Raw genomic sequence first — 60,948 nt, forward strand, 5'->3', positions numbered from 1 at the left:
TTGTGCACTCTGGTTCGGTGGCCCACGGTTTTGCTGGTTTAGATCCTGGGCGTGGACATGGCACCGCTCATTAGGCCATGCTGTGGTGGCATCCCACATGCCACAACTAGAAGGACCCACAACTAAAAACTATACAACTATGTACTGGGGGGGTTGGGGGGGGGAAAAGCATTAAAAAAAAAAACTATGATGACTAAAAGTTCATTTAGAAATTAGCTGCAATCATACAAGGTAGGGAGATTTGGATTTGGTTCTTATGAACCAGGAGTGGTTGCCATAGATATGTCAGAACCTTGATGGTCATTGTTAGGACGTTGCCATGTGCTTCATAAGTGGGCAACTGAACTATGTAAATCTGGAAGGTTAGAAAGCTCAATCCACCTTCCTATTACTTTACACATATTAAGTCTTTCACCCAAAAAGAACCAACTTCTAGTCAGATAATCACCCCAAGGTAAGCAAAATATATCATTATCTCCATTCTACAGATAGCTGAAATGATAGGTTTAATTTGGGTGATTTCTTCCCAGGGTACCCAGAAGAGGCACTGAAAACGAAAGGACCAATAACCCCTAGTCATTTTCCTCCTTGGTTATCCTCCTTATCCTTCCTTAGGATAAGTTCTTAAGGAAAAACTTGTGTGATGCCAGTTTGACCTTTCTTGGCGGCACTAACAAACACAGGCTTAGATCAAGCTAGGAAGCTCTGTCAATAATCAGGAAACAGACATGAAGCTGCTACTGGCCTCGTCTTAAAGGGAGATAGCTATGGTGGAACCCAGACAATCAGGCTCTGGTGCTTCAGGCTCCAGGTCTTATCAGCTTCACCAGCAAAGCTAGAGTAAGGCTGGCTTTGATCACAGGCCATATATAAGGTTTCCCTTTTGTCTGGCATAAGACAGAGCCATTCTCCAGGAGGTCCTTACGGGAAAGCCAAATGATTTCCTAGGGAATGAACTGTGCTCTAAGAAATACTATGAAACGTGAGTCTCTACTTGGGAATGGCAGTTCTCCAAAACAGTGGATGACTCTGCAGAACCCTGCTAAATGATCCATTGATAAGCTGGCACATACACTGTGTTCATTAGATAGCTAAGCAAAGCCCATTTGAGCATCAGCCAAAGTACTCTGCGAACCCAACCAGAGCTTCCCCCATCTCTGGGCTCCAATATAATTAGCCATTAGGAAAATGTAAATCAAAACCACAATTAGATACCACTTCACATCCACTAGGATGGCTATAAACAAAAAGACAACAACAAGTGTTGGTGAGGATGTGGAGAAATTGGAACCCTACTGCACTGCTGGTGGGAATGTAAAATCTTGCAGCCACTTTGGAAAATAGTCTGGCACTTCCCCCAAAAGGTAAACATAGAGTTATCATGTGACCCAGCAATTACATTCCTAGGTATATACCCAAGAGAAATGAAAACCTATGTCCACACAGAAACTTGAACACAAATGTTCATAGCAGCATTATTCATAGGAGCCAAAAAGTAGAAATAATCCAAATGTCCATCAACTGATGAATAGATAAACAAAATGTGTTATAGCCATAAAATGGAATATTATCCAGCCACAGAAACGAATGAAATACTAATATATGCTACAACATGGATGAACCTTAAAGTGATTGTCTAAATTACCCTTTTTACTTGGTGATCATTCCCAAATATTGCTGCACTTTGAAATCACCTGGGGAGCTCATGCAGCACTCTGGGAATCTCTGAGAGCGGGGCACCTGGACTGATGTTCGAAATCTGTTAAACTAGATGATCTAAGGTCCCTTATAGCTCTGGGAATTGTATAAAATCTAAGACAGTAGGTCATCAACACGCACATTTTTGAAGCAGAGGCTGTAAGAGAACCAAGATCAAAGGAGACTTGTTGCTTAGAACAGGTCTCCCGATAGGTCCTTCTTGAAATCTAAGCTGGTTCTTCTCCAAGGCATCACCCCACCCACCCCCACAACGTTGAATGAAGATATTCCTAACAGGGTTAAACTATGGCTGAAGGGATAGGTCACATCCAATGCCAAAGTGCCTGTATGGGTTGCTTTAATAAGAAATCATTCCAGGGGCCGGCCCCGTGGCCGAGTGGTTAAGTTCATGTGCTCTGCTTTGGCAGCCCTGCGTTTCGCCAGTTCGAATCGGGCGCAGACGTGGCACTGCTTGTCAAGTCACGCTGAGGCGGCATCCCACATGCCACAACTAGAAGGACCCACAACTAAAAATACACAACTATGTACTGGGGGGCTTTGGGAGAAAAAGGAAAAAAAATCTTTAAAAAAGAAATCACCCCATTTTGCAGGAACCTGCTGCTGGAGTTGAGGATAACCAGTCCCTCCCTCTACGGCACTTACAGACAAGGTTGGCTAGAACGAGGTAACGGACGTCCGACAGTTCCAGGCTTTCTGTTTATCAGCACTTGTGTAGTTAGAAGCTGACTTAGGTCAGGGTTAATAACGGGGCTGTTTTCTTGTTTACTTATTTCCCTTAACATTAAAACACTAAGCTGAATCATGTTCCGGCTACTGACCTCCTGCTGGTCTCGTCTAAAGACAACACAAGAGACACGAAGGTAACAGTGCAATTATTTCTCTTGACCTATCCCACCATTTCTTCCAATGTTTCTTCCCACAGTCCCTCAAGGGACAAATCTTCATAATATATATTGTTAGGGGAAGTGATTAACCAGTGTGTGCAAGATTAGAGGCAGGGCTGAGGGGAGGATGGCCAATTCCACAAGGCAAGTGAATGACGGAACAAAAGCGTCCTCGGAGGCTTTGGGGAGGAGTTCCCACACCACCTTGGCTGTGCCTTTTCTGGCACTTGCATTGGGACTACTACAGGCAGAGCTACAAACACCAAGGAAGAGTACAATTCTTTGTTTAGCCTAACAAGTAATTGTGCTTTAAAGGCTTTGGCTCATTTTTCTTTTCCATTTCCAGGAGTGTGACCATCATTATCATCGGACTAGACAACTCAGGCAAAACAGTTCTTTTGGAGGTCTTCCAAAGATGTAAGGAATTAACAGTAGTAGATGCTGGTTTAGGTCTCCCATGGGCCCCAGGGACCAATGAAACAATCATTCCCTCCTAGCCTTACTTCACAGTCCATGGATTCCCTCTCCTCAGGTGTTATCAGCCTGTTTATGTAATATCTGTCGCCTGCTCCTTTACAAGGTATCCTAACTGAGGGTCCTCTCATAGTGTCAGTATTAATGAGCTCCAACTCTGTGAAGCACTGCAGTCAATTGTGAAGGACAGTGTGTTTGAAACAGTGTCTAGTTTCAGAGCCCTATTAAAGTAGAATTTGGTCTAGATAAGAGAGACAAGTGGGGGATGATGAAGTTTAATAAAATGAAACTCTTTGTGACAGTTAATATAGAAGGTAGGAGCCTGAGAAATGTTGTCAGTTCAGAGATGTACAAATTTAAATACCAGATCTCCAGTCTAATACCTTGACATTTCAAGTAGCAGTTACACAGAATTTCAGGGAGCTCCTATTCTAGTTGTGAAGACCCCGCTAACTGCTGGCCAATCAAAGAGCCCAGCACAGTGGCTGGCATAGGACGCCCTCCACTGATGTTGATTAAAGAATGGGTATGATGATGTGGCTGAGTTTTATATAAGCCAGCAGCCCTCAGCAAAGTACAGGAAGGGGCTAACCTGACTCTTCTGTCACTGGCCTACTTGAAGACCACATCAGTTTCCTTGAACTACAGTAAGAGCTTGCTTGCTGATCTTGCCATCTCTACCTGTCCCCTCAGTATTCGGTGAACACAGTTGCCTGAAGGACTTAATGCAAAAATCTGATCATGGTACTTCTCTGCTCAAAATCATTTAATGACTCCCCATTGTCATCAAAATAAAACTTAAGTTCCCTAGCAGCACACAAGGTTCTCCATCATTTGGTCCCTGACTTCTCCTCCAGCTTCATTTCCCATGCTCTCCACATATGCCCGCCAATAGAGCCAAAACAAATGGCCACTCCTCTGCCATCATACCATTCTAGTTCACATGCCCACGTTTTCTGTACATGCTGTCCCACTACCTAGCATTTCATCCCCTCCATTATCTACCTGCTTAATCACACACCTTGAGACACAGCCTAAACTTCCCCTCAGGAAAGTCATCCCTAACGTCCAGCACCTCCTTCCTCGGCTCCCACTCTATTCTGTGCCTCCCTCTATCATGCACTTCTCACAACATCATTGCACAACTGCAAGTCCATTCCCTAGACTTTGAGGCCCCGGAGGAGAAGTAATGGCTCTTTTCAGCTCTGTATCTTTAGTCTCTGTACTTTTTAGTACCTTCAGGTAGGTACTCAATAAATATTTGGGGACTGAATGTTCTCCCCAATTCCAGTCTCCTCAGGTTATGTGTTGTCTCTTGACAACTTCTCCCTCCCCACTCCTCCCCCAACTCCAAGAGTGGCAGCCCCAAGCAACACCTTTTAGCCAATGGTTCAGCCTAGTCGCCCACCTTATATGCAGCAAACTTGACTCCTTGCCTCTCCCAATTCTCTGATGGGCAGAAATGGTTTTAAAAAAGAAAAACAGGCAAACAGCAGCATAGAAATCCAGGAGCCAGGATAAATGACAAGATTACTGATAAAAGTGGGGATGATTTTTTTAGAGCCCCAACTCAGCCTTACCCTTAGATTCCCGTCCAGTCTGGGTGGGGCCTGGGAACCTATATTTTAAGAACTCCCTGGGTGTTTCTGATGGCCAGCCAGCTTGGGGAAGCACTCATATGCAATTAGCCGAATGTTATTTGGTCTGTGAGAATAGTGCCTGCTTTCCATTCTAATTGTGAGAGGAGAGAGCCTGAACTCTATTTAATTTCTTACTTGTATAGCTTGCCTTGTGCTTGGTGAATAACTTGGGGCTGATTCATAAACCAATAGGTTTATGGTTATGACTTCATTCACAAAGAAGTTTTTAATGGCCAAGAAGCAAAGTGCCACTGATGTCACATTCTGAAGAATGTCTCAGGCCACCTCTGTCCATGTAGGACTACCAAAGCCCATTGCTCTGTACCCAAAATGCAATAGCTCACCTCCCCTGCCCCTGCAAATGTTTATGATTGCCAAGAACAGGTAATAACCTAGGAAGGGAATCTCAATCCACAAGTAGTAATTTGTGTGAACATCTGAAGATGCCAGCTATAAAATATATTGGGACACAAGCCATTATTATCGATGACACCATTCACTATAACTATTTTGTCTGGAGTTATATGGTTGGAGTTGGGGGGGTGGGGCGCAAGAAACCTAAGCCTGAGCATAAGCAGGTGCCCTAAATAAGGGTGTTTATAGCAGTGCCTCTCAAACCGGGCTATACATTTCAACCACCTGGGGAGTGTTTTAAAAAAAAAAACAATATGATGCTTGAGCCCAACTCCAGATCTGTGGCATTAAAGCCTCAGAGAATGAGGCCTAGTGTCATAGGTTTTAAAAGTTCCACAGATGATCCTTGAGCATACTGAGTACTGGGAGCCAAAAATCAGCACCACCTCAGGAGCTTTCACACCTACTGACCCGGGACCTGGAGCTTCAGATACTTTGTGCAGGGCCTACAGTATCAAAACCTTAACGAGTGCACCAGATGATGCTCAGACACAACAGGCATGAGTTTCATTGCTCTCTAGGGCAGTGCATCTCAAGCTTTAAGGCACAGAAGAATCACCTGGGGCTTTTGTTACATGTAGGAGTTTGTTAAATACACAAATGCTTGGATCCCAAGTGTAGAGATTCTGATTCATTTGGTGTAGGGTAGGACTTCACAATCACCCACATGCAACTCCGAAGCAGATAGTCCCTAGCCTGTGCTTTAGGAAACACTCCCAGGGACATAGAGATGAGTTAGACTCAGTACCTGTCCTCAGGGAGTTTATAAGTTAATAGAGGAAATAAAAGTAAATTGTTAAAGAACAACTTCTCGTGGCTTCTAGGGTTCAACAATAGACTGCATTATTAAAGGAAGTGGCAAGGTTTCAAGTAAAAAGAAAAAAAAGGGAAATGTACTCTGACAGGGAAAAGAAATACTATAAAGCTTGCCTCAATGCAGGAAACAAGATTTACAAATTACCTTTAGAGTTTTAACCTATTCACTTATTTTTAAGTAGTCTAATATAGACATAGCAAATATCACATCAAAGCTGTGACTGAAAATTATGTTATATGAAAGCTATAATTAAAAAGATCATTGACTAACATGAAAACAGAAGTTATAAGATCACATTAAAATGTAATATGTACACGTATACACATAGATATATATGTATACGTGTAAATGTATATATAATCATACACTTCCAAAGATCTGAAAGCATCTTACTAACTTTGCAGCTAAATGGCTCATTCTGGCAATCCTATGGAAAATGTCACAGGTAGATCTGAGACTATAAATAAGCTATTGATTTGGTCGTAGAATTTGCAGGTATGAGTGTAGAGAATCTATAAAATCATTTTGTTACTAATGTGGGCAGAGAGATAGGCCAAAACTGTCCGTCCAACAGACCAGAATGTGTATAAAGACTGTCATTTTGAACTGCTTTTGTATGGGAGCTGAATGAGGTATGGAATGCCCTATGGGATTGTATGCTCTGGCCATAGCCTTGAAAAGGCAAATGTATCTGAGTTTGGCACAGTTTCTTGGAGGAAATATGAGGAAGAGGACTTCATACCCTCATCCACAGCAACAGGCACCATAAACATATATTGAACATCTACTGTGTGTAAGGTAATGCAGAGCCAAGCCCCTCCCCTACAGAGCTTATATTTTAGTTGGGGAGACAGGGCACGCACAGAATGAGGTGAAGGACCAGTTTAACAGACCACGTGCTCAATGAGAGAGAGAAGTGAGAGCGGGGCAGGTCAGAGAAGCTTCCTAAAGGAAGTGGTACTTGAGCTGGGCCTTGGAGAAAGGGTGGGAGAGCAGGGCCTCCTGTTCACTCATTCATTCATTTACCAAATTCATGCAACAAACATTCATTGAGTACCTGTATGCCAGCTTCTGTGCTTGGCCTCGTGAATATAATGGTAAATAAAATTGACAGAGTTCCTGTCCTGTTGCAGTTTATAACTCAGACAAGTAAATCACAGAATTTACAACACTGTAATATGTGCTGTGATAGTGGTAAACCCAGAAGAAATACATCTCAATCCAGACTACAGGATGGTGGCATGAGTTAAGGAAAACTTTCTAGAGGAAACAAGATCTAAATTGATATATATATATATATATATATATTTTTTTTTAAATAGGCATTAACCAAACAAAGAGTAGTGGAAGAGTGTTCTAAACAGCGGGAATAGCATCTTGTGAAGGCCCAGGGCAAGAGAGGCTATGGCATTCTTGTGAAGTGGAGGGAGTGTGAGCCAAGGAGCAGAGGGAGGAAGAGATGGGGTGTGTACCAGGGACACTGTGGACACCAGTCAGGTGGAGATGGGTCTGGCAGGTTAGGAGGCAAAGGAGTCTGTATTCTACCCTAGGAGCGGTGGGCACTCACTGAAGGTTACTGAGCCAGGAGAGGGGAACACAGGCAAAGGCCAGGTTAGGAAGATGAATCCATGAGTGTCAGCAGGGCGGCAAGATGCCTCAGGGCAGGCTCTTATCAAGGTTCAGATCACTAACAAATTCTTCATCTAACTATATTCCCCTACCCCGTGGTTGCTTCTCCTCTCCTCCCCTATGCATAGTACTTCCCAGTAGGATGGGCCATTGCCTGAAATCTGAGCTAACTACACTCCTGCTGGATGAGTATGAAGTTTCCATCTATGACCTGAACGGAGACAAGAAGGGACGAGAAATCTGGCCAAACTACTATGCACAGGCACACGGGCTTGTTTTTGTCCTGGATTCCAGCGACTTAGAACGCATGCAGGAAGTGAAGATCATCCTAACACGTCTGCTGTCTGACAAAAGAGTGGCAGGGAAACCCATCCTGCTGTAAGACTCTGCCTTTGTGCTCCATTTCCCCTTCCCATTTTGTGCTTTCAGAAGAGAATTAGACACAGGAAGGGCTGGGGGATCCCTTTGTCACCTCCATCTAGACCTCCTCGTCCCTTTGGCTCAGTGAGGGGGAATGACCCAGTCCTCTGGGGGCTATTTCCAAGAGCCACTTTCTATGACACATGGGGGAACATGTTACCAAACTGTGCAAAGATAACTTTGAAGGCAAGCATCAGAGAGAAATGGAGAGTGATATCTGGATCTTCCACCCCCATCCCTCGACTCTTCCTGAATACTGCCTTCCTGAGTTTGCTTCTCTTTTCTGGCTTCAGTATCTGATCCTGAGACAGTGGCAGAAAACATCCCCTATTTTGTATAATTGATGCCATGGCTGTCTCCCTTGGTAGACTGTCCAATGGTTTATCTAACTAGCACTCACTCCAGGGTAGTGATTCAGGTGGCCTGGCAGTCCTCACCCCTCCCCCACTCCCTTTTCGCCCTTTTCGTTCCTCATTAGCACCCCTAACTCAAGCATGAAGAGAGTTTGGAAGAGAATGTGAAAACTCCAAATCTGTTCATATCCCAGCTAACAATTTTAATTAAAGTTTGACGGCGTAGTGTAGAGGAAGTTAGAAATGAGGCTTGGGGATTATCCTAGATTCAAATTATTTGTGGTATTCTTTCGTCCACTGAGAGCTGGCTAGAAAAACGTCTGGCTCGTCTCATTGGGTATGTCTTTAAAGCAAGTTCCTGGATATGCAGCAGTTGTACCAGAAATGGTTCTCTCCCCTTTCCCTTCTTTTCTTGCCCTTGGCCTCTGTCTCTGTTTCGCTCTCCCTCTCTTCTTCCCTCCCTCTCTCCTATGCCCTGCTCTAGCATGGCAAACAAACAAGACAAGAAGGACGCCCTCTTACCTTGTGATATTGTCAAATATCTACTCCTGGAAAGGCTAGTGAATGAGAACAAGTCCCTGTGCCGAGTGGTAAGTGTCAACCCCTCCCCACCTTGAGCCTAGCTGATGCATCCCTCGGCCCATTCCATAATCAGCCCCATAGGCTGGGTCTCAGGCAAAACGTCTCCCCATGAGGCAACATCTACAATGATGATTTCTGACCCAATGGTGATAATAAATATCACATTCTTTTTTTTTTTTTTTTGAGGAAGATTAGCCCTGAGCTAACTGCTGCCAATCCTCCTTTTTTCACTGAGGAAGACTGGCCCTGAGCTAACACCCATGCTCATCTTCCTCTACTTTATATGTGGGACGCCTACCACAACATGGCGTGCCAAGCGGTGCCATGTTCACTGTTCACACCCGGGATCGGAACCGGTGAACCCTGGGCCACCAAGAAGCAGAATGTGTGAACTTAACCGCTGCACCACTGGGCCGGCCCAAATATCACATTCTTATAACACTTTCACATCTGTTTTCTCATTAGGTATTCAAAATAGCTGTGTAAAGTTGAACGTTTCAAAATCCTCATTTTATGTCTAAGAAAGCTAAGGCTCAGAGACTCTGAGTGACTTTCCCAAGGTCACACATCCAAGATATTACACCACAATCACTTTATTAAAGGACCTTAGCTTTTGTATCTTTCATTTACCTTCTCAGGAGTGAATGCTGAGTGTCTCCCAGGAAGTCTTACAGCCTCTCTAGGCACAGTAGAGCTTATATGTACCTCTGCTCTTTGGCTGAGAGTGATTGAGACTCTGGGCCCCAAGGGTCCCAGGCTCCTGGGCTGGAGCCCTCTCTTGTCTTTTTGACGCAGGAACCCTGTTCAGCCATCAATAACCTCCAAAGAAGGAACCATCAGTCCATAATTGAAGGGTTACGCTGGCTGTTAGCTGCTATTGGGGATAAATATGAAGAGCTATGTACTCGTCAACAGCCACTCACCTCGAGCCTTCCAACCTCCAAGAGTACCAGAGGCTCTGGCGCAAGATGGTCATCGGACAGGTACTGAGCTGCCTCTGATAGGTGTACTGATAAGAATAGATGCAGGAGTCAGTCTTCAACATAAGCAGGGAATTCTGGGAGGTGCTTGGATTCTGTGTAGTGCTGAGCAAGTCTCTCAAGCTCAGTTGGCTCAAATGGGGCTAGGGCAGTGACCACGAACATTCCAACCTTGTGAGGTACACCTCCCCCCGGCACAATTTGAGTGGTCACGTAAGTGGGATGAGTTGTATAAAGGTAAAGCCAACCTATCAGCATTAGAATTTCTCCAAAACAGGGTTTCTATTCCCTGGTTTGCCATGTGGAAGAGAAAAGAAGGAGCCCCTTAAGGAGCTTATTGGTAATAGTCTATGGATGAATGTTCTAGAGTTACCCCACATTCTCCTCTTCCAGTTCGCTTATACTCTCAATAATAAGGAAAGATGGGAGAGAACAGGAATACGGGAAAGAAGAAAAGAAAAAGAAAGAAAACAGAAAGTGACCAAAGTTTTGAGGAGTAAAAGGCCTAAATGTCCTCTTGCTTTGTTGTCCCTTTCATTGTCCAAAGGCGTATGGCAGGGATGGGTAATAGCTGCATTTGATTAAGGAGCTTGAAGTGTGTCTGTTTTCACTATTACTTTGTCCTTCCTATCTTCCCCAGCTTCACTACCAGGATGGGAACATCCAAAGCAAAAAGACAGCATCTAGGACCATGCTCCATGGAAGCTAGGCCCCTAAAGCCAATCCTCCACGTAAATGGCTCTTTAAATGTTATTGCCCCAAGGACCAATCCTTGAACTCTCGGGCACTGACTGACTTTTTTTTCTCCATCTTCTTGCTGCACAGAAAGAAGAGTTAAGATTAAGACCTAAAAAGAATATATCAGTAACATTTGCTTTAGACGAACCCATGAAGGAAGGTGAATGTTCTGAAAGAAATGGAGCTCGGAATACAACTGAGCTTTACTACAAACCGGGTGATGACTCCCAGCCCCCAGCTCCATATGTTGCTGACAATCATTTTGAAGGTAATGCTGGATCAGACTTTAGTCAAAGAAAAGATACGTAGGCCTTCTCTCTCAATTTATGAAGCAGCATTCCTACTTTGAGTCTGAAACTCTTTTCTCATACTATGGTTGGTGGTCAGCGGAAGGAGAAGTGGATTAAGTACAGAGAGCATACTTGGGGACCACTAACTGGTAGCCCAGGATGATGCCCCAGCACTGGCTGACACAAGATCTTTGCTTTGATGGCTATAGGGTTATCTTAAAGGTTATGATTTCCAGTGTTAGAAGTACAAATTGGTACAACTTTTATGGATTGTATATTGGTTGTCTGTCTCCCTCCTGCTCTCCCTCTCTCAATATATATATTGATAACTTTAAAAATGTGGAAACTCTATGAGCCAAACCCCCTTCTTTTGAACTGTATCCAAAGATAATTATATAAGTACCAAAAAAATGCTCATGGTTTTTTAACCAAAGCTTTGTGTACAACAGCTAAAAGCTAGAAACAAGCTAAATGGCTAACAATGGGGAATGGTTGAATAAATTATGGTGCATCCACACAGTAGAATGCTACACAGACACTAAAAGGGCTAATGTTGGCTTACATTTAGTGACACAAAGTTTTTCACAACTAGTGTTTTGTTAGGGAAAATGGCAAGTCAGAGTATAGCACGTACAGCATGATGCATATACATGCAAAGAATATCTGGAGGGAAATCACCAAAACATTAGCAGTGGTTTTCTCTAGGATGAGATACTAGGCAATTTTGAGAAGTAAAAGGCCTAGGTACCCTTTAGATTTTTATTAGAAAATTTTTTTCATAATAAACAGACATCATTTCTCCCAACACAATAAAGGCATTAAAAAAAAAGCTATGAGGATTTGAAGGCTCATTGTTGTTAATGGCCATTCCTCAGTGTTCCTTGGGACCCCAGTCTCCACAACGGTCAACTGTCAATCTTATAATGTCACCTCTGCTCTCCAAGGGATCTGGCCCTTCAGGCTACCCCAGAGCCTTGGCTTGTTACGCCTATACATCGAGGCCTGGATTTGGCCAGGGCCACCAAGGAGGAGAGAGGCACTGCTGTGGGGATGAGGGGTGAGGATGAGAGTTTAAGAACAGAGGAAGTGTTTTTCTAGATGTCAGAAACTACCCCTAAATCTCTATCCAAAACTGAAATTCATTTTTCATTTCCATAACCTCAGAACCCAGGGCAAAAAGCAGAATGGACTCCTGGGACGCAGAGGAGATATTGCTGGAGAGTTCCTGTGAAGAAGTCTTCGAATCCTGTGGTTAGCATTCCTTAAATCAAGGGGATAGGGGAGAAAGCAAGACTGAAAGTATGAAGCCAGGGTAGAGGGCGGGTGGCAGGTGGGGTGCAGTCTATACCCCCTTGAGAAGTGGCCGACAGCCTCCTAACCTGGAGTGGTCTGGGAAGGACAGGAAAGCTGAAGCTTAGCTTTGCTTGCAGTGACTGTTTTTTTTTTTCTCTTACGACTTTTAACAGAGTACTGAAGAGAAAAATGGAGGGAAGTCAAAAGAAACATCTAATATCCCTCCTTCAGTCAATGGGCTCCTCTCCACAACCATTAGGACTACTCAGTTTTTCACTTTCTGTTTGCTAACATCTCTATAGTTCCTCTACAGCTCCATCTACTCTTAGCACCCCATCCCTGAGAACCCCCATTGTTCCAGTGTCTCATTCTAGCCATTAAATGAATCTTATACCCACCGAGAGGCTGAAGGAAACTTAGGTGGCATCCATTTGAGAATGAAGATGACCTTAGCAAAGAAGAACAGAGATTTTATGTCTTTGCACCCAGATGCTCCTGATGAAGCCTGAGAACAACATATCGTGGGTGACCAACTGAAATTCAGCCTTAGAAATACAGGGTCAATTTAGAATTACATTTTTCCCCCAAGGTTCCTGGATGTGAAGGGACTAGCAGAAATAAACAGAACTTTTCTGCTGAAAATTGGGCTCTGCTCAATCATATTCAGTCACGCTTCCAAAAACAACTTGGTTTTAAATGTCCAGCCACTGCCTGTGAAGGCTGGCGACAATTCCTTTGCTGTCCCTTGAGGAACAGCAGTTGCTGCCTCTCCTAGGTACACAAAAACTGTATGAGCTTGAATGCAATTCCACCCTCCAACCCAGAGGGGTAGCAGCAGTGGTGGTAGTTATTTATTATTGCTACGACTATTACTTTCACCTTCAGTACCACAGCCACCATTTATTGAGTGCCTTCTGGGTGTCAGGCACGGCACTAAGTTCTTCACATTCATTATCTTATTCACAACAACCCTTGAGGGTAGGTAGTATACCTGCCTGCATTTTACAGACTCCCAAACTAAGGGGCAGAGAAGTTAAATAACTTGTCCAAGGTCCCACAGCCTGTACGAAGCAGAGGAGGGAATTGAATCCAGACCTGACTGTCGAAGTACTTTGGGCCAGAAAGATGTGCTTATGCTTTTCCCAAACTCTATCCAGAAAGAGAAAGCTACATTCAGGAAAAATGCTGCAGCTTAGCCACGCCCATGTCAGGAGAATTACATGGATGACAATAAGCACACCAACAGTAGGAGCAGACATGACCGACTGAGCACTTCCATTTGGCCGGGTGCTGGACTAAGTGCTTTCCATACATTATTGCCTTTCATCTTCACAAGCCTATGAGGTCGGCTCTATTATCGTCATCTTACAGAGGCAGAAACTAATGTTCAGAGAGGTCAAATCATTTGTCTCAGGGCACCCACTAGGAAGTAGCAGAACTGGTTTTCAAACTAAGGTCCCACTCCATAACTCATGCTCTTAACTCCTACCCTATACGGTCTCGCCAAGCACTATAAACCAACTAACCCATAATTGTTTCTGGGGGATAGAAACCTTGCACAGAAAGATCAGTCTTACAAACCCATCTGGAGGGTCTCACGCTGTCTAAGGCTGCATTATTTGCTATTATGCATTGCCTATGGCCTTATCTCCAAGGGAACCACTCCAGGCATCTTGTGAGTCTTTGACAGGATTCTGACTGAGGCTCAGCTTCTGAGTCATGGAGCTGGAAAAAACCTTACAGAGCCTCTAGTCCAACCCCAGTCGTTAAACAGATGAAGAACTTGGGGTACAGACAGGTTAAGTGACTTGTCCAAGATTGTAAAGCTGATCGCTGACAGACATGCTCCTCAAATCCACATCTCCTGTGTGCCTGGGCCAGTGCTCTATCTTCTCTATCCAAAAATACTACATCTTTTCTGGGTCGTCTTCTGGCCACCTTGACCCACCTACTTTCCTCCAATTTGCCTGATAAATATCACTGGAGAATTCTGCTGACAATCACTCTCACATGGGGATACAGCAAATCTCTCTACTGAAGAAGAGTTTTATCAGGCAGGAGATTGTAATTCAACCAACCAAGGTTCTTAAGAAAATTGGATCATCCACATTTCTCTTTATGGCATGTATGTTTATGAGGCAGGCAGACTTTCTCAGCCAAGAGGGAAGGAGAAGTGTGGCTGAAAGGGGTGGGAGTGCCACCTATGAATGTGGGTAGGGTGGAGAATTTAGGTTGAAACAACAAAACTGAATTTCAGGAGTGGGCCCCGTGGCCGAGCGGTTAAGTTCACGTGCTCTGCTTCGGCAGCCCAGGATTTCACAAGTTGAGATCCTGGGCACCGACCTAGCACTGCTCATCAAGCCATGCTGAGGCAATGTCCCACATGCCACAACTAGAAGGACCCACAACTAAAAATATATACAACTATGTACCGGGGGGCTTTGGGGAGAAGAAGGAAAAATAAAATCTTAAAAAAAAAAAGAAAACTGGGGCTGACCCCGTGGCTGAGTGATTGGGTTCACGTGCTCTGCTTTGGCGGCCCAGGGTTTTGCCGGTTCGAATCCTGTGCATAGACGTGGCGCCGCTCGTCAGGTCATGCTGGGGTGGCATCCCACATGCCACAACTAGAAGGACTCACAACTAAGAAAAAATACACAACTATGTACCGGGGGACTTTGGGGAGAAAAAGGAAGAATTTTAAAAATATAAAAAATAAACCAAAACAAACCCCAAAAACTGAATTTCAGTATATTGGCACACTTCGTACAATATATGTGTCCCTGGGTGTCAACCAAATTTTCCGACACAGAATCTAGCAGTCACAAAAAGTCATTTAAAGAATATCCCCCAAATACAGCCAGCATACCCTTATTTATTTTTGAGTGAGTCTTAATTTTGTTGCTGCAGGCTGTTACTGCACTTTCCAAACTCTACATCAAGCTGAGTGACCTGGCAATGTCCCCCAGTGAAGACAGGAATAAGAGTACCTACCTCATAGGCTTGTTGTGAGGATCAAAGGGGACAATCCACATAAAAATGCTTAGCATAGTGCTCAGCACATAAGTAGCTCGTTAAATGTTAGCTACTATTATTATCATTAGGGGAGGATCTTAGATCATTAGACAGCTGTACCCCCCTTCTGGGAGAGGCATCCTCTTTTCTGCAAAGAACAAGTGAAAGAGAGATGTCTTAGCTTCTAAAGTACAAAGAGCATAGAGAAACGAAGGTAACTATGACCACCGCCAACCACTGCCCCCCATACCCTTGTCTTTGAGAATCCTAAACCTGCCAAAGAGGTTTAGGAACCTAAGTCTCAGTGTGGCAGCCTAGGGACCAAGATTAACAATAGTTTCTTGAGCCTAGAGAGCAAATTTTCTTTCAGGCAAGTGGTTGCCTCGGAGTTTCTCTCTTTCATTGTCAAGGTCTTGGCCTCCCTCCTCCAGGACTTTTAAAGCCTAGCTCCTGTCAGAGACCCTTCGAGCACATGACTCTGGCCTATCATTCAACAAGCCCCACGTGGCTCTGGGTACTTATCCATCTTGTCTTGCAAGACAGGCCTGGGCTTTCTGACTAGAGAATTCAATATGCACAGGCAGAGGGGGCCCTCTGTTCTGAACGGTTTTCAACTCCTGACATCTGTCGCCACGCTTCATTCGTATGTTGTTTCTACCCACCCTGTGGTACCCTAGCAGCAGGGTTGGCATCTAGTGTGATCCGCAGTACACGGGTCCTCTTGTTCGTACACACTAAGGGTTAAGGAAGAACCGTGATAATTTAGGGTTGGAGCACAGAAACCAGTAGTAGCTAACCTAGCTATAAATCCCCTGGAGATGTGAGTGTTTGGTGCTTGGGCCATACCCGTTGTGCTCGGAATATCACTCTTCCCTCCCAATAACCTATTTAGAATCACTCGTTTTCAAGACAGTTGCTACTGGCAAGGCTTAACCAAGTGTACCGCACACAAAACCACTCTTCTCAGGAGAATCTGTTCTTAAGTATAAAATGCCATTGGCCATGGGTAGGATAGGGGTCAACCCTGGACTCACTGCTTTGTCACTGACCCCTGTACACCCTTTATCCAGTGGCCAAAACATGGATTTGGCAGAAAGGGGTATAGAGAACGAGAGCTATTGGCCAGCTTTCCAGGACTTAAAATCATTTTATCATCTCACTTCATTTTCACAGATGCGCCTAAAGGAACTGTAGACATGGCACTCCTGACCTGTGCCTTATTCCTTTAGCTATAATAATCCATCCTCCCACTCCTCTTCCTTTTTCTCTCATATCGAGCTCTGTGGGAAACACAGGTGGAGTTGTTACCCCAGGCAAGAGAGAAAGCAGCAGGAACTTCCCGTTGTTGGCACAGAGAGAGTACCAGCTGAGGGTCATGGGAGTCAGGGGGCTTCTCTTTCTGCCCCTGTGCCCATGAAGTGTCCGGCTCAGGTCCAGGGAGCCCAGGAAGCTCTGCTGATGGGTGGCAGGCAGACCGATGTTAACAAAGCCTCAAACTGTGCTGTGCAACGATGACTCAGGGATCCCACGCAATCCCACACTCATGCCAGTCGCCACTTCCAGGAACTAAAATAGACCTCTGGTGCTAAGAGACAGCAGGCCTTTTATATCTCCTCAGAAAAATGAGCCTAGTCCTAAGAACTATCATGCTATTCAATACAATGGAATGTTACACAGCCATTAAAGATGACAATTAGGTGCACTGTGCACGTGGGAACCAGAATGTGAAATAATGTTAAGTGAAAACAGCAAAATACAAAATAGCAGGTACACATGCTGATCATAACTATGGAAAACATACATAAAAGAGTTCATCCCTAAAGAACCTAAGAGAATGAAGAGTGCCATAGTCCTTTTAGATTCCACTCCCCCTCTGCCAACACCATTTGTAATAATACATTTTTTCAGATTGTCATGCTGGTCACACTAGGTTACTGAGACACCTGTCTTTTAACTGACACAGGAGTTAACTCTGCAGACCATTTAACTCAGGGAATAAAGAAGAACTGAATGCTGAGGGGCCTGGTGCTTTAAAATGGGCTGGATCCTTCCTCTTCCCACTCCTTCTCCTGTTCAGGGTACAACTACCATTTCAGGTTTAGCACTACAATGAGAAATTCCTTCCAAACACCTAGCCAAACAAACTCTAAGATGGGAGTTTAAAAAAACTTATGTTTGGACCTCTTTTAAGTGAGGCTGCTGTGTTTTGAACTAGGCCAGCTTATACTGAGAGAAAGGAACTGTTTGTTGGTAGGCTGCCAGAAATTCTTTATTGTAAAAGAATTGCTACCTGCTAACCCCCACCCCTCATCTCTTGTCACCTTGTCACGGGTGGTGTTTACAGTTAGTCAAACATCTAGCACACATCTGGGTATCTGGGTGAGCACTATTGTCTCTCTGGGGCCGTGGTCTCAACACCTGCCCAGACTTGGTTTTTCTAGAATTAGCTTTCAATCAGTATGTTTAGTTTTCTAAAGACTGTACTTAGGTTTTTTCTTTAATGTATTTTGAAATAATTTTAGATTTACAGAAAAGTTGTAAATATGGTACACAGAGTTCCCGTATACCCTTCACCCAGCTTCCCCTAATGTTGATATCTCACAAAACTCGGGTATATTGATCAAAACTATGATATTAACATTAGCACAATACTATTTACTAAATTACAGACGGTCTTCAGATTTCACTGGTTTTTCCACTAATGTCCTTCTTCTGATCAGGGTACAGTCCAGGATCCCATGCAGCATTTAGAGTACGTTTAATTCAAACAAAAAAACCCACCCCTAGAAACAAGTTTCCTTTTAGGAGCAGGAAAGGGCAAGTCAATAAATGTTCTGGGCAGCTGATGATCCTGAGCTATTCTACCCAGAAGGGAACTCCATCACTTTTGCACCAAAGCCCTTAATTCATGACACCTCATCATGGTGATTTTCAGAAAACATGTCTTACATTAGCACTTCTCACAGTAGTACAAAGGGATTTGACAAGTGGATTATTTCAGCAACCAATATTATGAGGGTAACAAAATGAGGGATGGCCTTCCATATCTGTTTTCTATGCTTCATTTTTCTTCAAACTGTATTTAAACTTTGTACTAGAAGCTGTAATATCTGACTATAACATAAATGCTGAGAAACACCCACACCAACAGGGAAGGGACTCTTGCCAATGTGTGTTTGGTTTTGTTTACCTTAAATTAAGTATTGAAATCTTAGAGAAAGCAAATTGATTAGGTTATTTTTGCTTGTTGATCTCAAGAGTGGGAAGGGAAAGCAGGCTACGACATCCATTTATTCCTTCAACGAATAATCGGATTATTAAGAATAACTCCCACTTAATGCATGCCAACTATGTGCCAGACAATTTGCAAAGTGCTTTACATATATTGTTTTGCTGAATGGGTCACAACAATCCTGTGAGGTAAGTACCCTTCTTTTGCAGGGAGACGGGTCGGGAACAGAGTGTTGGAGAGGTTAAGTCACTCATCCAAGGTCACACAGCATATAAGTGACAGAGCCAGGATTCAAGGCCAGGTCAGCCTGATTCCAAAGCCAGTTCTCTTGACCAGTATGCTATATTGCCTCTTTGAGCACTTGCCACATTTCAGACACTGTGCTAGGTGCTAGACAGAGATACCACACTGAACAGGATATAGCCCTTGTCCCCTCAAACCTTACAGTCTAGTTGGAGGAGAGAGACTAGTAAACAGCTAAGTATAACATAGCCCTCTCTTCTCAGGTATTCCTTGAACTGGTTCCAAGTAAAAGTGATCAGTAAATGCAAGCCAGGAATTCCAGCACCTTTAAATATTTAAATTCCTTTTCTGGGTCCTCAGAGCAAGACCTCTCCTCTCCACACACCCTGAGGATCCTTAACAGTTAAGAGTGACTTGATACTGACATATTCCTCCATTGTGTTGTTCTGGGCTAGATGTCGGCATTGCCACTCCACTTAGTCTCCTTTGAGAAGAAACAAGGGGAAATAGGATGTGGAAATACATTTCATGATGGAATCGAGTGAGCTGATGGAAAATTTTTAAGTCTGGGACATAATAATTATATTTCATTTCAATTGTCCTTTTGCATTTGTACTAATTGGTGAGCTCTAAGGGAGCTTCAATTGGTTCATGACGGTACTTTATGGGCAGCCCATTTTGAAATATATTTCTTAGAAAAATGACAATGATGACTCTGTAAATTATAAATTGGCAATGTGATTTTGAAGGTGAAGGTTGGGAGACTTAAATCTCAGCAGATGACAGTCATTCTCTTCTCCCTTCCAGCCCCAAAACAAATACCCTAACCCTGTGGTTCTCAACACTGGCTGAACACTGGAATCTCTGGGAAAACTTCAAAATTACCAACGCCTGAGTCTCACCCCCAGAGAGCGTGATGATTTAATTGGTCTGGAGTGTGGCCTGGGTTTTGGAAGTTTTAAAAGATCCCCAGGGAACTTTAATGTGCTGACAAGTTTGGGAACCAGAGCCCTAATCAGAGGATCATAACCCTGGCCGCACATTAGAATCACGGTGGGAATCTTTTAAAAATCCAGATACTTGGGCCACACCCCAGACACCAATTAAATCAGAATATCTGGAGGAAGGGCCCAAGCCCCAGGAACCAGGGTTTTTTATTTTTCATTTTTTAATTTTCTTTTGTTATTTTATTGAGGCCATAATGGTTTATAACATTGTGAAATTTTGGGTGTACATTATTATTATCAGTATTCTGTGTAGACTACATCGTGCTTACCACCAACAGTCTAATTTTTACCTGACCGACAGCAGCCACTCTAAACCAGTGGTTCTCAGTCTTCAGTGTGCATGAGAATCATCTGGAGGGCACATTAAAGCACAAATGGCTGGGCTCCACCCCAGAGTTTCCAATCCAGTTGAGGTGTAGACTGAAAGTCTGCATTTCTAACAAGCTCCTAGGTGATGCCAATGCTGCTGGTCCAGAGGCCACACTTTGGAAGGTAAAGCCCCACCTAGACCACTGGTTCTCAACCTTGGGGCACATGAGAATCGCTGGGAGGCATTTTTAAAATACTGCTGCCTGAGCCCCTCCCTAAACCAATTAAATTGGCATGTCTGGGGCCCAGGGATCAGTATTGATAAATTGCTCTCCAGGTGATGCTAATGTGCAGTGAAGTTTGCGCTCCACAGCCCTAGACCTAGATATTTTACAGCGGGAAGAGGTCATTTAGTGAAAACCCTTAAATCTCCTGGGAATTTACAGCTACTTTAGCTACTACTGGTTCATAAGTCCCAACCCCAATTTCCACTGTTCTTCCTTAATCATTACCGTATCAACAACGTGACCAATTTAGGGTGACCAACTTATCCTGATTTGCCTAGGATGCTCCTGGTTTTAGCAATGAAAGTCCCAAGTTCAGAGTAAATCAGAACAGTTGGTCACTGTACTAATGTTTTACAGCTCACAGACTAGAATACAGTACTATTAGATTTTGCCTCTAACATCCAGCATCCAGATCTTGGTTTCTAAATAGCATTCTCCATTAAAAGTCTCCTTGGAAATGGCTGATTCCAGGACTGGAGCAGGGAAATGTATGGCGAGCCTAGGAATCTTGTGCCAAGATCTAAGTGCTCAGACTCATGGAGGCATGTCAAAAGGACATGGGAGCCAGCCTACAGGAACTCCCACTGGCCAAACTGGAGAAAATTTGAGCATTTCAAAGAAAATGATTGAATTGAATGTAAAACACTGCATTTAAATAAGAAAAACATTCAGTCAAGTGATATTCAAAAAATAAATAAAATTAGTACCATTGGAAATAACTATTACATCAAATTCTTGCTCTGAAAATTGGTATTCAAGGGGAAGGAATTAGGCTTTTACCTGACCTTTTTGGTTCGTATCCTATAGATGAGAAAAAGCTCATCTTTACACAAGAAGGCCAGCTAAGAAACATAGACTGGATGACAGAATTAGGAAATCACCATTTTGCAACCCCCATTAAATCACCAAGTCAGGAGATAAATTTTAAAAATTGGAAAAACAAATTACTGAGTCTAGAAACAGTAATTGATGGACGCTAAAATCTTTAGGTGAGAAATATTGGGGAACAGAAGAGTCACATGGTACCAAAGTAACATCCACCAGATTTCTTGTTAATTATATTATTAATTGTTATTATTTCTTGTTAATCATCACCTTTACTAAGAGTGGACAACTGACATTACATGCCTCTTGATGAGATGTAACATAACATACACAGCATCATTTATGAAGTATTTTTGTCAAAAATGGTTTAATCTGAATCTAATCAAGCCTCTTGACCAAACAACTTCCGTTTTACGTAAATTTCAGGGCTGAAGGAGGAGCTGAACATCACCATAAGGAAACACACCACCCTGGTTTGCCCAGGACTGAGGGGTGTGTCGGGATGCAGGATCAGTGCCAAAACCAGGATAGTCCTAGGCAAACCAGGGCAGTTAGTCACCCTACAATCAGACAGATCCATGATGTGGGGCAGACCTGGTCTCTAAAAGTCAGTGCCATGAAAAAAAAAAAAGTGGGAAGAATGTTCTGGATTAAAAGAGACTAAACAGAGACACAATAACCAAATGCAACATGTGAACTGGCCACAAAAGACATTTAGGGGAGAGCTAGGGAAATCTGAATACGGAGCAGTGCTACTCAGGCAGCCCACAGATATAAATGAACTATGTCACTAAGCACACTGTTTAATTTGGTTGCTCTTTTTGATAACAAGATTTTCTTGATGAAGAACGTGGTGCACTGATACACACTCTGGTGCAAGCTCCTCATCTCCCTGTGAACCATCAGTCTGCAGACCACACTTCAGGAAGCACTGAACAAGATATTAGATAATATTAGTGAAGATCAGTGGGGTACTGTTAATTTTTTTTAGCTGGGCTTATGGTATTATGGTTATGTAGAAAAACGTCCTTATGCTTAGAAGATGTATGCTGAGTTATTCAAAGGTGAAGTGTCGTGATGTCTACAACTTTTCAAATGGTTTATCAAAGAACAGATACGCAGATAAAGCAAATACGAAAAAACGTTAACATTTTTTGAATCTTGGTGGTGGACCTACTGGTGTTCATTGTACTATTCTTTCAACTTTCTTGTATGTTTGAAAGTTTTCATAATAAAAATGATGGAAGCACGATTCTAAAATCACCTTACTTAAAAGATTTCACAACAGTGGAATTATCAGAAAGCTGATTATCCACAGCTAATCCTATGTTTATTCATTAGATATTCCTTGGGGAATATCTAAGTTAAAAATAGAAAGATGAATAGAGTTAGCCAGAAGAGGTAAGGAAAAGCACATTCCAAGCTGAGGAAACAGAATATGAAAAGGATCAGAATGGAAGAAATTTGTCTTTTCCAGGGAAAGGAATTCAAAGTGTATAGAGAAAGGAGGCTGCCCAGATTTTGAAGGGGCTTTGAGGCTACATCAAGAATTTGGGACTTTATTTTAAAAGCAATAAAGAAAAACAAGCACTAAGAAGCTAATGACAGATTTTAAGTGTTGGAGAAACATAACGAGACTGGCATTTTAGAAAACTCACTGGCTGTAGAGAATGAAACGGATGGGGGCAAGAGTGGACACAGCGGCATCAGTCGGGAAGATGGCTCTCTCAGTAAGTGAGAGATGATGGTAGCCTACAGCGATGGAGACTTGGTGATACACTGGATGTGGACAGGGGTACAGGAGCAGGACTCAGATATAATGCCCAGGCTCCTGGCTTGAGTGACTGAATAGATCAGTATATTCCTCAAGACTGAGAACATAGAAGCCAGAACAGGTTTGGGGGAAAGATGTGAGCATTTGAAATTAGGCATGTTGAGTTTGGAGCACCTAAAAGGTATCCAGTATCCAGGTGGTATCCGCCTTGTAGGAAGTTGGATATGAGAACGAGAAAGATAAGTCTGGTTTCCGGCTTAGGTAACTAATAGACAGGATTGCCATTTACAGATATGGGAAACAAAGGAGGAGAAAATACAAGTCGCTTTACATTTAAAAATTTTTTAAGTTATAAAAATAATATAACCCCATTGCATAAAACGAAAAATAGGGAAATGGAAATAAAACTTATCTGACTACTATAAATCAACACTTTTTATCACTTTAGATTATTTCTTTCTTGTATTTTTTAAATCAATATTCATATAGTAGCTTCAATAGCCACGTTTTTCTGAGGAGGCTTCTCTAGAAGTATTTAGGATTGAGAAGAGTTAAAAATACTACTTGACCTGATATCATCTTGTAAATCAGACAACACTTGCTAAGTTACATGTCTCTGGGCTGTTACAAGATTCCAAACATAATCTAAATTTTTGGGCAAGTATCCAAGAACAACTCTATAATTGAAGAAATCATGAAATAGAGAATGTCCGTTTCAATATCCAATTTATTATAGTGTACACTGCATCATTAAGGGATTCTGGACCTTTCTGCCTCCATGCTACACAGCACAATTATAGGTATTCAGTCTCTTCTTTGAAGATGTCCTTTCCCATAGAGTCACTACTATGACCAATTCTCCCTACAGAGGAGATAATTGGTGCTATTGCTCCTAGGAGTAACCACATTTTTAAAGGGTATTCTAGAAGCCTCAAAGACTAAAAAGAAAAAAAAAAAGGCATGACGCTCTACTGAGATCATGCAGTCATCCTGCAGCCACTTCATAGCTTACTCTGCTCTTTTAAAAAGCTAGATTTGTCTCTAGTTCTAATCCTTGGATACCTCATGAACACAGAAAATACCTAGTATAATCTCTGGGTAAATAGAGAGATCTGAGTCAACGTGAAATTATTACCAACTGCAGAGAAAAGCTCAGTTGTCATCACAGGCAGAGTCAGACAGAGGAGACAAGACTACAAACTAGTACCAAGGGAGCCATGCCAGGCTGACAGCAAAAAGAAAGTACAGTCTAGATCCAAGGCCAAAGAGTGGTCACAACCAGGCAAACACGCATGAGAGCAAGGGAACCTGAAAACTAAGGTTATAAAATGGCCTCGGACGGTAGGCCTACTACATTCTTCCTGCTCACAATCCAAAGACGGGTTTCCCCGGGAAGGCTCTCAAGGTCTGCCATGTAGCAATATGCCAAACCTGGAAGACAGTGAAACTTCGGCCTTAACAAAGAGCCTGCAGTCTTGTAGGAGGCTGCTTATCGAGTGAAGAGGAGCACCAGCTCACAGTGTGGGGTGTGGGGAAACAGATCCACAGGCACAGCTTGTCTCAGGACAAAAGGCTCGCCGAGGAGCTTCTTAGCGGAGTTGGGAGGACAGCACAGCCTGTAGAAACAGATCATAATATCAGTTCCTGGAAACCAAGGAGAACCTACAGGAACACAATTTCTTAAAACTGAAGCCTTTCCTCTGTGTTCCCACAACCCCCTGTGCTTCTCTCTATAACAGCCTTTATATTTAATGTAACCACCTGGTTTTTTCTAACCATCTTCCTCACTGGAATACAATCTTTTTGAGGGTAGAAATGAGGCAAAAACTGCTTATTAGCCATCTCTATGTTCCCAGTGTGTGACACAGAGTGGGGATTCCATGGTGAATGGAGCAAGGGGCCTTTGTCATATACTTTTCTGTATGATTGGCACACAGTAGGTAATTAATAAATATTACTGGATTAAATTGTTCTATTGAAATTTTGCAAAGTAGATTACTTTTTTCCATTATTTCAAAGGTACTCAAGCAAAAATGAGAACATAATTCACCTAGAAACTCACCATTCAGAAAAGGATAACCACTGCTTACTTTTCACGACACAGCTTTCCAAATATGTATATTTAAATTGGTTCCTTAAAATGGAGTCACACTGCACATTTTGTACATACTGCTTTACAAGCTTCTTCAGTTAACAGTGCATCATGAGCATCTCTCCACAACATTATATGTAAAGCTACCTCCCTTTTATTGGCTATATGGCATTTCATTAAATAAATCGAACAGTTTACTTATCTAATTCCTTGCTATTGAAAACGTAAGCTGTTTCTAACTTTTTGCTACTTGAAAAGCCCCTCCATGAGTATTCTTCTAGTTATATCTTTGCATACATTTTGACCTTTTCAGTGGAAGTGCTGAGTTGAAGGGCCTGTATGTTTTGAGGGCCCTAAGATATGTACCACTAAACTGTTCTAAAAAAGGTTGTACCGGTTTGCAGTCAAAGCAACAAAGCAGAAGAGTTCTTGTTTCCTTGGCTAACACTCAATAGTTTAAATAGCACTGTCCCATTAAAGTCAGGAACAAAACGAGATATTCACTGTCACTCCTACAAGGGAACATTTTCTTATCCAATATAATAAGAAAAAACAGTATTGGAAGGAGAGAAACAAAACTTTTTATATGGTGATCATATGGCCAGCTACCAACAAAATCCAAGAGATTCAATTGGAAAATGAATAAAACTAATAAAAGAGTAAAGTAGCTGGACACAAGATTGGCAATAACCACTTAGAAAATGTCATGAAAAAGGTCCCATTCATACTAGCAATAAATCTTTATAATGTCTTGTATTAACCCTAAGAAGAAAGACCTATATTGGAAAAAATATATACATATATACAGTTTTAGAGAATTACATAAGACTAGAGTAACTGAAGAGGTATACTACATACCTAGACAGAAAAAAATACTGTAAAGATTTCAATCCTCCTTAAATTAATTAATAAATTCAGTGTACCTCCAATCATAATCCTAAAAGGATATTTTTGATAAGCTGATTCTAGAGCTCTGTTAGAAAATATATGAAAATGTTAAGAGGATATATCCCTTAACTCAACAATTCAATATCAGGGATTTATCTAATATATATATATATATATATATATATATATATATATATATATATAATCACATAGACTTATTCATCACATATACACATACATATTGCACATATGTGAAAAGATATATGTACAAGGATATTCACTGGAACATTGTGGTAACAATAGAGAAGAAACCACCTTAAAATTCATTAGCAAGGGACTAGTTAAATGACATATTTATGTAAATTAAAAACTACACAGCCTTTTACAAATGTTAAGTAGACCTGTAAGTATTGATGCAGATTCTACATCATTGCGGAACAATCTCCAAAATCTATTGTTAGTGAAAAGCATGGTGCACAACAGTGTCTACAGTCTGTTTCCATTTGTTAAAAAAAAAAAGAGGGATGATATGTGCGCACACACACACACTTGTATAGTCACAAAATATCTCTGGTAGGCTACATAAGAAACTGGTAAGAGTGGTGACATCTGAAGTACTGGGGTCGAAGGAAGAAAGAAACTCATTATTCACTGCATACTCTTGTATTGTTTGAATTTCTTCTACCATATGCACATACTGTCCTTTCAAAATACATTTTTCTTGCCTTTTTGAGGCCATGTTTATTGTTTTACTCAGTATGAGTGTCAGCAGAATCCTAGGTTCACTCTTAATCATTGCATTTTTTTAATTTATTGTTTTGCATAATGAAAGTTTTCATTTTATTAAAAAATGAAATAACGTAAAAAGGTATACAGTGAAGTCTCCTTCCCACTTGTGACTCTCATCTCCCCAGTTCTCTCCCACCATAGATAACTATTATCAGTTGCTTATAAAACTTACCAGTTTCTTTTTTTTTTTCAAAGATTTTATTTTTCCTTTTTCTCCTCAAAGCCCCCCAGTACATAGTTGTATATTTTTAGTTGTAGGTCCTTCTAGTTGTGGCATGTGGGATGCCGCCTCAACATGGCCTGATGAGCGGTGTCATGTCGGTGCCCAGGATCCGAACTGGCAAAACCCTGGGCCACTGAAGGGGAGCGCGCAAACTTAACCACTCCGCCACAGGGCCAGCCCCAACTTACCAGTTTGTCTACGCATATACAAGCAAATACAAATCTATATTCTTCTCTTCATCCTTTGCCCTTTTTCAAAAAGATAGTTTACTATTATATAAACAATTCTGCACACCTTGCCATTTCCACTTAGTAAAACACCTTAGAACCAAAATCATAAGCCACAAAAGAAAAATAGTCTGGGAGCCAGCCCCGTGGCCGAGTGGTTAAGTTTGTGCACTCCGCTTTGGCAGCCCAGGGTTTCACCAGTTTGGATTCTGGGCGCCGACATGGCACTGCTCATCAGGCCATGTTGAGGCGGTGTCCCACATAGCACAACCAGAGGGACCTACAACAAGAATATAAAACTATGTACTGGAGGCTTTGGGGAGAAGAGGAAAAATTTTTTAAAAATTTTAAGAAAAATAGTCTGGACATCTTCAAAATTACTCATGTTTCAAAGGACACCATCAAGAAAGTGAACAGAGAACCCACAGAAGGGAGAAAATTTTTGTAAATTGTGTATCTGAGATAAGGGACTTGTATCTAGAATATATAAAGAAATCTTAAAACTCAATAACAAAAAGACAACCCAATTAAAAAAATGGGCAAAGGATCTGACAGACATTATTCCAATGAAGATATACAAATGGCAAATAAGCATATGAAACAGTACTCAACATCATTAGCCACTGGGGAAATGCAAAGCAAAACCATAAGGAGATACCACTTCCTACCCACGAGGATGGACATAATCAAAAAGACAGATGATAAGAATTGGTGAGGGGCCGGCGCAGTGGTGCAGCAGTTAAGTGCCCACGTTCTGCTTCGGTGGCCCGGGGTTCACCACTTCAGATCCCAGGTGCAGACATGGCACCGCTTGGCAAGCCATGCTGTGGCAGGCGTCCCACATATAAAGTAGAGAAAGATGGGAATGGATGTTAGCTCAGGGCCAGTCTTCCTCAGCAAAATAAAAAGTAAAAAGAATTGGTGAGAATGCGGAGAAACTGGAACCCTCATACACTGTTGATGGGAATGTAAAGTTGGGCAGATGCTTTGGAAAACAGTCTGGCACTTCCTCAAAAGGTTAATATAGAGTTACCATATGACCCAGCAATTCCATTCCTAGGTATCTACCCAACAGAAATGAAAACACACGTCCACCCAAAAACTTGCACACAAACGTTCATAGCAGCACTATTCCTAAGAGCCAAAAGGCAGAAACAACCCAATGTCCATCAACTGATGAGTGAATAAATAAATGTGCTATATCCATACAATGGAATATTATTTGGGCATAAAAAGGAATGAAGGACTGATACATGCTATAGCACGGAAAAACCTTGAAAACATCATGCTAAGTGAAAGAAGCCAGATGCACAGAACCACATGTTGTATCACTTAACTTGTATGAAATGCACACAATAGGCAAATAGACACACACAGAAAGTAGATTAGTGGTTGCCTAGGGCCAGGGGGTTGGGGAAAAATGGGAAGTGACTGGTGAGAGGTGCAGAATTTCTTTTTGAAGCGATGAAAATGTTCTGGAATTAGACAGTGGTGATGGCTGCACAAGTATGAGAACATACCAAAAACCATTGAATGGATGAATTTTATGATATGTGTATTATATCTCAATAAAGCTGTCATTAAAAAATAATATTTCTTAGAGATCTTTCCACATCAGTATATAAAGAACATCTTCATTCCTTTTTACAGCAGCACAGTATTCCACTGTAGGAATGTAGCACAGTTGATTTAACCAGTTCCCCACAAATGGACTTTTAGGATATTTCACTGTTTGCTATTATACTGCAATAAATAACTTTGTATGTATGTCATTTTACATGTGTGTCAGTATATTTGTAGGATACAGCCTCAGGAATGGGACTACTCGGTCAAAGGGTTTATACACATTTATAATTTTAATCTATATTGCTAAATTTCCTTCTATAGGGATAGTACCAATTTACACTCCACACAGCAATTTTTTAGAGTTCATGTTTCCTCATAGTATCACCAACAGTGCATTATCAAACTTTTGAACTTTGACCAGTCTGAGATGTAAAAAGTGGTTATCTCAGGGTACTCTTAATTTGCATTTCCATTATAACGGAAGACACTGAGCATCTTTTCATGATTCATAAACACATTTATAATATTTTTTTCATATCTTCTGTTCATCTTTCTTTTGGGCTGTTGTTCTTATTGATCTCCAGGAGTTTGTTATAAATTAAGGGAAAAAGTCTTTGTCTGTAATATAAACTGCATATTTTTTTCCAGTTTGTATGTTGTCTCTTGTCTTTGCTTTTAGTGCTTGTTATCACGCAAGTTATTGATTTTTTAACTGTTTTACTGAGATGTAATTCACATCCCATACAGCTCACCCATTTATACAGTTCAGTGATTTTTAGTATATTCAGAGTTGGGCATCCGTCATAACAATCAATTTTGGAATATTTTCATTAATCCAAGAAGACATCATGCACCCCTTAGCAGTCACTCCCCAAACTCCTCACCCTCAGCCCTAGACAACCACAAATCTACTTTCTGTCTGTAGAGATTTTCCTAGTCCGGACATTTCCTACAAATGGAATCATACAACATGTGGCCTTTTGTGTCTGGCTTCTGGATACCAGTCCCTTTTCAGATAAATGATTTGCACATATTTTCTCCCATTCTGTGGGTTGTCTTTTCACTTTCCTGTTTTTTTTTTAAGGAAGATGAGCCCTGAGCTAACATCTGTGCCCATCTTACTCTACTTTATATGTGGGACGCCTACTACAGTGTGGCTTGCCGAGTGGTGCCATGTCCGCACCCGGGATGCAAACCAGCAAACTCCAGGCCGCTGAAGCGGAACATGCACACTTAACCACTGCGCCACTGGGCCAGCTCCTTATCTTTTCACTTTCTTGATGGTATCATTTGCAGCACCAAAGTTTTTTTTAACTTGGATGATGTCCAATTATACACACACACACACATATATTTATATATATATTTTGCTGTTGTTTGGGTTTTTGACATTACATCTAAGAAGGCTTTTGCCTAACCCAAGGTCACAAAGATTTACTCCTATGTTTTACCTCTTACATTTAGTTCTATGATCCATTTTGAATTCATTTCTGTGTATGGTGTAATAAACGGAGAAGTTATTTTACATGCAACCAAATTTAACAACCTTTTATTATATGGCTTCTGAATTTTCATAGTTAGAAAGGGCTTCTGCACTCCGCAACTAAAGAGAAATTCTGTGATTTCCTAGGGTACATTTATGGTTTCCCTTCTTCACATTTAAATCTCCGACTCCTTCATAATTTATCCTGGTATACAGTGTGAGACATAGATCCAACTTTTGTGATTTTTGCCATGACCACCCAGTTGTTCACCACCATTTATTGAATACTCTGAGGTGCCACCTTTATCAAAAATTCAAAAACATGTTTAAATAGTATAATAAAAATAAAAATACAGGACAACTGGAAGAGTGAATGTGTAAGCAGAGACAAGGAAATAAGCCTGTGAAAACTCATGGGTCTCAATGATTTTATTTTGGGTAGAAGAAGCTCTTTGACAACTTTCTCAATTTTTTTCCGTGGTTACCGGTCTGTTTAGGGTTACTATATCTTAAAAATGTATCTTGATTACTGAGATTTGGGGCACTCTCAAATTTTACACCCAAAGTGAGTTGCTTTACCAGCCTCACCTGAGACCTGGCCCTATAATTGACTCTTGATGATAGTATAATGACTTTTTTCTGTTTCTTTACACGTCTCTGCATTTTCCAAATTCTGCACAACAAGCATGGTTTACTTTGATCATCAAGAAAAAATAATTTGAAAAAGAAGTCAAGACTTACTCAATGACATTCCTTGTGGTTTCACCCTGAGGCTTGCAGGAAACAAAAACTAGTGTGCGGATGGCCCTGCAGTTTCGAATGGCTTGAATCACCCGGTGATCTGAAGGAAGAAACACAGTGCTGTTGTTATAATTAAACTATCATGGTCTGGGTTATCACAAACTCCCAACTGACCAGAACTCAGTATTGGTTAGGAATACATGAGAAGCAAGTTCAGAGCAAGCCCACTGGGAGCACTCTTAGCATGGTGTGCGAAGGAGGCACTAAAGCTGGTGGACATCATGGGAACACCCAACTAGCTCTGTAGCAAGAAAGCTATTCATCCTTACGCAGTCCTGCTCGGGCTGGGTTCACCACAGCAACAATTAACTGCCCATCTTCCTTTGACTTTAGTAGCTGCGGCAAAATCTTCTCTGCTCGACCAGTGTGGAATTCACAGTTGGTGATGCCTGCAGAAGAGAGACTCACGTGACCCTTACGGAAAACTCCAGCCCAGCAGTGGCAGGTGGGGAGCTTTACAGAAATGTATAGAAGCCAGGGCTCTGTCATCTTCCCTTTGGATCTAGCATACCTCTGAATAACAATGAAAGAAATGCTTTTGGATCTGCGTCATTTTTTCCGTGCTTTCCCTTGCAATATCTCAATAGGCCTTTCAGCTTGAAAGACTAGACAATATTATTGTACAACTTAGTGACTCACACAGCACATAAGTTCTATACCAAAGAGAGAACCCTGACTTTTACTCAAGTGCTCTTTCTGCTATAATGGAGGTTGTGTGTCTACATCAGGAGTTGTCTGGAGGTAAGGTTGAGGGGACAAGGAGATCTGTTTCATATATTGTCATCTGGCATAAGATTTTGTTCAAAGAAAAGGTCCTGTTGCTAAAAAAAGGTTTGAAATCTATTGTATTATGTTAGGATGCCTCATGAGTCTAATGTCAAGAAGGTTCTTCTTCTATATTATCCAAAGTTTTGTCAAGTTCCCTTCCTATCAAGCTAGGCTTGTTCCTTCCCTTGGGCTCTTATTCTGGATAGAAAAAAAGACTAGCTATTGGGACCTCTTCCGAAAACCATCAGGACCCAACTCTGACCACTCCAGAACATCCTCCCTTCCTGCCCACAGGTCATGGAAACAGTAGCTGCCCTTTCCCATACAACCATTTCCATAGCACAGAAACAAGTGCAGCTCTTCATTTCTCCCCAGACTGTGAGCAGTGTACCATTGAAGGCTGCAGTCCACCTGGCATCCTCCACTGCCTGCTCCACCAACTCAATCCCAAGGACCTGGGAGGTATACTGAGCCAGAGACAGGCCAATCACACCTAGGGAAGTAAGAGAGAATAAGAGGAGGATTAACCAATGAGGTTATGCCTGTACCACAACCACTACCTTCCCATTTCAGCTGCAAGGGCCCCAGGGCCTGGGTGGATGGGGTTTGGGAACTAAGCAGCATATAGATTCTGCCCTGGGCTGCCACTTGCCAGTTCCACAGCAGATGTCAAGGAGGATGGTGTTAGAGTTCACTCCACTCAGCTCCCCCACGGTCTGATACAGCATCTCTGCACCAGAAGTGTTAATCTGGAAAAAGGCATCTGGAGAGATGCGGATCTTCAAGCCCAAGAGATCTTCAAAGATGTGGGGTTCCCCAAATAGGAGTTGGTAAGGGGATTGCTGATGACTGCAACGGGTCATAGTGCTGGAGAAGAATAAAAGAAGAAAGTATCTTGTAACGGCAGTCCACTCTATCTCTAGTAGATGGTTGGAGTAGGAGGTCCCAGCATCTCAGCTAGAAGATACAGCCTCCATGGCACGGCCCTGAGAGCTCTGTAGGAGGTCCCCTCTCGGGGAATGGAAGCATAAGCAGACACTCTCATTTACAGCTTGGGTTCCCAGACCTGGCTGGTGTACAAGGGCTAGTACCACTTAGCCCAGATCCTCTGCGATCAGCAGCCCTACCTCAGTAACCCACAACCCAGACAACAGCAAGCCATCAGCCTCTTGCTTGCTGTTTGGCTGTCCCAGATTTACCTTTCCTGGAAGTAAAGTGATGTCAAGTCACAGACTGCTCCTGGCCCTTTGGTGAAAAACTCCTTTACAGTCTCCTTCTGAACACAGAGCTCCTCCTGCCCAGACCACAAAATCAGGAGTCAAGCAAAGACTCACCTCTCATCAATTTTCTCTCCAAGCTCTACAGTAATCAGGCCTGCAGAAGTCAGACAAGAAGGCACATTTCTCAAATCCTATTATAAATAACACTTAACACAAAGCAATATTCTATAGGACAAAAAGATAAGCTATTTTCACCTCTCAGTAGAAGCATTGCTTTGCTTATCGGCTTTTGACAAATCCTATACGACAGACATGACACTTTCTCTAGTTTGAGCCTCTTTAATAGTTCTCTAAAGAAAGTGTGCGAGTTATTCTTGTTGTAAACAAGGGGCTAAACTAAGCTTTTGTCCCATCATGAACAAGCAATAACCTTTTAATTCCCTTCATACTTCACTTCAAACATCCCAACCACCCATGCAAACACCACATCAGAGGACATGAGTCCTAGGAGAAAGGAAAGAGAGGGCACGGAAGAGAATGAGCATGGTAACTAACTCCTGTCTTCGAGTTCAGAACATCTAAAATTCTTACATCACTACAGAGAGCCTAACCATTAGCTTTACACAAGGATCTATCGCAATAAACTATGTTGGAGCTGTAGAGTGAAAAGGCCAGGAATCAATGACCAGGGTTCAAACCCCAGCTTGGCTGTTTACTTGCTGTTTGACCTTGGGTACTTCTCTGCTTCTATTTGCTCATCTATGAAGTGAGGGTGACAATACCTCTCCTCTTGCCTACTTCACAAGTTGGTAGAAATGATCACCTACGTGTAGTAATGTTTTAATATGAGAATGTTTGAAAGCTCTAAGCGCATTAGAAATGTAAAGTATTATTTGGGTTAAGGAATTCTGACTATATGCTAGTCTCTATTGAATTGGCTTTCAGATTCAATACAGCACTTACTATCTTCCATGGGCAAAGTTCTTGTGCAAATACTTAGGGCCTCACATGATAATTAACAGTCTCTGGTTTGATTACGCCAACAGCACAGTTAGAGTATCCTTGCCATCTCCTCCTCCTCACTCCCAACCCCTCTTCCTGACCCACACAAATATTCTGTGGATGTGTCGTTTCTGCTATATGCCCTTAGACTTCCACAAACCAACTGCAGCATAGAAACAGTAAAGGCTGCGACAGAAGCGTCCCCTTATCATGCTGTGAGTCTCACCTGCATTAATTTCTGGGGATGGAAAGTGATGATGGCCATTGTGTGCCCTTGGCTATTGGTGCGGACTGTGAGCTCACGCCAGTATCCACCTTCATGAAACAGAAGGCAGGGCTCCAATGGGGACTGTCGAAGGAATACTTCGTAGTACTAGGAAGAAAACAGTATTATTACACAGGCAAAGCTAACAAGTTCCACAGCTGATTACTCATGCTGGGTCACTGTTATGGGCTGAATTGTATCCCTCCCAAATTCATATGTTGAAGCCTTAACCACCCCCCCAGTACCTCAGAATGCGACTGTACTTGGAGATAAAGTCTTTAAAGAGATGATAAGTTAAAATGAGGTCCTTAGAGTAGGCCCTAATCCAATCTGACTGGCGTCCTTTTTTTTTTGAGGAAGATTAGCCCTGAGCTAACCTCTGCCGCCAATCCTCCTCTTTTTGATGAGCAAGACTGGCCCTGAGCTAACATCCATGCCCATCTTCCTCTGCTTTATACATGGGATGCCTACCACAGCATGGCTTGCCAAGCAGTGCCATGTCTGCACCCGGGATCTGAACCAGCGAACCCCGGGCCGCCGAAGCGGAATGTGCAAACTTAACCGCTGCGCCACCGGGCCGGCCCCAGACTGGCATCCTTTTAAGGAAATGAAATTTGGACACACAGAGACACCACGGATGCACACATAGAGGAAAGATCACGTGAAGACACAGTGAGAAGATAGCTATCTACAAGCCAAAGAAAGAGGCCTCAGAAGAAACCAAACTTGTCATATCATTTTTTTTAAAGATTTTATTTTTCCTTTTTCTCCCCAAAGCCCCCTGGTACATAGTTGTATATTTTTAGTTGTGGGTCCTTCTAGTTGTGGCATGTGGGATGCTGCCTCAGCATGGCTTGAGGAGCACTGCCAAGTCCGCGCCCAGGATCCGAACTGGCAAAAACCTGGGCCGCCAAAGCGGAGGGAGAGAACTTAACCACTCAGCCACGGGGCTGGCCCAAACTTGCCATATCTTGATCTTGGACGTCTAGCCTCCCGAACTGTGAGAAAATAAATTTCTGTTGTTTAAGCCATCCAGTCCATGGTACTTTATTTATGGCAGTCCTAGCAGACTAACTACAGATTTTGGTACCAAGAAGTGAGATGCTGATGTAACAAATAACTAAAAATATGAAAGGGGCTTTGGAACTAGGAATGGGTAGAGGCTGGAAGAGTTTTGAGGTGCATGTTAGAAAAAAAAGCCTAGATTGCCTTGAAGATATTGTTGATAGGATTAAGGATGTTAAAGGTGATTCTGGTGAGATCTCAGAAAGAAATGAGGTGCCTATTATTAGAAACTGGAGAAAAGTCAATTTTTGTTATGATGTGGCAAGGAACTTGGATATTTACCTGAGGAGACTTCTAAGTAAAGTGTTGAAGGTGTGGCCTGGTTTCTTCTTGCTGCATATAGTAAAACGCAAGAGGAGAGAGATACATTGAAGAAGGAACTGTTAAGCAAAAAGGCCCCAGAACTTGAAGATTTGGAAAAATCTCAGCCGGTCCATATAACAAAACATGAAAGCAAACTCAGCAGATAACACAAAGGTTATGGCTGGATAATCCTTTTTTTTTTTGTTTTTTAGGAAGATTAGCCCTGAGCTAAGATCTGCTGCCAATCCTCCTTTTTTTTCGCTGAGGAAGACTGGCCCTGAGCTAATATCCGTGCCCATCTTCCTCTACTTTATACATGGGATGCCTACCACAGCATAGCTTGCCAAGCGGTGCCATGTCCGCACCTGGGATCCTAATCAGCAAACTCCAGGCCACCAAAGAACTGTGTGCACTTAAAGGCAGTGCCACCGGGCAGGCCCCAGGATAATCTTTTTGATAAAGAAATTATAGGTGTGACTCACGGATCTAATCAGCCATCTGGGTAGAAGCCAGGAATAGAGATGGGGTTCTATCAGCAGAAATACTGTCAGCTTAGATTAAAAGCAACAGATACAAGATGAAATGAAGCAAGCAAGGCTATTGGACTTCTGGGATTCCACAGGACTGTGAACAGGTGTTATCCTTCAAGAAAAGGGAAAGAGAACTCCAAAGGTGATTCAGAGCTCAACAGGGCTGCTGCTGCCACTGCAGGCCCAGAGGGGCCAGGCCCCAGGCTGGGGGAGGTGGGGGCAAGGCTGTCTCCTTGGTTTCAGTGGGCCAGGCTGCCTACGCCCAGGGCCTCGGGGGTGGGGCTGCCACCCCAGTGGGCCCACCACACTGGGAGGCTGGAAGGGCAGAGCGTCGAGCCAAAGAGGATTATTCTCGAGCCTTAAAATCTAACGGAAATTGCCCTGCTAGGTTTCAGACTCACTCGGGACCTGTGATACTTTTTCTTCTTTCCGATTTCTCCCTTTTGGAATGGGAATGTCTAGCCTATGCCTGTCCAACCCTTGTATTTTGGAAGCGGATAACCTGTCTGCTTTCACAGGCTCACAGCTGGAGAGGAATTTTGCCTCAGGGTGAATTATACCTTGAGTGCATCCATACTTGATTCACATGACATTTAGATGAGATTTGGGACTTAGAGTTGATGCCGGGATGAGTTAAGACTGTGGGGCTGTTGAGATGGGAGTGAATGTATTTTGGATGTGAGAAGAATATGAATTTGGGGGGTCCAGAGGGTAGAGTGTTCTGGGCTGAGTTGAGTCCCCCTAAAATTCCTATGTTGAAGTCCTAACCCCTAGTACCTCAGAATGGGACTATTTGGAAATAGGGCCTTTAAAGAGGTGATTGAGTTAAAATGAGGCCTTTAGGGTGGGCCCTAATCCAATCTGACTGGTGCCCTTATTAGAGGAAATTCAGATACACGAGAGACACCAGGGATGCGCTCACGCACAGAGGAAAGACCATGTAAGGACACGGTGAGAAGATGGCCGTATGCAGCCAAGATGAGAAGCCTCAGAAGAAACCAAGCCTGCTGACACCCTGATCTTGGCCTTTTAGCCTCCAGACTGTGAGGAAATAAATTTCTGCCGCCCAGTCTATGGCATTTTGTCTGTGGCAGCCCTAGGCTATATAGTACTAATCTAATGACACCACTGTCATATATGTGGCCCATCCTTGAGAGAAACATCATTATATGGCACATGACTGTATAAGAAACACGATCCCTGTCCTGTGACCTGACAGACAGATACTATGCATTGTATTCCACACAATAAGCTCCATGAAGGCTTAGAGTTGTATCCTTAGTCTGGCACATAACAGGTGCTTGATGATTATTACTGAAAGAAAGGTATGAATGAATGAACAGGAAAGGTATTTTATTTGTATGAAGAATCTCAGATTATTCTATATATAATACAGAATACAATAATCTATTTCTGGGAATTCCTCCTGACAGCACCTCCTAATATACTACTAAGCTGCTATGATTCCATTCTTTCTTATAACTTCCTAATGTAAGCCCATCATTTCTCTATTTCTTCATATAACCAGATGCCAACTACACCACAGCTTAGTTAGATCCTTCATTTCCTCCTGGTGAATACAAGTCAAATGCAATCCTGATTTAGTTGTTGAAATACCAAAAATCCTTAAAGCCAAACTTTTCAAACACAAGCCGGTTGCTATCACAACAGGACACACTGTCTGATTTACCAGGTTCTTTTGTTTTTATAATACATGTGTTCTAGGTCCACCGTGTTTTCAAACAAATCCAAAATTACACATGGAAGGGGGAGTTATACCAAAAAAAAAAAAAAAAACAGTGCTGCCCGAGAGGGTAAAATCAATTAAGGCTGCACTTGATCAATTCTGCTATAATTTCATATAAATGCAATACAAGATATGCTTAACTATACTGAACATACTTTTCAAATTTTGAGGTTGGTGATTTAAAGAAAGACTAGTTCAACTGTTGTTTACTGGCTGGTTGGAAAGGAATGTATTTTGGAAGCAAGATTCAAATGTCATTGAGGTCCTGGAAGGACGGGAAGTTGAAAAATTGAGTCTGACCTAGAAGATAATGAGTAAGTAAACATGAAATACACACTCTCTACTGTATGAGCCTCTTCATTTATAAAACAGAGACTGAAACTCTTATTATATAGGCATCCCTAAGTATTAAGAGTGAAGGAGCGTGTAATCATATTGCAATATATAAATTTATCTAATCAACATGTTGCACACCTTAAACTTATACAGTGCTATATATCAATTATATTTCAATAAAAATAAATTTTAAAAAAAGAGTGAAGAAAGCTTCTGGTTAAAATAACAGAATATTCCTCCAAAAAATCCCACTAAAATGAAATAAAGGAATAAAAAAGACATAAGCTTATTTAAGCTCACTCCACTGCCAATTCTCCCTTCTCCGTCTCCTGCACCATCATTTTCCTCCCTCACTACTGGATGAGTCCCATCACCCATCACTATATAAACATGCTCTTACTCTCCCACCTTTAAAAAGAAAGGGAACCTTCTTGACTCCTTTCCTCACCAGCCACTGTTCTATTTCTCTGCTCCTCTTTGTGGCAAAACTCTGCAAAAGAATTGCATGTATTCACTGCCTCCCATTCCTCTCCTTCTATTCACCTCTCCAATCGGGTCCCCACCACTCCACTCCACAGTTCACATTAAGGTCACCACTGATCTCCTTGCTACGCAGCTCAATGGTCAATTCTCAGTCCTCATCTCACTTGACCTATCAGCAGCATTTGGCACAGCCTCGGTTCACTGTTTTCACTTGTCTTCCGGGACCCCATACTCTCCTGGTCCTCTGACCTCACTGGCTGCTCCTTCTCAGTCTCCTCTACTGGCTCCCCTCTCCTCCCAGACCTCTTAAAATGGGAGTACCCCTGGGTAAGGTCCGTGTTCCTCTTCTCTTTCCTATCTACTCTCACTCCCTCAGTGATCTCTTCCAGTCTTGTGATTTTAAATAACATCTAGATGTCAACAACTCCCAGATTTCTAACTCCTAAGCCCCACACTAATATGTCCAACTACTGATTTAACATAGCCACTCAGATGTCTAATAGGTATCTCAAATGCACCATTCCAAAACTGAGTTACTAATCTCCCCTCCAAATCTGCTCTACCACAGTCTTTCCCATCTCAGTTGACAGTAATGCCATTGTTCCATTTGCTCCCCTCAAAAACCTAGAGGCATTTTTTACTCCTCCCTTTCTCTTATACCTCTCATTTAATCCATCAGGAAATCCTGTTCTATCTTTGAGATATATCCACCTCCACTGCTACTACCACTGGTCTGTATCACCTCTCACCGGGACACTGCAACAGACTCCTAACTGGTCTCTCCTGCTTCTACCCTTCCCCCCACTAATCCATACACAATACAACAGCCAGAGTGATCCTGCTAAAAACCTCAATCATGGCATGACACTCCCCCCATCAAAACCTCCAATGGCTCAGAATAAAAGCCAAAGTCCCTACAATGACCCCTGAGGCACTACACGATCTGGCCCCCAGTAACCATCTTACCTCATCTACTCTTCTGGGCCTACTTTCACTTCCTCCAAAAAGCCTGCCACACTCCCATCTAAGGGCCTTTGCCATGGCCGTTCTCTTTCTTAGAATGCTCTTGCCTCAGACCTCTGCATGGCTCACACCATCACTTCCTTTAAGTCTTAATTCTAAGGTTTCTCAAACTCGGCATTATTGAGATTTGGGGCCAGATAATTCTCTGTTGTGGGGGGCTGTCCTGTACACCATAGGATGCTTAACAGCATCCCTGTCCTTCACCCACTAGATAGATGCCAGTAGCACAGCCCAACCATGCCCCAGTGGTGACAACCAAAACTGTCTCCAGACATTGCCAAATGTCCCCTGCAGGGCAAAATTGCCTCCAGTTGAGAACCACAGCTTTATTCAAATATCACCTTCTCAACGAAGCCTACCTTGACCCCACTTAAAATTACAACCTACATTTCCCCCAACCCTAGAACTTCTTATCCTCCTTATCCTGCTCTATTTTTCCCATGGCACTTGTCTTAGTCCAACTGGGCTGCTATAACAAAAATACCATAAACTGGGTGGCTTATAAACAGAAAATTTGTTTCTCACAGTTCTGGAGGCTGGGAAGTCCAAGATCAAGATGCCAGCAGATTCAGTGTCTTGTGAAAGCCTGCTTCCTCATTGACGGCCATCTTTCCACTTTAACCTCACATGGCAGAAGGGATAAACTAGCTCTCTGGGGTCCCTTTTATAAGGGCACTAATCCTAATCATGAGGGGGCTCCACCCTCATAACCTAATCACCTCCCAAAGGCCCCACTTCCTGATACTATCACCTTGGGGGTTAGGATCTCAATATATGAAATTTGGGGACAAACATTCAGACCATAGCTGCACTTATCACCTTCTGACATACCATATAATTCACCTTTTTTTAATCTGTCTCCCCCCACTCCACTAAAATGTAAGTTCCACAAGGGAAGGCCTATTTTCTTCCTCCTTATATCCTAAGCACTAGGATAATGCCTGGCACTTGTAGGTACTCAATAGTACTTGTTGAATGAATAAATGAAAGAAAGAACTAAGATCATAGAAGAGAACACAACAACAGCAAACTCAATGAAGTCATAGAAGATGGAAAGCAGATTAGAGTGACAACTGACTTAGGAAGATAAAAGCAGCTACACCTGGACTGCCTCCAAATGGGGACCTGATGAGATGTAAGGCCTGACATAACCCTGGGAAGACTCAAACTTGAAGGTGCAAGGTACTGCAGGAGGCAGAGATGAAGTAAAGTACAGGGCCTGGTGGAAAGTCTGAAGACAAAACTGGTAAGCATCCTCATCCTACCAAGAATGTCCATCTTCCTCTAGCAGGAGACTGGAGATTTTTTTCTCAGGAGAAAATGACTCACAAAAGCTCTGAATTTAGAGATACCAGGCACAGCAGTAGGGATGGAGGGGTAGAAACAGAAAGATTCTATGTAAATCTGCATTCTTAATGGTGGAAACCCACCCCTGCTTTCCACATCCCAATTCTAGAAGGCCGGAAGCCAGCAAGGAAACTTGGAGATGATTCTCTCAAGAAACTGAATAGCCCCAGAGAAAAGCTGTCTCAAGATAGACACATGAGGGACCCCCCTACACAATCACTAGCAGTGAAGCAGCAAGAATCAACAAACCCACTCAAGCTGAACTGCCAATCAGTTTTTTAAGGCCTCATTCTTTTTTTTTAAAGATTGGCACCTGGGCTAACAACTGTTGCCAATTTTCCTTTTTTTTTAAGGATTGGCACCTGGGCTAACTGTTGCCAATCTTTTTTTTTTTCTGCTTTATCTCCCCACACCCCCCCTGTACACAGTTGTACATCCTAGTTGCAGGTCCTTCTAGTTGTGGGATGTGGGACGCCGCCTCAACGTGGCCTGACAAGCAGTGCCATGTCCACGCCCAGGATCCGAACGCTGGGCCGCCACAGCGGAGTGCGAGAACTTAACCACTCGGCCACGGAGCCTGCCCCAAGGCCTCACTCTTAAATAGGAACAGTCAGCCGAGTAACACCAGCTGTTTGATTAAAGCCTCCATGGTGAAAGACAATGCCCAAAACAAACAGGAAAAAATTCCTGAAGGAAACAAGCAATTCAAAGAACAGAAATATATATATTTCTATTTATACATATATATACTACATTACTAAATTATATAACTAATTAAAAAAACAAAGCTGTTCAACAAAAGGAACAATCAGAGAACAAGAAATATCTTTTGAGGGCTGGCCCCGTGGCCAAGTGGTAAAGTTCACGCACTCCACTTTGGCAGCCCAGGGTTTCACTGGTTCAGATCCTGGGCGCGGACCTAGTATTACTCATCAAGCCATGCTGAGGCAGCGTCCAACACAGCACAACCAGAAGGACAGAAAGACCTACGACTAGAATACACAACTATGTACTGGGGGGCTTTGGGGAGGAGAAGAAGAAGAAGAAAAAAAGGAAGATTGGCAACAGATGTTAGCTCAGGTGCCAATCTTTAAAAAAAAAAGAAAGAAATATCTTTTGAAAATTAAAGGTATGATAGTAGAAAAAAAATTCTATAAAGACATTGGTATTTATGTCAAGAAAATTCCACAAAAAGGAGAACAAAAAGGCAAAGAGATGGAAAACAGGAGACAAACGAGTAACAGATTATAGAATCAATCCATGAAGTCCAAAATCCACATAATAACAGGTATAGAGATAATAAAGAATATGAAGGGAAGGAGGTAAGAAATAAGGCAGGAAAACTTCCCACATCTGAAAGTATTCGTTTCCAGATTGACAAGGTTTAGAAAGTATCCACCACAATGAATAAAGACAAAAGCCACACATGGTCATGAAGTTTCAAGGATCTAGAGATTCCCTAAAAGCTTCTAGAGAAAAAGAGAGGGGGGAGACTGTCTACAAAGGATCAGGACCGAAAGTAGCGTTTAGATTTGTACAACAACATCGGCGGCCAGATGACAAGGAAACCATGTCTTCAAATTTATAAAAGCAAATCATTCAAACCTAGAATTTGAAATCTAGAAGAAGTCTCAGTCATGTGTCAGGAAAGAAAAAAGACATTTATAGATATGCAAAGACTAAAACTTTACCTCCTAGGCACCCTTCCTCGGGAAGCTAATGGAGGTCGTACTCCAGCCACTGAGGGTGTCTTCCAGAAAAAGGAAGACAGAGGATCTAAGAAACAGGGGAGACAAGATGAGAGAGCAGCAAAAGGAGTCCCAGGATAACAGTCACACAGAAGGCCCCGGGAGCCTACGATGGGAGACTCCAAAAACAAGGTCTTCAGGGAAAAAACGAAACTCAAGTTTTTGCGCATATAGAGAATACTGACGAATGTCTGACAGAGCTCTTACAGCACTTGGGAAAAAAATTAGCAACAGGTTCATAGAAAACTAAGCCAGTGGAAAAATGAGGTAATTACTCATGCCAATAAAAACAGAGTTGTAAAACCCATCACACCATAAAGGACTATGCAGCTGCAAAAAATGAAGTAGATCATTATCTGAAAAAAACAAGGTGCAGAACAGAGTCCATGTCAAGCTACCTTTTAGCTAAGAAAAGTGGGGAAAAAACAACTTTCCATATTTTAAAATAAGCAAAAACAAAAATTGCTACCCATAAAAGGAGGGAGGGAACAGGGTAAAGGGGACAGAGGTGAAAGCCAGACCTCTCTAAATGTACCCTTCTTTTGTAGATTTGACTTTGGAACCATGTAAGTATTTTACCAAATTATAAAACAAAATTTAATCAAAATGAAAAAGAAAAAAATCAATCCCTACAATTTGAAAGCAAGCAAAATGAAAAAAAGAAAAAACCTGTGTATCAAGTATCAAATTAGTGGCTTACCTACAAAGAGAGGAATTATTTCAAGAGGCACAATAATTTGACAAAGAGAAAGACACAAATCCTGAGCTCTTTTCAGTAATCACTTGTCAGTAATAATGCTGGTACTGTTGTTCTGAAATTATTATATATATACACATATATAAAATGATAAAATAAGTAATTACACATTAATGTTGTCAGGACTAAAATTTTCATTGTAAGAGACAAGAGATAAAAATATAAAATCACAGGATTTAAGTAAAAACTCTGTCATTCTAAATTTGATTTGGATATATCACTATGAACTCACGATACATTTTCTTTAAAAAGAAAAATTTCCCTAGCTCTGTCCACTAGAAAGGCTTTGAAATATGACCCATCCAGTACAAATGAGCACCTGTAGCACCCATACTGTGGCCTCGAAATACCATTTCCCACGAAAAGAGACAAGGATTCCCTGAAGAAAGGGGTGATTCCAGGTCTCAGGCAGAAAACAGACTAGATATACTAGAAATCTTACTATTCCAGAACTCTCAGGGCCATCTAGGGCTCTGAGGCAACTTAAAGAGGTTCCAGTTGGCCGAAAATGGAAGAATTTGAGAACCAAAAAAAAAAAAAAAAACCAGTATCTGCAGTAGACTGAAACACATCAAGTATGTTAAAAATCCGTGAGTTCTGGGGCTGGCCCGGTGGCACAGCGGTTAAGTGTGCACGCTCTGCTTTGGTGGCCCGGGGTTCGCTGGTTCAGATCCCAGGTGCAGACATGGCAGCGCTTGGCAAGCCATTCTGTGGTAGGTGTCCCACATATAAAGTAGAGGAAGATGGGCACGGATGTTAGCTCAGGACCAGTCTTCCTCAGCAAAAAAAAAAAAAAAAGAAAAAAGAGGAGGATTGGCAGCAGATGTTAGCTCAGGGATAGTCTTCCTCAAAAAAAAAGAAAAATCCATGAGTTCATAACGATACCAAAACAAACAAACTTAACTGATCACCTTTCGAGGAAATTGAAAGAACCAAGGATTTACCATGTCCTTGTAATGAATACCTCAGGGTAACCAAATAGTTGATAAGGAAACATTATTTTTAGAAGAATTCCAGCTAATAAATGAAGAAGAAGGCAGGATAGAATACCACCGCACTGCACCCTTGCGTGAAATAACAGATCTAGGCAACGATCACCAATGTCTGCCAACACCATTAGGTGAAAAGCTGACGGGGAACTTCTTAACGAGCAGATCAGGCTGATGACACCTGAACCCAGTGCTCAGTTGCGACATCACCAAAAGAGAGGTCATCAGACACAGAGGCTTAAAAATATTCTCACCAAAAATCAAATCTCAAATCTAATCAAGCCTCTAGATCTACTAGTTTACAGGAAATACAGCGGACAAAGAACGTTAAATGACACCATGGGGATTCAATTGGCAAAATCCAGAATGTGAGAATCTCCACAGGAAAACTAACTAGTCTCTTCAAAACATAAATTCCAGGGCCAAAAAAATTAAGAAGGAGAGGTACTCACAAATTAAAAGACACCGAAGAGACAGGTTAATCAAAGGCAACGTTCATACCCTGTATGAATACTGATTTGAACACACCAACTATAAAAATCAAAACATTTATGAGATAAATCAGTGTCAAATCTGAACATTTACTGGATATTTGATGATATTATAGGATAAATGTTTATTTATACGTGTGATAATGGTATGAAGTTATGTTAAAAAAAATTAAGTCCTTTCTTTTAGAACTCACAATGAAGTATTTACATTTTGTATGAAGGGGTTGGTGGAAAGTGGGTGAGAGTATAGATAAAATAAGACTGGACACGTATTGATAGTTGTTGAAGGTGGGTAATGGGTACACAGGGTATGTTATACTATTCTCTATATGTTCATCATTTTCCACAATATAAGACAAAATTTGCACAATAAAGGAAAATAAAATCTTAGTACACCTACCTGGCTCAAGAGTGAATATCTACACAGCCACAACAATATAAACACTAAATATTAATTTAACCAAAAATTGTGCTTTAAAGATATAATAGGAAGGGTAGTTTGGGAGGAGAGACAAAATAAGACAGAGAAATTCTTACATGCTGTAGCTGGAAGTCAACATATAACATGTAAATTTGATAAATCAAGATCTATCACAATAATGTACTATTTAGAAATATGGAACACCAGAAGAAATAGCTAAAATAATTGCTACTGTTTCTGGGGAGGAAGACTCAAGAGTAAGGGGGGTGGGGCAGAGGAGCACCATTTTTCCTTACTAACCTATTAGTACTATTTGTCTTTTAAAACTATGTACTTGCATTTCTTTGATAGTATTTTATTTAAAGACCACTTCTCAGGTCTCAGTGCTTTGGCTGATAGCTCCCATAAAATTCACATTTTGACTCAAGCCTCAAGAATAAATATTTAAACCTCAAATTGGGGCAGACCAGGGTTAGCAGATCATCTTAATGGAATGGAGTGTCATTACCAGTAACAGAGAAAAGGACATGAAGGCATAAAAAAAAAGAACAGCCCAGTGTCTCATATATACATATTGTACATATATAAAAAATACATATATGGCATGATTATTATTACAATGGACTCCTGGTCTGTATCTAAGGACCTACTGGATTGGATCTTAGGTCCAGCACAAATTTTGCAGGGAGAAAGAATTTATCTGGATAGATGTGGAGGGCAGAAATATGCCCAACAGAAGCTGGAAGGGCTAGAAATTTGGGTAAATATTCTGAAGTATTCATTCACGAAACATTTGATGAGCACCCACTATGTGTATGACCCTGTGTTAAGTGGTAGTCTACAAAATTAAACAATATACAGCTGCTACCCCCACAGGCTAGCGTGGGAAGCACCAATGCACGACAATGCAATACGGTGTAACAAGTGCTACAAAAGGAGATATGCAACGAGACACGCAGGAGCACAGAGGTTGGGAATCCCTCATCACACTGAGCAGTCAGATACGGTTTTCTACAGGATCTGAGGCTTGAAATGAATCTTAGGGCATAAGTAGAGGCCAGGTGAAGACGACTGACGGCATTCTAGAGAGAGGACAGCCTCAGGCAGGAGTGGGACAGCCTGGCAGGGTAACTCTGGTTCAATACGAGTGGAAAGAGGAAAGCAGGTGAGGATGTGGCAGAAGATGAAGCTAGGGACCTTATCATGAAGATCTGCAAGCGCAAAGGAAGTGCACTTTAAAGGAATTTAAACATTATTCTAAAAGCTATTGGGCAACTACTGTAGAATTCTAAGCAAGAGAGTGGTATAATTGTATTTGCATTTTTAATTGAAGTAACATTGGTTTATAACATTATATAAATTTCAGATGTACATCATTATATTTCAATTTCTGTGAAGACTACACCATGTTCACCACCCAAAGACTAATTACCATCCATCACTGTATCCATGTATACAGTTATTTGCATTTTACGGACAGCTCTGGCTGTAGTGTGGAGAACACACCGAGCCAGGAGGCTGGAATCAGTGAGACCAGTTTGGAGGTGAGAGAAGATGGTAGCTTGGACTAGAGTGGTGGTGGTGATGATGCTGGTAGAAACAGAGAAGAGGGTGGGATCAAGGTATTTGTAGAAAGGAAAACTGACCAGGCTTGGAGATTGATTAGATGTAGCAGAGGAGGGAGAGGGGATTAAGACAGAGGAGTCTAGATGTTTCTAATACATGGTGCCACTACTTACTAGGGTGAGAAAAAAGAAGCACATTTGGAAAGGGAAAAGGATAAGTTTAACTTAGGGCAGTGGTTCTCAAGTGGAGGCGACTGTGCCCTACAAGAGACACCTGGAGACATTTTTGGTTGTCATAACTAATACTATCTAGCGGGTAGAGGCCAGGGATGCTGTTAAACATCTTACAATGCACCTAACAGCGCTACACAACAAAAAATTATCCAATTCAAAATGTCAATAGTGCAGAGGGCCGGCCCCATGGCCGAGTGGTTAAGTTTGTGTACTCCTCTTCAGTGGCCCAGGGTTTCACCGGTTCGGATCCTGGGCACGGAACTAGCACCGTTCATCAAGCCATGCTGAGGCAGTGTCCCACATAGCAGAACTAGAAGGACCTACAACTAGAACATACAACTAGGTAGTAGGGGGCTTTGGGGAGAAAAAGAAAAAAAAAGATTGGCAATAGACGTTAGCTCAGGGCCAATCTTTAAAAAGAAAAATAGTGCAGAGGTTGAGAAATCTTGATCCAGGGCAATACTGATTTGAAGAGTTCTGCAGGACAGCTAAGTGAGGACATTCAGCAGCTTTTTGGAAACACACCTTCTGAAGTTCAAGAGGGAGCTGGAATGCAAATATAAGTTTAGGAGTTGTCAATTTATAGGCAGTTATTCCAGTTATCAGCTAGAGTTGGGTGCAGTCACCCATAAATATATTAAAAAAGAAAGCCAAGGACAGAGTCCTGGGGGACACCAACACTTACAGTCAGAAAAGAGAGGAGAAAAAGATCCCATGAGAAAGACTAAGAAGTGGCCAACGAGACAGGAGGAAAACCATCAGAGAATAGTATCACAGAAACCAAACAAAGAGAGCGTTTCAAGGAGGGAAATAAGAATAAGTGGTGCCAAAGGCAGAAAAAAGTTGAGTAAGTGGGAGGCAGAAAGCGTCCATTGGATTTGGCAAAATGAAGGTCATTGATGACTTCTGCATCTACAATTTCTACAGAGTGTTGGGGTCAGAAGCAAGAACCATCAGATTTTTTTAAAAGATTGGAGATATTTAATGTTTATGAACTGAAAAAGCTGAAAGAGGTGGGGGGAAGGAGGTAAAGAAACAGGACAAAGAGGGTATGTAATGAAGGAGCAAGGATTCTGGGGAGGGAGGAGACGAGTGGAAGATGGTATTTCAAGGAAGGATAGCCTTGGACAGGGGAAGGACCTACTGCCTCTCACTGACGTACGAGGAAAGGAGGGGTAAGATTTCAGCAAAATTGGTAGATGGTAGGAAAAGCAGCTAAGGGAGTTCTGATCTGATGGCCTTCATTTTCCAGTGAAAAACCAAGCACAGTCATCTGCCAAGAGCAGGGGTAGGGGCAACGGGGTAGGAAATTTGAGGAGAAATAAGAGTTTAGAATAGTCACTGAAGAGAATGGGAGAAGAAGCTGAGAAGGGCCATGTAGGATTTCCGGAGAATGATCCTACAAAGGGAGATGTGTCCTAGCAGGGAAATCTTGGAGGTCAAGATGTGGCCTATCAGAAGGCACCACCCAAGTGTCAGAAACCTGAATCATTAGGAGGGTGGGTGCCAATGAGAATTAACAGGGAACAAGAGCATCAGTTGGGAGTCCTGTTCAGTCCTCATGAGTAAGGCTTCTGCCTTTTTTTTTTTTAAGTTTCATGAGGGCAGACACCATGTCTGTTTGAGTCACCATTGGATCTCCAGCTCCAAGCACACTGCCTGACACATGGTAGGCACTCAATCAATAGTGGGTGCATGAAAAAGGATATAAAAATGTCTCAGAGGCCAACCTCATGATGTAGACCTTACCACCACTCCTACATCTCTTATTTCTCAATTCTGTTTTACTGAAAACACTAGCCTTCCGAATATTTCAGACACCTGCCACTTGCTATTCTGCCCTCATCAGTACCTCTCTTTCCTATCATTTCCCTCCTAGGAAATTCCCTGGATGCTTGACATTTGCAATAATGGATGGAGTTCTCTCTCCTCCTCTCCACTCTCCCTGAAATGAAACACTAGCAATGTTCTCTCCACATTAAGAGGTGCGCTTTCAGAGTAGAGCCCCTCCTGCCCTGTAGCACTAGAAGCAGCTCTACTTTTAAACTGTCAGGGGCGCTGTCGTTACAGACTGCAATACCGTGGGTCATCTTCAATACACCCTTGTTCCTTATTACCTGGGCCACTTGATTATGTTTCTCAGGCATGTTTTTCAGCTGGTTAGACCGTACACAGACGATGTTCCCGTCTATGGAAAGAAAAAAGAATTTGATTTATATGGTATTCTTCCTAAAAGATTATTTAGAAGAAAATGTCTGGCAACTCAAATTCCCTCCTTCAAAGAGGCATATGCAGATATGAAGAAGCAAAGTACCTAATTCAAGCTCAAGGCCACTTTTCAGACGAAACCTGTTTCCTGGTCTAGCCATTAAGAAGCTTATCCGTAAAGGAGCTAGTCTGCAATATTTTCTCTTATGCCACAAATGTGCAGTATGACAATGTCTGCTTTCTGTTCAGATTTTAAGATGGAAATAAAATGTAATGGGTTTTGTTTTTCTGTTGCTGAATAATAGGACACTGACATCATATACTCATTTAATTCAGCACACGGGTGGGGGGAAAAAGCCAAGTGCCTGCCCTAATGAACTATAGTTTAAGGCATATGGATATTAAACAGTGTGACTAATATAAAATGATGGTGCTTCAAGTGGATTTATTGAAAATAGGCAAACAGAAAGTTCAGGAATGGAATCTGGGAATGGATACTGGAATTAAGTCTCAGAAATATGCCACTGTGATTTCCCTTACCAGCACTCATCACCCTCACCAATTCTTTTAAGGCAGATTTAATCTCAGAAAGCACTAGTTTTCAGGGATATGGGGATGTGAGATAGAGAAGGCAACTCTCTAATAAGGAGGAGACTGCTCCCAGAACAGAAAGTAGCATAAAATGATGATGATGACAATGATGATGACAGAGCAGCAGGAACAACATTAGCATTTACTAAGTGCTTACTAAGTCTCAGGCATATGGCTTTCAGAGGAAGAAAGGGCGAGGGTTGTGACTCCTAGCACTATAATGATAGCCACCAAAAAGTATCCACAATTAACCCTGTGCTCATGTTCTGCACCAGACTCCCATTTACCCTTCTCCTTTGGAGCCACGGTATTCCCACTCCTCTCCACTCCCACTGACGCTGGTCTCTGCCCTGTTCCCTTTCCTCTCATTCCTTGGTTTGTTATTTCTACTAGTCACAGCCTTTGACTGACCTCTCCAAGTTCCCAGATAGTACCCCACGGTCTTTGGATTGCCATCTGGACCTCGATTCACAGAGAAGGTGGACTTATTTCGATAGCCATCGATGACAGGCTGGAGAAGGTACAATGACAGGAGAGGGAAAATAGGTCAAATGAAACCAAGGAGGACAATAATACAGGGAATGAAAGAATGTTCACTGAATGAGAACAAATAAATGCTTGCTGGAAAGGTATGGCATAGGGGAAAGTTCATGGCTGAGAAGATCACGACACTCCATGGATACTCCATAGCAGACAGGAGTTCCAATCTTGTCATAAAGCAGGAGTCAGCAAACATTTTCAGTAAAGGGTCAGAGAGTAAGTTACTTTAGGTTTTGCAGGCCATATGGTCCCTGGTGCAACTACTCAACTCTGCCATTCTAGTGCAAAAACAGCCATAGACAATCCATAAACAAGTGAGCTTGGCTGGGTTACAATAAAGCTTTATTTACAAAACCAAGCGGTGGCATAGACATGGCCTGAGGGCCACTGTTTGCCAACCTCTGCCATAAATTAAATTCTGCCTCTCTAAGGCCTCACTAGGTTTCCAAGGTCGAAATCTTTCTAAGGAGGTGGTAGCGTAGTGGTTGAGAAAGTGGGCTTTGCATCGGATAGACCTGAGTATAAATCTCAGTTCTGGAATTTTCTAGACGTACGTCCTTGTGCAAATTACTTAATCTCTCTGAACTTAAATGTCTTCATCTGTAAAAGGACAGTGTCTACCCCTCAGGGTGACTGTAAACAGTAAACGAGAAAATGATGCATGTTAATCACTTAGCATAGACCCTGATCCCCAGCAAGTGCCCAGTAAGTATTGACTGATATTATTAGCTATTAAGCGGACAAAGGAGATTAAAGGATAGGGAGGTGAGGGCTTACAGAGGGTATGATAGGATGGAGAAGACAACAGAGCCCCTTGGATTTAGGTGCAGCTGTTGTCACGTTGACTCCGTTGAGCATTTGGAGATAAGACTCTAGTCTTTGTAAAATTTTCTTCTGAGCTTCAAATTTCACCTGCAAAAGAATACAAGCAATGAAACAAAAGACTTTCGCAGTATCACCTCAAAGAATGGAAAACAAACAGGATAAGAGAAGGTTGTCCCACTGGTTCTTGGGTCATGGTCTCAGCAGATAAGGAATCCAGAATGATGGAACAGCAACAGATCTAATAAGGTATTGGCAAAAGGTCAAAAGTGAGCTCTGTTTAAGTGCATCATTTTATCTGACCTTTCAGACTGAACACTCAAGCTATACGCCAGCACTGTCCAGTAGAACTCGCTGTGATAATGGAAATGTTCTATGTTGGTGTTATGTTCTATGTAATATGACAGCCACTAGCCACATGTGGCTACTGAGCACTTGAAATGTGGCTCGTGTGACTGAGGAACTGAACTTTTAATCTTAGTAAATTTTAATTAACTTACACAGCTCTGCTATAACGTGACATAAGCGTTCCCACACCATGCTGTGCAAAATCACTCAAAAAAAAAATCACAGGGCTCATGGGAAAAATGGGGTTGGGCACACACATCCCAACACCTCATCAGTAACACACAGAGAAAAGATAGGAACCTAATAAAAATAGTACAGTTTTATAGGTTAAATGGTAAAGAAATGTATAAATATTACAATAAGGATGGCACTTTACCCTGACAAAGACCTGAAGTTTGCTTGTAGAAACGGCTGCCTACTTGTGAGTTATCATGAAGTGGTGAATGGAGGGTTATGTGACTGGAACGAAAAATTCTCACAGCAGACATGAATGGATGTGGCTCATAACACACTCAGCAAACTGAGGGAGCAGGTAGATGTCTGAGGTGTGTGCACGTGTTCATTTGATGTACTCTTATGCAGCTCAGTTGAGCTGGGTGCAGTTTCTTCTTTCATCTGGTGCTTCCCGCGGATGAAATCACTCCTAAGCAAACGTGAAATCTGCATTATGTTTAAATTGCTCCCTAATATACCAATCTGTTGGGACAAATTTCCGTTTTCAAAACAAGCATTATAGCAGAATTGACTGTATTTAAATTCAAATAGCCACACGTAGCTAGTGGCTACCGTGTCAGAAAGTGCAGCTAGATATGAAGCGGCAAGAGCACTTGAAACTCACACACACAGAGCTATAAGAATAACAAAAAGGCAAGGAAGAAAGGAAATAGGCATTTGGATATATAGCTGTAGAGTTTGGAAGACGTAACTAGCCTAAAGTTGAAACTTCAGAATCATTAGCATATTGAGTTTAAAGGGCCCATTGGTGTCTGGGTAGAGCTGTCCAGTTGAGCCGCCTCCAAATCTAGCACCACCCACTCGATGGAACGAAGGAGTGAAGACTTCAGCTGGGTCCCTACCTTGAGCTGTTCTTCATAGCTCAGCCTCCAGAGTGGCGTCACAACATCGGCCAGCCTTGAATAAATAATTCAGGCACTTCATTTACTACATAAATACATGGTGAGCACCTATGATGCATAAGTACTTCCTGTCACCATTTTCTCTGGCATTTTACTTATCATTCAGAAGACATAACTCTCACGCCCCCGGGGAGACAGAGTCTGGGAGAAGAGCCCATTTTGGTCCTGTCTACTTAACAAAGCAGAACAGGTGGGCAAACCTAATACAAGAAAAATCCAGATTTATCAGGGGGGAATTAATCATATTATAAAAGGCTTCACTGTTGGGTTCCTTTAAATAGCTCACCTCCCTAATGCTTTTAAAATATAATTTGATTTAGGGGCTGGCCCCGTGGCCGAGTGGTCAAGTTTGCACGCTCCACTTCAGGCGGCCCAGTGTTTCGTTGGTTCGAATCCTGGGTGCGGACATGGCACTGCTCATCAAACCATGCTGAGGCAGCGTCCCACATGCCACAACTAGAAGGACCCACAACAAAGAATATACAACTATGTACTGGGGGGCTTTGGGGAGAAAAAGGAAAAAATAAAACCTTTAAAAAATATATAATTTGATTTAGAAAATACATTTGTTGCATAAAATGAGGTATATCTGTGTTTGCATGGCTGCAATGGGACTATTCATTTCTAATCCATCTAATCTCTCTCTGGGTCCCTGGCTTTCAGCACAACTGCCCTGGACCTTTCTAGGGACAAGGGTCCACTTTAATATCTCCTTTCTACAAAAACACACAGAAAGGCAAGGAGAACATTTTCTATAACCCCAAAGCATTTACACCAATATTCCTTAGATGTCTTCAAGTTTGCCCTTGGTATCCTGCCTGAGGTCCCCCTTGGAATCCTTGGAATGACACATTAGTTACATCAGAAACACAGAATTTCAGGGGCCGGCCCATGGCGTAGTGGTTAAAGTTCCATGTGCTCTGCTTTGGCAGCCCGGGTTCACAGGTTTGGATCCCAGGCACAGACCTACACCACTTGTCAGCCACGCTGTGGCAGTGACCCACATACAAAATAAAGGAAGACTGGCACAGATGTTAGCTCAGAGCGAACCTTCCTCAGAAAAAAAGAAACACAGAATTTCAGCAGGCCTGGAGATTCAGACTTGCTAAGGGGAAAGGACATCAGCCTGGGGCTTACCTTTCCTGCCAGGAACCATCTAGTGGTCCAAGATGACTTGGTTTCTTTTGACTTTTCTGTCCTCTTTGACACTTCTTGGCTATCACGTGGGTGAAGTTTCCCTTACATGCTGAGCCCAAAAAGAGCTGTGACCAACCTGGAGGTTTTCTGCCACACCAGGGGAGCAGTCCTGGTTTGGAGAAAATATCCGCCCTGGAGAGGAAACATCTCGGGCTGTGCATTGGGACTCTTCTCTTAATACCCGCCAACCACAGAAACACTGAGATTCACCTGCATGAAAGGTGGACATTTAGAAGTTGGGAAACAGAGGCACAATTCTCAAACCTTTTATTCATCTGCAAAACTTTATGGAAGCCCAGCGCCTAGCACAGTGCCTGGCACAGAGCCAACACTTGGTAAAAGCAGACCTGCTGAGCAGAACTGAATTACTGCGGGCCAGGCACTGGCTTAGGCTCCCAAAATAAACAGATGAGGAAAATATAGTCTTTGTCCTCCAGAAAGAGTTTAACTCTCTAGATACACTTCTATTGCCATCTTCTACCCTCCTACCCAACAACTAATCGATCAGCTATTCAGTAAGCACTTACTATGTGCCAAGCACTGCACCACAGTAGATATTGGAGGGATTACAATTTAATTAAGTGCGGACAGAGGAAAAGATAATAAACAACACAATATACTTGGTTCCTAATGAGCACTCAGGAAAGACTTCCCAGAGCAGGCAGGCCATGCACTGGGTCTTAAAGGATGGCAGGGAGGGGGTGAACCAGGACAGTGACTAGACTGGTCTGCCTAAAACGGCAGCTCATTTAGGGAACAGAGGAGATAGTGCTGAAACGTTATGCCAAAGGGAGATCAGGAAGCACTTTAATGCCTGAATAAAATGTAAACTTCATTGTGAAGGCAACAGTAAGTTGATGGAGGCTTTACATAGAAAAATAAAGATGAAGTAAGGAAACTGATAAGCGAATTCGTGGTTGAGGCACGTGTTCGAAATGGTAGGTCTAACAAGTGAATACAGGAGCAGGGCTGCAAGTCAGGAGAGAAGCCCGGGCTACAGACTGGGTCAAGTGTCTCTAAGTTAAAGTACACACTGTACGATTTTTTTTAAAAAAAGCTTTCAGTAAAGAGAAGAGCAAAAAGCCAGAGATTAAAGCTGGGAGAAAAGCAATGTTTGGAGAGCAAGAGGAGATGCTGGTGACCCAGGAGAACCAGGAGAGTGCTGAGCTTGGAGGCCAAGGGAGATGCCTTCCAGGAAGGCAGTGACAAATCCAGTAAGTCTGAGGCCAAAGAAAGAAGGGAAATAAGGTAATGGGAAGTGGCAGGCAGTAGGGACAAGTGGAGGTTTGAGATCTTAGGCGTGCAGACCTGGGCGGTCCCCTGGTTCCACCACTTACTAGCCAGGTGGCCTCTGGCAAGTTAAGCATTCCCTCTGAGCTTCCTTTTTCATCTGTAAAATGGAGATGATAACAGTACCTACCTCAGATAGTGGTGTAGGAGTTAAATAAAGGATAAATTCATAAAAAGTACTTAGCAGATGATCGAATAGAGATGATGTTTGTAAAGCTCTGAGCACAGTGTCCACTACCTGGCAAAAACTCAGTACCTGTTGATTTTAACTCTCATGATGTTTAAAGACAGTGTGGGACTCAGTGGGGGTGGCAATGAGGGAGGGGAGCAGGGGAAAGGGACAGTAAGAGTAACTATGGGGCAAAAGCTGGAAGAGTCAGAACAAGTGGAGGGCCTCCCTTTGCAAAGAAGAAGCAACTCCTCTTCCTCCAACACAGGACTCTGTGTCGTTACCTTTTTACCTTATGGCGCCAGATTACTGCTGTGTAACTTTTTTCAGTACCCAGGACACATGAATGGACTTGGCTGGACACCTTACTGATCTGCCGTAAAATTACCTTTTTGCCCCTGCCCTCTACCTTAGATTTCATACCAATGTTAAGTCATACCTTAATTCAGAATGATATATATTTAAAAGCCCAATGTATATAATAGATTTATTAACAAAGATTCTCCCATGGCTCCTTCTATTTCTGGGAAATTAGTATGCCACGATCACCAGGGAACTTAGAGGATGCTGACATGAGTGCTGTAAAATTTAGCCCATATACCATTTTGTATGTTCACCAAGTACTAAAGAAAGTAACTGCCACAGCATGGAAGCATTTTGGGGGATTTCAAATTTGGAACAGAAGAAACTGAAGCTGGCCCAGAGTTCAGGTGTTTATGATACCCTCCACCCAACTCCCAGGAAGAGGCAAGTCGTTAAGAACATGGGCTTTGACGCCATGTTCTAATCCCAGCTCTACTCACCAGTGTTGTGACTTTGGGCAAGTTACTTAAGCGCTACGAATCTCAGTGTCACCATCTATAAAAATAGGACTGATAACATGTATCTTTCAGGGTTGTGGTAAGAATTAAATGAGCTCATATATCCATGAAGTGCTGAGGACTGTGCCAAACACCACAGGTCATCATGTGTCACCACTCTTCCTGAGGCTCTGAGTCAAAGCATGTCACTTGACTTCTTTGTGCCTCAACAAGTCCAACCTGCAAAACTGATGAGATGTATAATGCACACAAGTGCTGAGGATAAGTACGATTATGTGGGAAACTTAGAAAACAACGCACACAGAAAAAGACTTTCCTAAACTTCTGCACTAATGCCTGCTGGAGTGCAGTAAGCTTAAGCCCTGCCCTCGTCCACCTGTTATTACCATCAAAAGTGTGTGACCTGTGATGGACATTTTTCCAAGGTGAGACAACTATATGTATTTGATACGAAGAAAAGCAAAAGCCGGAGAGAGGAAATGAATGAAGAGGCAGGAGAGAAAGAATAAAGGATGGTTGGGGGAAGAGTGGGCTGAGAAGGCCAAGACTACAGGGGGAGGGAGTGGTGCTGGTCCAAGAAAGGGGCCCTGGCCCTCCAGCTGGCAGAGAAGGATGAAGGAAGCTGCAGGCCCATTTGGGAGTTGGCAGAGGAGAGACAGGGGAGCTGAGGAATTTAAAGATAGCTATCCCTACCCCACAAGATTTAGACTTTTTTGTGTGTGGGTCCTCTCACTGGTGACTGCCACCACGACTGTGCTCCACTTGCCCTGTACCCTAGCAGGAGGGCCCTTGTCCATATAGGTTTCTTCCTCCAAATTGTCAGGTCTAGCTTAAAACAGGACCTCACTATTTCAAGGTGCCAACGAGTGATCTCTACTGGTAAAGAGCCTTTCATCATATTTAGTAATTTATGTGACATACACTTTTCAAGGCAGCACAGTAATATTAGTTAAAGTGAGTTACGTTTCTTTGTTTCTTGACGTCAGAGGGGACATTTGTTCACAGAAAAGACTATTTTATTTTTATAGTTTCTCCTATTTTAAATAAAATGTTTGGGTTAAAAAAAAAAAGTGTGCGACAATTACTCTATTTCTGCCTCAGGAATTGATCGGGAAGAGACCCAGGGCCCCGAGCTGCCAGATAGGAAAGTACACAAACTCTCTAAGGCTGCAATAGCTAGCTGACCTGCCTGAAATGCTCAGGGAGGTTCAAATCAGAGACTACGTGGCAGGTCTCAATGTGCAGTGCCAAGGATCTCCTTGGAGCAAAATGTTCACCCACAGACAAGGGTCCTGCTTACACTCTCTGCTCAGCCCTTCATCCAGTCGGCCTGGCCCCAGACACGGTTCCTGGCTAAACCAGACAGACAGCTGGCTTTACCGCTGCGTCCTGGCTGCACCCCACATGCAGTCAGGTCCTTCCTTCCCCCATCAGACCCCTTCCCCAGCCCCTCCAGCCCCCTCTTCTTTCGGCAAGTCCTGCCCACCGGTCTGCAGGAAGGGTTACCAAACAAGAGACACTAGGAAAGGCTACCACTGACCACGGGCGGGCGGCACGGCCAGGGAAGACCAGGAAGGTGGAGGGACGAGGTCGGAGCACAGGCGGACGCAGGGCTGGACGCGACCGGGAGCAACCAGCGGCGGCGGCGGTCGCATCCGCGTCCCCAGCCCGCCCGCTTCTCAATTCCCCGCCCCGCGGGCACTTTGGCGTAGAAGCAGTTTTCTGTACAGGAAGGGTGAGATCAGGTTTTGAGACTCTCCATGGACCCTCCTTACCTTCGTAACCAATAAATCCTCTTACAAACCTAAGGCGGCAAACGAAAAGGCCAGCGAACGGTCCGCAGCGCACCCGCTGGGGAGTCACTTCCTGGTGTGCAGGGCGCCCAGGCTCGCGACGCACCCGCCGCGGGACACCGGCTCCGCGCATGCGCCGCCGGCTTGCGCGCCCGGGCGACGGGTCCCCGAGAGCCCCCTCCCTACTTCGCCGGGGGCGGGACGGGCTTCTCTAGAGACCTTCCTCAAAAGCACTCATCGCCCTATTGCCCACCGCCTTCCCTCCCTAAGCTCCCCTCCTTTCCCCGCGACCCCGCCCACTGCCTGCTCTTTTCACTGTCCGGTCCCGTTGGTTGAGCTGGATAAGCTTCCAAAATCAGAGAGAAATTCTCACTGTAGTGCTCCCCATCGCAGGGACGCTTGCGTTTAAGCCTTTGAGCCAAAAGAGTGGGTTTTTTTTTGTTTTTTTTTTTTTTTGGAGGAAGATTAGCCCTCAGCTAACTACTGCCAGTCCTCCTCTTTTTGCTGAGGAAGCCTGGCTCTGAGCTAACATCCGTGCCCATCTTCCTCTAGTTTATACGTGGGACGCCTACCACAGCATGGCTGCCAAGCAGTGCCATGTCCGCACCCGGGATCCGAACCAGCGAACCCCGGGCCGCCGAGAAGCGGAACGTGCGAACTTAACCGCTGCGCCACCGGGCCGGCCCCGAAAGAACGGTTTTATAATGGTAGTATTGTAGGCATCAAAGCCATAACGAGTTGGAAGATTGGGAGATGAAAGGCAGGATAGTTTCCTCAAGTCACAATGTTTGGTCAAAGTCAGCTCTAGTCTGAGTCATAGGACTTTTCAGGCATTCTTTCTCCCTCTGTTTTATCAGAAAAATATTGTTATGACAAGATAAACCTGGTTTCTTAAGCGGATCCCACGCAAGGCTGCTAAAGCCTAAAACCTCAGGGAAAGAATTGTTTTTCTTCAACTACGGAACTCAGAAGGGGGCCAGCCCAGTGGCGCAGTGGTTAAGTTCGCCTATACTGCCTCTGAGGGCCAGGGTTCACCGGCGGGGATCCCGGGTGCAGACATGGCACCTCTTGGCACACCATGCTGTGGTAGGCATCCCACATATGAAGTAGAGGAAGATGGGCACGGATGTGAGCTCAGGGTCAGTCTTCCTCAGCAAAAAGAGGAGGATTGGCAGCAGATTTAGCTCAGGGCTAATCTTCCTCAACAACAAAAAAAAAAACCGAGAATGAGGCCAGATACCAGTAGTTCATTTACTAGCTCCTGGACTACATTCAATGATTCCCTTAATTTTTAGAGCCAAATGAGTAAGAGAACGTTGAAGGATGCACACAGGTGTGTGCTGTAAAAAAATTGTTGCCTTAGAATAAAATTTACAGCAAAGTGAATCTACGACTGGCACCTGAGCTAACATCTGTTGCCAATCTTCTTTTTTTTCTTCTTCTTCTTCTCCCCAAAGCCCCCCAGTACATAGTTGTATATTCTAGTTGTAGGTCCTTCTGGCTCTGCTATGTGGGATGCTGCCTCAGCACAGCTTGATGAGCAGTGCCACGCCTGCACCCAGGATCCAAACCCGTGAAACCCCGGGCCAACAAAGCAGAGCGCACAAACTTAACCATTGGGCCATGGGCTGGCCCCAGTGAATCTACATTTAATGACACTTAATATTTATGCTTAATAGTAATTGGCCTTAAATGGAAAGCACCTTATAGTCAATATTTCACTTAGTTATTCAAAGCATAACATGCCTATTATGTGCAAGGCAATGCATTAGCCCTAGTAAGTACAGCAGTAGATTAAACATGGCCCAGTAACTCAAATAACAGCCAACACTGAGTCAGCCAGACCAAGGTTCGAAGACCAGATCTGCCACTTATAAGCTGTATGAACTTGGGCAAGTTACTTACTTGCTCAGTGCCTCAGTTTCCTCATCTGGAAAAAATGTCCGTAATACGGGCACCTACCTCATAGGGTTGTGATAAAGGTTAAATAAGCTAATACATGCAAAATGCTTAGAAGAGAGTAAGCACACACTCAATAAATATTAGCTATTATCACTCAAAAATAATTTTATATACTGTGTGTATACACACACACGTACATATATACCTTTTTAAAAAAAAAAAAATCTTTTACTTCCCATTCTACAGGCTTGAGCAGGTAAATGCTTGATTCAAATGGCAGCCTTCCTAACTGTTCTTAAGCAAAATCTAGCTCAAATCACTGCTTCGGTTCCTAGGCCCACACAACACTACCAAGGGAGAGCAGGCCAGAGAATGCACCTTTGCTTCTCTTCTCCCCTTCTCTTCTTTTAGTCCCTCTTATGCAGATAGCCAGTCCTACTCCTTTCCTCACCTCTTCTCCTTTCTTCTCCTTTCCATGCCCTCCTGCTCCTTTATCATTTCTCATCTTGGCATCCTTTGTTGTGCCTTGCACAGAGCCAGGTTCCCAATAGGAGCTCAATAAATATTTGATGAATTGAACTGAATCCCACCTTGTCCACTGAAAAGGAAGGGGCATATTGTCACTCACCCCCGCCTTTACCTGTTCTGAGCATCTAAGCAAACTCATTTGAAGCAGGTCTGTCATTTGAGAAGGCAGAACCCTGAGGGCTAAAGAGAGAACAGAGATTAAGGAAGCTATAATGTAATTATTTAGCCATTAACCCTTTTATATTTATTTAATCTGATAGCATGCTCTTCTATAAAAGAAAAACCATTACATTTGTAAGGGGGGAAAAATATCCCACA

At 42.7% G+C, this 60,948-nt stretch overlaps 2 protein-coding genes across 5 annotated transcripts; one reads left to right on the forward strand and one right to left on the reverse strand.

The window, feature by feature from the left end:
• The first annotated feature begins 2,375 nt into the window (after window positions 1-2,375).
• ARL13A (ARF like GTPase 13A) lies at window positions 2,376-10,816 on the forward strand. Its single transcript, XM_070503114.1, has 6 exons — window positions 2,376-2,579; window positions 2,950-3,020; window positions 7,706-7,955; window positions 8,835-8,940; window positions 9,728-9,915; window positions 10,553-10,816. Exons 1-6 carry the CDS (start codon window positions 2,521-2,523, stop codon window positions 10,686-10,688), a joined length of 810 nt encoding a protein of 269 aa, XP_070359215.1. The 5' UTR covers window positions 2,376-2,520; the 3' UTR covers window positions 10,689-10,816.
• A 13,537-nt stretch (window positions 10,817-24,353) lies between these two features.
• TRMT2B (tRNA methyltransferase 2 homolog B) lies at window positions 24,354-58,389 on the reverse strand. 4 transcript variants are annotated; one of them, XM_044763783.2, is made up of 13 exons: window positions 58,183-58,389; window positions 54,068-54,337; window positions 52,871-52,925; window positions 51,402-51,536; window positions 50,496-50,595; window positions 49,403-49,473; window positions 34,208-34,354; window positions 32,959-33,053; window positions 32,412-32,626; window positions 32,151-32,252; window positions 31,261-31,380; window positions 30,932-31,031; window positions 24,354-24,538 (listed from the first exon to the last, which is right to left on the reverse strand). In XM_044763783.2, the coding sequence occupies exons 2-13, from the start codon at window positions 54,286-54,288 to the stop codon at window positions 24,412-24,414; spliced, it is 1,488 nt and encodes a 495-aa protein (XP_044619718.1). In that variant the 5' UTR covers window positions 54,289-54,337; window positions 58,183-58,389; the 3' UTR covers window positions 24,354-24,411. The 4 variants fall into 4 exon arrangements, with proteins under 4 accessions (XP_044619718.1, XP_014710356.1, XP_070359213.1 ...); XM_014854870.3 differs by having other exon boundaries at window positions 54,204-54,337; window positions 58,183-58,335; XM_070503112.1 differs by lacking the exon at window positions 58,183-58,389 and adding an exon at window positions 56,390-56,496.
• Window positions 58,390-60,948: the final 2,559 nt, after the last annotated feature.

The sequence above is a fragment of the Equus asinus genome, chromosome X (assembly GCF_041296235.1).
Source record: "Equus asinus isolate D_3611 breed Donkey chromosome X, EquAss-T2T_v2, whole genome shotgun sequence".
In the NCBI taxonomy this organism is placed as follows: Eukaryota; Metazoa; Chordata; class Mammalia; order Perissodactyla; family Equidae; genus Equus; species Equus asinus.

Bases quoted from the DNA above. Each gene is read 5' to 3' on its own strand.
- TRMT2B (XM_044763783.2), bottom strand. From the start codon at position 54,288: ATGCACAGCCCGAGATGTTTCCTCTCCAGGGCGGATATTTTCTCCAAA. The intron at 33,054-34,207 runs GTGAGACTCACA...TGGTCTGGGCAG, and splicing joins ATCCCCAGAAATTAATGCAG to GAGGAGCTCTGTGTTCAGAA. The intron at 24,539-30,931 runs GTAAGTCTTGAC...CTGTTTCTACAG, and splicing joins ACCACAAGGAATGTCATTGA to GCTGTGCTGTCCTCCCAACT.
- ARL13A (XM_070503114.1), top strand. From the start codon at position 2,521: ATGTTCCGGCTACTGACCTCCTGCTGGTCTCGTCTAAAGACAACACAA. The intron at 7,956-8,834 runs GTAAGACTCTGC...GCCCTGCTCTAG, and splicing joins GCAGGGAAACCCATCCTGCT to CATGGCAAACAAACAAGACA. The intron at 9,916-10,552 runs GTACTGAGCTGC...TATCTTCCCCAG, and splicing joins GCAAGATGGTCATCGGACAG to CTTCACTACCAGGATGGGAA.